Source organism: Cibotium barometz, chromosome 60 (genome assembly GCF_041138505.1).
Source record: "Cibotium barometz isolate CiBa-2024 chromosome 60, ASM4113850v1, whole genome shotgun sequence".
Lineage (NCBI taxonomy): Eukaryota > Viridiplantae > Streptophyta > Polypodiopsida > Cyatheales > Cibotiaceae > Cibotium > Cibotium barometz.
The window spans coordinates 25,106,988-25,179,076 of NC_141105.1; the positions used below are offsets into that span (position 1 = coordinate 25,106,988).

The 72,089-nt window shown below is 40.3% G+C and overlaps 1 protein-coding gene across 2 annotated transcripts; it reads right to left on the reverse strand.

Annotated features, from left to right (window-relative positions):
• Positions 1 to 12,731: 12,731 nt before the first annotated feature.
• On the reverse strand, positions 12,732 to 26,884 carry LOC147605165 (ABC transporter B family member 19-like). 2 transcript variants are annotated; one of them, XM_086794188.1, is made up of 11 exons: positions 26,130 to 26,884; positions 25,631 to 25,685; positions 19,352 to 19,527; positions 18,858 to 19,058; positions 18,197 to 18,456; positions 17,298 to 17,614; positions 16,848 to 17,071; positions 16,356 to 16,750; positions 15,739 to 16,178; positions 15,355 to 15,596; positions 12,732 to 15,140 (listed from the first exon to the last, which is right to left on the reverse strand). In XM_086794188.1, the coding sequence occupies exons 1-11, from the start codon at positions 26,514 to 26,516 to the stop codon at positions 13,917 to 13,919; spliced, it is 3,921 nt and encodes a 1,306-aa protein (XP_086650314.1). In that variant the 5' UTR covers positions 26,517 to 26,884; the 3' UTR covers positions 12,732 to 13,916. The 2 variants fall into 2 exon arrangements, with proteins under 2 accessions (XP_086650314.1, XP_086650313.1); XM_086794187.1 differs by lacking the exons at positions 25,631 to 25,685; positions 26,130 to 26,884 and having other exon boundaries at positions 15,457 to 15,596; positions 19,352 to 19,629.
• Between the last annotated feature and the right edge of the window lie 45,205 nt (positions 26,885 to 72,089).

The window sequence follows — 72,089 nt, forward strand, 5'->3', positions numbered from 1 at the left end:
GCATGCATTGGGAGCTCCCGGTGCATGTCAAGAGTTATCGGCATGTACTGAAAGCTACCGGCATGCCTAGTTAGCACTTGACATGCATTGGGTGCTCTCGGTGCATGCCAGTTAGCTAATGCTAGTTAGCTATCGGCATACTTAGATAGTACCCGACATGCAATGGGAGCTCCCGATGCATGTCGGTAGTTATCGGCATGCATTGGGAGCTCCTGGTACATGTCGGTAGTTATTAGCATGCATTAGAAGTTATCGACATGCCTAGGTAGCACCCGACATACGTTGGGTGCTCTCGATGCATGTCAGTAGTAGTGACCAGCATGCATTAGAAGCTATCAGCATGCCTAGGTAGCACCACCTGATATGCCTTGGGTGCTCGTGGTGTATGTCGATAGCTTTCGATACATGTTGGTAGTTATGGGCATGTATTGGTAGCTACCGGCATGCCTAGGTAGCACCCGACATGCATTGGGTGCTCCTTGTGCATGCTGGCATACTTAGGTAGTACCTGGCATACATTGGGAGCTCCCGATGCATGTCAAGAGTTACCGGCATGCCTAGGTAGCACCCGGAACACATTGGGTACTCCCGTTGCATGTTAGTTAGGTACCGACATACTTAGGCAGTACCTAGCATGCATTGGGAGCTCCCAGTGTATGTCGGTAGTTACTGGCATGCCTAGGTACCCGACATACATTGGGTGCTCCTGGTGCATGTTGGTAGTTATCCGTATGCATTAGAAGCTACCAGCATGCCTAGGTAGCACTCGACATGCATTGGATGCTCCTGGTGCATGTCGGTAGCTATTGACATACTTGGGTAGCACCCGACATATGCATGGGGAGCTTCCGATGCATGTCGGTAGTTACGGACATGCCTAGATATAGCACCCGGCATGCATTGGATGCTCTGGTGCATGTCAGTAGTTACGGGCATGCCTAGATATAGCACCCGGCATGCATTGGATGCTCTGGTGCATGTCAGTAGTAGCTACTGACATGCATTGGAAGCTACTGGCATACCTAGGTAGCACCCAGCACGCATTGGGTGCTCTCAGTGCATGTTGGTAGTTATCGGCATGCATTGGAAGCTACCGGCATACTGATGTAGCACCTGGCATGCATTGGATGCTCCCAGTGCATGCTCATAGTTATCGGCATGTATTAGAAGCTATCGACATGCCTAGGTAGCACTCTCGGTGCATGTCGGTAGTTATCGGCATGCGTTGGTAGCACCTGACATGCATTAGAAGCTATCGGCATGCCTAGGTATAGCACCCGGCATGCATTAGAAGCTACCGGCATGCCTAGGTAGCACCCAACATGCATTGGGTGATCTTGGTGCATGCTAGTAGCTCCCGGTGCATGTCGGTAGTTATCGGCATGCATTGGAAGCTACCGGCACGCCTAGGTAGCACACCCGACATGTATTGGGTGCTCCCGGTGCACCTAGCATGCATTGGGTCGCTACCTAGGCATGTTGGTAGCTACCTGGCACGTAATGGGAGCTCCTGGTGCATTGCGATAGCTACTCGCATCCCAAGGTAACACTCGGCTAATGCACAAGCCTTATGCATAAGGCTCATGCATAGGCCTTACTATACATACTATGCATAAGGCCTATGCATAGCATTCATAGCTTGCACGAGGCTATGCATTCCTAGCCTACATAAAACCATGCATAAGCCTCATGCATAAACCTTATACATAAGCCACAACATAGATGAGGCTTATGTATTAGCCATATAGATAAGCCTAATACATAAGCCTCATGTATGCGGCTTATGCATAAGGTTTATGCATGAGCTTATACTTAAGCCTCATGTATACGGCTTATGCATAAAACCTCATGCATAAAGCTTATGTATCCGGCTTCTGCATTAGCCATATGTATAAGCTTCATACATAAGGCTTATGCATATGGCTTTATACATAATGCTTATGCATAAGCTTATGTATAAGGCTATGCATAAAGGCTTATCTCACTAATGCATACGCTCTATGCACTAGCCTCATACATGAGGCTAAGGCATACGGCCATTTCTTGAGAGGAGCTATGCTATCCATAGAGGGGAGAAAAAATAACAAATCCTAACACTTACAAACCCTATAACATGTAAAAGCATAAGAGAGGAAATAAAAAAGAGAGAAATCTCTTAACTTATGAGGCTTGTATGTGTGGATAACTTACAAAATCAAACCAAATAAAGAATAAAAAAGTATTAGTAACCCTAATAGAAAGCATATACAAAACCCTAATCTTAATAAAAATCTTAATGACAGCTTTTGCATAACATAGAAAACTTATTAAATCTTTCTTTTTCCCTCTTCATTATAGCTTAACCCTAACCCTAGCTTAACCCTTGATAATAAAGAGATGGACCATGCTTATGACTCTCAAGGAGGGCATACGAAAGATGTGGATTTTGATGGCTATGCTTACGATGATCATGGTAACTATGATTCTTCTTACAAGGTCACTTATTGCAATGAAGATTGGGTTAATGAAAGTGAAGGACAAATCCCAACTCAACACCTATATGAGGGTAACAATAGTAGTGATCTTATGGATATATTTGATGAGGATGGCGATGAGGGTTTTGATTCATATAAGAAAGAGGCAACGTTTTTGATGCAATGGAAGAAAAAGGCAACGATGATTTTGTCAAGAATCAAAACACTATAGTTGAGCCTTTTCAAGTTGTCATTATGCAGGACTTTGTGGAGACAAAACAATTTATAGCATGGTTTTTTGGTGGAAAGGAAAGAGGTTATAACAATAAGTACCAAGGACAATGAAAGGGGAAGATATGATAAGATGTATGATGTTGTGTGCTCCAAATTGCCAAATCCCATGAAGAGGGATGAATTCATTGAGTGCATGTTATCTCGACTCAAGTGGAAAATCTATGGTTCAAGCATGGTGAACCATTCTGCTTTATTCTCATTCAATGGTGAAGGAGTCACTAGTATACAAATTAAGGAATGGCTTTGCAATTGGGAGGCCTACTTTTATGCATTCCCTTGTGATGATACAGGCAAGGTGGAGAAAGTGACTTCTACGCATTCCCTTATATTGATAAAGGCAAGGTGGAGAAAATTTCACAGACAAAGCTAGATCTTGGTGGTTGTAAGCAATGCACAAGCATGTGTGGTATTGGGAGAGTTTAGCTTATGAAGTTCTATAAAGCTTTGTGATTGTCCGCCGCAAGCAAATGAGCTTTATAACAAGATGCATAACACTTTGACATGAGGAGTTTTTTGTCTAACTATGCCAAGGAGTATTGGTATCTTTCCTTCTTTTTGTCAGATATCAAAGAGAATGAAAACATAGATAAATTCATGCGAAAACTAAACAAATATTTCATGCAAGTGGTCCAATACATTATGGGTGTAGCGATGATGATATTGCCCTCGATGAGATCTTGGAGTTGGTGGAACTTTTCCACAAACCTACCTTATCTTTTATTGTGGACAACCTACAAGGAGTTCGCTTTAGTCCATATCTTTTACTGGAATTCACTCTTATGGGGACACCACATGTGAAGCCAAGATAGGGAGGATCAATGTATATGAATTTTTTGTGCCATTTCTTAGTTTACGTCTTGATTTGAGTGGGGATGGAAGCGATAATATGCACTAAATTTTGTAAGATTTTGGCTTTACAAAGAACAGATCTTGTCGAGGGAGACATTGATATAGTGGACCATGCATGGGATCATTTGAGGGGTCATATATATGATGAGGGCATCGGTTCACTCATGATTGTGTATGATTCCATCTATGAGGCTTGTATCATTTGGCCTTTGTGAACAAGCCTCACTTGCTCTCTCATGATTACTAGGTGATTGAGTTTTCATTGGATCTTGGTGCGTTTGGTGGTCACTTTACTTCAACTCATTACCATTGCATGCTATTGTGATTGTGGTCTATGAGACATTAATATTTAATGATGATCTTCATGGATTTCCCTTTCGTCCAAACGGTCATCTGGACCATTACCTTGGTGGATCCTTACATGGATCTTCCTTTAGTACATGTCAGCATGCACGTGTATATATGGATTGCTGCTTCTCAAGACTTCCATTTGACCCATGAGATTATGTGTGATTGAGGATGCAAGGTTACATCACCATTTCAACCCAAGTGGCATCGTGTTTTATAGCTTGGGAGTTGGTATCTGCAGTTTTCCATTTGATCTGGGCTACGAGGACCTTATGATGTTGCTATTTGTGCATTGATGTGTGGTAAATGTTATCTTATGTTTATCATTTAGATCTATCTCCACTTGGCTATAGCCCAAAAACCTATCAAGGAAGTTGTAGACACCCCCACCCACTCCTTGCTTGCTATGCATTATAGCACATGCTCATTGAATGGTAAATGACAATGGGTAATGATATTTTACCGTGGTTGCATCATCCTTTTTTAGGTTAACACAAACCTAAATTTTATCGATTTTCTTTAGGCAATATGACTATTAGGGATAGTCACTATCCCCCATAAATGGTTCCAACTTTGATGAGTTTGTTAATTTCATCCTTGACCATCCGGAGCATTTCATGATAGGCCTTGTGCCTTGGTTTCTATTTGATCTTGGTGACAACTTGGTTTATTACAGGGGATTATGGATTGTTAGATACGTTCTATGGTCTATGACTCCATATGCTTTTGGCTTTTTGCACGACCACCCTTCGATTTCGAGGATGAAATCATTGTAGGAGGGAATGGTTTGTAATGACAAAAATTATGTGCTTTGTTGAGTTGCACATGTGGGATGAGAGCCTACAACGATTTTGAGGACGAAATCGTTGTAGGAGAGGAGATGGTTTGTCATGAAGGAAATTATTAGCTTTCTTGAGTTGCACATGCACATGTGGGATGAGAGCCTAGGCACATACTTTTGGGACATAGGACTTGGGTTTATAGGCAGCCCTAGTGTGAATAATCTCAAGAATAAGTGACTATATAAGTCACTAATGGGGCAACTTTTGTATCTTTCATTACCTTTTTGACATATTACCAATCTTGGTCATCTTCTTACCTAGAGAAAGCTTTCATGGTGAGCTCTCCCATTTGAGAAGCTATGTATGTACTCCATTATGAGTGCAAACTGTGCACACTCTAGTTTATGAGTGATTCCATCTCTTCCAATGCAACACATTTCTTTACTATTTGATTTGTTTGCTTAGAGTTCCTTAAGCAATATTTTTTAAAAAGTTTTCCAAAGTTTAAAAAATCATATTTTCATTTTAATTATCTATGTAAATTCTAAAATATTTCCATTACCAAATGATAACTCGATATCAGATATTAATCGAGGAAGGAGAACACTCCAAAAAGATTTTGAAGCAAGTGCTCACTATGTAAGTGCGTTGTCACACACTATATAGCTCTATAAAAATTTATTATCCTCCAATTTTATCAATAAAAGTACTCATATAAACGAGGAATCGCACATTTTCCTATGATTACAAGTTTAATGGAGACTAGTGCCACATCCTCACCATACCTTGTGTATCTTTTCTTCTTCTTTCTTTCTTCTTACGCACGCATACACATAAGAAAATTTATCTTATTAAAAAAATTGAACCTCATCGGCTATTGATGGTTGAACACGTTGATGTATAAGGATCATGTCAGACTCTGACGATTCTTTTATATTCGTCGTTTAGAGCATTAGATCAGTGTTTACAGAAAACATTTTTCGCAATAATTTAAAAAACCTTCAACCTCAAATTTCTATAGGTATTTTTCAAAATTTAAAAGGTTTTTAGCAAAATTATAACTAAAATCCCTTAAAATTTGTAGGTTTTGTGAATTGTTATGTAACGCCTCCGCTACGGCTGCGTCTTCCTCAAGCCGCCATAGCCTCGGCGTGGAGAAGAAGAGAGGGTGGAAGTCGGTTCACCTCCCAACCATATATGACGAGTTAGGGTTTCTCGTTGGGTTTTATACCAAAACCCTGGCCTGTGTCCACACCTCCTAGCCCGGCCGCCCATCTTACTTAAGAGCCGTGCTAACTTAGATGTGTACACACATCGACCAAACCCTAACGCCCATTAACCCCTGAACCCCGCTAGCACTAATAATACTCTCGAGACTCCGAAAGCTATTAACTTATGCTAGGGTTCGACTTCCGTAGGACCATAGTCCTGACATTACTCCCCCCTTCGAAAAGAGTTTTCGTCCTCGAAAACAAAAGTGGGGAAACGTTTCCTCATCACACTAATGTTTTCCCAAGTGGAGCCTTCCTCTGGACGGTCCTTCCACTTGATAAGAGCTTGTTTCCGAACTTGGTGGCGAGTACGTAACATGTGATAATCCAATACTCTTTCTGGTTCATGAGGCAGTATTGGGGGTTCCACATATTCTACCAAGAAAGAATCATCCACTGGGCTTTCATGACCCATAAGGCGTTTCCTCAAACGGCTTATGTGAAAGATGGGATGAACCTTGGAATGTGCTGGTAACTCAAGTTTATAGGCTACTGGGCCCACCTTCTTGAGTATCTTAAATGGTCCACAAAATCGGGGCGACAATTTTGGTACGGGACCCGTTTTTAAACTGGTGGAGTTTTCTGGTACCTTCAGAAACACCCAATCACCTTCTTGAAAGTGAAGTGGCCTACGTTTCTGGTCCGCAAACTTCTTGTAACGATCTTGTGCTTGACGAACATTTAATCGTGCAAGGCGCAACATATCCATATGGTCTTGGATAAAATCCTTAACCTGACTGATTTTCTCATTCGCCAGTCCCACCGACACTGGTGAACGTGGCTGAAAACCATACATCAACATGAAAGGGCTAAAGCCTGTCGAGACATGCTTTGCACTATTGTAAGCAAACTCAAGAATAGGCAAATAAGACTCCCAATCAGATTGTTTTTTGCTGACATATGCCCGAAGCATATCTTCCAGCACTTGATTAACCCGTTCAGTCTGACCATCTGTCTGCGGATGATCGGCTGTACTAAGGTTCAACATAGTACCCAACTTACTGAATACTGCTCGCCAAAAATGGCTGTTAAACTTGCGATCGCGATCACTGACAATATTGGATGGTAAGCCATAAAGTCGGTAAACATTCTCCACGAAAAGGCGTCCCAATTCTGGAGTTGTAACTGTTTTCTTAGTAGGCACAAACCGACAAAGCTTGGTTAATCGATCCACGATTACCCAAATGGCATCATGTCCACGATTCGTTGTGGGCAAGCCCGTTATAAAATCCATAGATATACTTTCCCACTTGCCGTCAGGAATCTCTAATGGATGCAATAACCCGCCAGCTTTAAGACGTTCTGCTTTGTTCACTTGACACTTCTGACACTGCAGAACATAGTCAGTAACATCCTTGTGAAGTCCAGGCCAATAGAAATGCTTTCTTACGAGAGCATACGTTTTGCGAATGCCCGCATGACCTGCACTTGGACTATCATGACACTCAAAAAGAATTTGGCGCCTAGTGTCTAAGTCCAATGGAACACAAACTCTCCCCTTGTGGAGTAAGTATCCATCATCGATGGAAAAGTTTTTCCATCGCTGTAGTTCATCTTGTGATAAAGAAGAACCATGTGTGGAAGAACTGGAAACACTACCGTTTGAGTGAGAGGGACCCCTCATTTGAACATGATTCCACACCTTTGAGTATGTTGAATCCTGCTTGCATTTGCCTCGTAAAGATTCTAACAATTCGCTTTTCAACTCTGTGAATAGCAGCGAATTAATCTCCAGCATACGACTCAAAGCATCAGCTACAATATTGTAACGTCCTTTGCGATAGCGTAGCTTGCAATCATACTCCTGAAGGATCTCAGCCCATCTGGCCTTTCGACCCTGCAAATCTGTTTGGTTCATAAACCACTTTATGCTTTCGTGATCAAAAACAAGCTCGAATTGCGCACCATATAAGTAATGTCGCCATTTTCGTAAGGCATATATGATGGCAAAGAGCTCACGCTCGTAAGCTGAGTAGTTTTGTTGAGCACGATTGAGCTTCTTGCTCTCATAGGCAACAGGATGACCATCTTGAATGAGAACCGCACCCACTGCCTTAGCACTGGCATCCGTTTCAATCACAAATGGTTTTTGAGGATCCACAATTGCCAAGATGGGAGCTGTAGCCAAAGCAACTTTAAGCTTATCAAAGCTACGTTGTTGCTCCTCACGCCATTGAAAGGTAATTGCCGCACCTTTCAATTGATCAGTCATGGGAGCGGCAATCTTTGCATAACCGTTCACATATTTGCGATAAAATCCTGCCATTCCCAAGAAGATTTGAAGTTCTTCCTTACTTCGAGGTGTTGGCCATCGCATAATAGCATCAACCTTACTAGCATCCATAGCAATTCCGTCTGCAGAAATTACATGACCTAGGTATTGTATGCTATCCTTGAGAAATTCACACTTACTTTCTTTCGCGTAAAGTGCATTCTCGCGTAGTAACTGAAAAACTTTTCGTAAGTGTTCCAAATGCTCTTCTAAAGTCGAACTATAGACCAAAATGTCATCAAGAAAGACAATGACAAATTTGCCTAAGTACGGCCTTAGTACGCTATCCATAAGCGTCATAAACGTTGCCGGGGCATTAGTAAGCCCAAACGGCATAACCAAAAACTCATAGTGTCCAAAGCGAGTTCGGAACGCAGTCTTGGTTATATCATCAGCGTTAATACGCACTTGATGATATCCTGAACGTAAATCAATTTTAGAAAAATACTTCGCACCGTTGAGTTGATCAAACAACTCATCTATCTTAGGTAGCGGGTATTTGTTCTTAATGGTTACCGCATTCAAGGAGCGATAATCCACACACATGCGCATGGATCCATCCTTTTTCTTCACCAAAAGAATGGGCGATGCCCATGGTGAAGCACTATGGCGAATGAAGCCCTTACTAAGGTAGTCAGCAAGCTGACGTTCCACCTCAGCTGCTTCAGTCGCACTAAGCCTGTACGACGGCTTACTAATTGGTTTGGTGCCCGGAACGACATCAATGCGATGAGGCAAAGCTCGTTCGGGTGGCAAACCCTCTGGTAATTCATTAGGAAAAATATCTTTAAATTCTTGTAACAGTTGTTGCAAAGACAAAGCATTAACTGGTTGCTTAAGATTATTTAAAGAGATTTTAGAAGAAGGTAAAGAGAAAGAAGGCATCGCTGAGGAAGATTCATTTGAAGAAGAAACATCATGCACATCAAACCCACTAGTTTGAGACACAGAATAACAAAAATAGACTTCTTCTATTTGATTACTATGCTCCAAAAAAGAGAGTTCGGCATTACATATGAGTGGTGTTGGGGGTACATCACGTTCCCCAATAAGTAAAACATGCTTACCATTGGCCTCAAACGTAAACGTATTATGTTCATAACTCCTTTTGAGTGATGACCCTAACCCATATAACCACTCCCGTCCTAAGATGACATCCGCACGAGACATATTCATCACTTGGAAGTCAAGAACCATAGTGTGTTCTTGCACAAACACAGGCACTTGCCGTACTAGAGTATCCCACACATCGTGATCATCCCCCTGAATGGTGGACACCACATAACGATGAGAACTCTTTGTCTCCGGCAACTTTAATTTCTTAACTAATGCATAGTTCAAAAAATTGTGCGTGGCACCATCATCAATGAGAATACGTACTCGATGACCATAAATGGAGCCATGCATACGGACCAAATCATGTGGTCCAACTGTCTCTTGCCACATAGATGCAGTGAGATTACACTCATGCATCTCGGCAGTGTGCGAAACCTCTACCGCAGAATACTTAGGATCAGCATCCAAGGGAAGTGTTTGCACCATGTGTACAGCCTTCTCCTTGACCTTCTCCTTATCCTTATTCTTGCGAGGCAACTGTGGACAATTTTTCTTCTCATGATCACTACCTAAGCAATGATAACATAGTTTCTCCTTCTTGGCCCGTTCAAAGTCTTGTGGAGACAACGGACCACTTGACCCTTTAGACTTCTTTGTGTTTTCAGTAGAATTGCTGGCAAGTTTACGCGTATTAGCATTAAATTGCGAGCCATTGAATTTGGCCGGTCTATCCATGCCCTTCTTATCCATGGTGTCATCAAAGATAAGGGCACTTTGGATAGCCGCTTCCAAAGTTTTAGGATATTGGGTTTTAACCTTTGCCTGATATTCTTTATCAAGGCCTCTAACAAACCCACGAACCTTTTGAAAGTCGTCCAAACCATCTAGCTTGAGAATGACTTCACGGTATTTGGACACATACTGATTAAGTGTAAGACCTTCCATCTTGCACTTGTCCCAGGCTGTCCAACTCCGATCTTTCTCGTTTTGTGGTAAGAACTCCTTTTTAAATGCTGTCGCAAACTCCTCCCAAGTCTTAGGGCGAGTTTCAATAGGTAGACTCATCCACCACTTGTAGGCTTTACCTTCAAGTGTGAGACTCGTCTCAGTGACCATAACAGCAGCGGGAGTGCGGCGTAAGCGATGCAAGTCCGTCCACTTGTGTAAAAATGTATGGACCGCATCCTTGTTACGATCGCGCTCCTCTCCCTTAAACACAGGCGGCTTCACGTTTTTCAACATAGCCCCTTCCTGCGTTGCAGATGGTGCAATAGATTCTACTATAGGATTTGGAACAAGAGGAGGCATAACTATCGGAATAGGCCCTCCACTTGCCGCCGATCCACTTGCAAAACGTGCCATAAATTCAGTAAAAAGCGTGCTCATGTTTGTGAGATTGGTATTGACATTTGTTATAGTGCGCTCAAGTGCAACTACCCTTGAAGTGAGACGCCCAAACTCTACCGTGTCTACCAAACCATAATCATCTATTGGACTCGCACCCCCTTCGGCATCGGTCATGTTGTCATCCCGATCAGGCGCAACGGCCTGTCGCGAATCACCCACACCACCACCCAAAGGGTGTGCCTCACTAACATCATGCATATCATTCTCAAAATCGAAGTGAACATGAGACGGTTCCGCTGAGGCCATGGTATGCACGTGCTTACAAATAGAGAACGGATTACCTTCAAAAGCGAACTCCAATTGAAGTGTCGTAGAAGAATTCCTCTTGCATGCACGGAAATCGAGAAGAAATCACCACTTGAGTCGTCAATCAACACATGCATGCAAAAAAGTGTGTTGCATGTAGCATGTCGTTGAAGATCCGTCCACCAAAAACTTCCAAACTTGGAGCATAGAAAACTCCTCTCACAAATTGAAAGAAGGAAAGTTGAAGGTGAAAAGGTCACTTTCCTTGTAGTTTGTGTCACTTTCCTTGTAGTTTGTGTCCTCCCTTGAAAGAATAAGTAGAGCTCTTTTGAAGAGAAGAACAACACAAGTGAAAAGGTGAAGTGGCTAGCACACTTGCCTTGGAGCTTGAGGTTGTGGGTTCAAAACCCCACTCCTTGGATGGTGAAGCCTCCCCCTTGTGCCACTCAAGTAAGGGAGAATTCTCGCGCGCTCGCCAACGGCGCGCCAACGATCGCTCACCGATCGCCTTCGAGGACTGCCGGTCTGCCTTGGTCGCCGCCTTTGGTGGCCGTACGGTGGACGGTCGCGCGTAGGCTGCGCTCGTGCAGGTCACCGTACGGGCGACGGCGCTCGTTTCTTTTGCTGCAGCGTCGAGCTCTTTTTCTCGTGCAGGTCACGCCGGTCGCCGCTAGCTCTGATACCAGTGTAACGCCTCCGCTACGGCTGCGTCTTCCTCAAGCCGCCATAGCCTCGGCGTGGAGAAGAAGAGAGGGTGGAAGTCGGTTCACCTCCCAACCATATATGACGAGTTAGGGTTTCTCGTTGGGTTTTATACCAAAACCCTGGCCTGTGTCCACACCTCCTAGCACGGCCGCCCATCTTACTTAAGAGCCGTGCTAACTTAGATGTGTACACACATCGACCAAACCCTAACGCCCATTAACCCCTGAACCCCGCTAGCACTAATAATACTCTCGAGACTCCGAAAGCTATTAACTTATGCTAGGGTTCGACTTCCGTAGGACCATAGTCCTGACATGTTATTTTGAAATTTGAAGGTTATTTTTTAAAATTTGTCATTCACTTGACATTAAACCTCGTGTTTTCGTGAACACTGCATCGGATTCATTCTTGACGATTACTCTAAAAATTCTAATAAGTGCACTTCTCATATCATCCTTGTTTCTAAGTTGACGAGAAACGTAAAGCTTATATTAGGCACTCTATTTTATAAAAACCCATATAACCACGTGCAAGCTGACACGTATTTAAAATAAATTTTTAACATAATTATTTATCCCTCTTATATGTGATACATTTAATTACATTAAACAATTATTTGTTTAACCCCCTTCTACATGTATACGGTATGTAAGTCTCTCAAAATCCCCCTATCGTACTATGTTACATATACACAAGGTGACCCTCCTAGGGGTCCTTGCCATTTTCAAAAACTGACTTTTGTTTCTTTGTAGTAATAACGAGAATAAATCACCACAAGCAAAGTCACTTAATATGTGCAGACAAATCCTAAAACATTCGCACTTGAGAACATTTATCTTCATAGAAGCTTGTGAGCACTTAGACATTTGGTTAATATTAACCAATTGTAGTCGCTATTGATGAGAAGAGGCACACCATGTTTACTCCATCTTAACAAGCAATAAAAACATATTTCTTTAGTGTTGGTGTAAATATGGATCAATTAATGAAGGCTAGCCATTGTCATGTCTCAACAAACACATTAGCATACTCTTAAATATATGGTTGATGCCTCATGAGAAAAGAAGCAAGTATGGTTACGTGGAGGATTGTGGGGATCCATGTCCTCAAAAGGCCATACTATTGGAAAAGGGAGTGTGGAGATCATGTCCCAAGTTGACCGAAGATTTTGGTTATGGTGGATGGATGTAATGCAGATTGAGATGATTTGAACACGTGATTGCTCTTTGAATGGGCTAGTTTTTTATTTAAAGGAAACTTTGATTATGCACTATTAAAGAGGAAGTGCATTGTTATGGTTACAATGATAAGCATGTGCTTCTCAAAACTAGGATGTGCAATGGTTTTAATTAAATACCATTTTTATTGTTGTTCTACTGATGAGAACATGTTTGAAGTATGTTAGATACCATGAGAGACATATTTATGTTCAAGCCATGGAGTAAGGCTTTGTTGAAGTTATGAGCACCCAAATGTTTAAGCAACTGTCGTGGCCCTATGTTGTTCTCCAATGTTTTAAGTTGAGGTTGTCTAATAAGAAGCGAATTGTGAGGAAAGAAGACAAGCTCTATGGTGAGATATTGTACCCATAGGTCAACTAAAAGACCAAGCAAAGTTTGGTTAACAAAGGACTTGTGAAGAAGTGCTCACTAGCTACTGCAACCCCAAGAATGCTTTTCCAAATTTGTATTCTTTGAAAGAGGTTATCCTTGAAGAGGAACAAAGTGTGTAGAAGTAATTTACTATAGCGAAAGTAATGGATGGCATCATTGACTTGAAGTTTCCAAGGATTGAAGACCAACCTAAGGCCCGTTACACATACCCCACCGCCCATGTATGGGCGGGGGAGATTGCCTGCCCATGAATTATGGGTGGTGGATACCCCCACCACATCAGCATGGGGCAGGCAGGGGTATGGCGATGTGTAATGGCCCTAAGGTAACCTAAGCTTGAGAGGGAGTGTTAAGAATAGCAAGCTCAACTGGTAGTCCAAGATCTATATCATGGGCTGTGGTAATTCGTTTCTTTGAATTGTGAAGGTGGAGGCAACTATGTTTCTTATATAGGAGGAGTGCTAATCTTTATGCAAAGGGGCAACCTGTCCAAAGAACATTGAATTGTGGATGCGTCGATAAGGGAGCAACTAGTAAGTATGTGAAGTGGGTGGGTGGCATTGCTAATGGCTTCCTTGCTACTAGCTACAGTCGTGGCCAACTGTTTAAATGGTTGGAAGTCACCCTGAAGAGGAAGACACACGTTGATTCTGCAAAGCAACAAGCTGAGAGTAAGCGCCATTAGGTTTGGAGAGGAGGAATGAATGAGTCCCTTGCTCTATGATGGCTCCATCCTGTAGCACAGCTATGGCATCCACATTCTGAATAGTAGAAAGACGATGGGCAATCACCATGACCGTACGCCCTTGCATGAGCCTTTCAAGTGCCTGCTGCACGACCTTCTCTGCCTCTACATCCAGCGCACTGGTGGCCTCATCCAACAGCAAAATGGCTGGGTTTTTCAACACAGCCCTCGCTATGGCAACCCTCTGCTTCTGCCCACCTGATAGTTGTGCACCCCGCTCCCCCACAAAGGTCTTGTAGCCCTCTGGCAGCCCACTGATGAACTCATGCGCATTTGCTGCAGTTGCTGCTGCCTCCACCTCTGCCTCAGTAGCCCCTGCATTCCCATACACAATGTTATCATAAATGGTGGTTGCAAACAATGCTGGCTCCTGCTGCACCAGCCCAATGTGCCTCCTGAGTGATTTCAGATTGTAGCTCCTGATGTCTACCCCATCGACCATCACATAGCCCTTATCAGGATCATAGAATCTCTCAATCAGTGCAACCACTGTGCTCTTGCCACACCCGCTTGGACCGACTAATGCCAAGCTCATACCTGCAGACACCTTAAGATTGAACTTTTGAAAAATCAGCACATCTGGCCTGGCCGGATAGCTGAAGTCTACCTTCTTCAGCTCAATCTCTCCCTTCACCACTTCGATGCTGATTGCATTCTCATCATCTGGATCTATCTGTGTCTGCCGATCCAGTATTGAGAATACAGATCTTAAAGCGCTGCCGCCCTTCACCAAATCTGGAACAATGCCAATGGCACTCCCTATAATCATTGCACCCAACAAGAGGACAAAGAAAACCTGCACTATATGGTTAGGGTCCTCTTGTCCATGCCTGAGTAGTAGCAGCCCAAACCATAGTGTCAAAGCATTTCCAGAAAATCGGAATAACTTTGTTATGCCAAATGAGAATCCTGATACGTGTCCTCTCCAGAAGCTTTTCTGTTTGCTACTACTAAGTGCTTCTTCAAACAAGGTAAGGATCTTTTCTTCGCCACTGAATGCAGCGATCATTCTTATGTTTCCAACAGCCTCTCCGGCTATCGTGCTTGCTTTACGATGGGCACCCTCTATGTCACCAGTGTAGCCCTTAAGAAAAAGTTTCTGGCAAAGTTCAAGCAACAAAATTCAAGAGCATCTGTCAGCATTCCAAGGAAATGGGCTTTAGATTCTGGGTGAGTTGGTCTGAGCTTTAGCATCCCCCCTAGCAGAAGAGGGTGCCTATTGGGAGAGGGAGACATTTAGGGGTGGGAGAAAACAACAACATAAAGCAAGGAAATAAACCAAGATTAGGCTTGATGAGGTGGAAAACAAGTACCTCAGAAACAGCTGCAATAAGTATCAAAGGAAATACAGCAAGCGAAACAAGGGTCATCTTCCATGACAACACAAAAGCTATCATGCATGAGACGGTAAGTACTGTGACATTGTGCAGAATCAAAGAGATCCTGCCACCAATGGCAGTTCGAACGGTTGCTGCGTCGAGAGCCAAAAGGGTGCTTAGCCGGCTGCTGCTATTCTCGCCTTCGTCAAACCACGAGAGTTCATTCCTTAGAATAGCTGCCATGTGATATGTACAGTTACAGTACTTGTTAACTGGATGGATTATTAGCCCTCATAGAGAGCATTGCAGAAAATGAGACATAGCAGGACTACCAAATATTGGCAACAAATATGAATAGTAAGATAACACTCGTCTCACCTGAAAGCATCATTTCGCGTATACGTTTGATCAGATTCTCGCTTACATACCCCCAAAAGTATTCCTGAATGATATATCCTGTCATACCCACTGCTGCTAGTGTCAATAAATATGCTGCATATAGACGGACTTGCACCCTCACGTGATGATGGTCTGGGTTATAGTAAATGCTTGTTATTGAGGCAACTATTAGTGCAGCAAATGGGTTCACACATCCTGTCAAGATACATCCAAATGAGCCTAAGACAGCTTGAGGCCATTCAGGTGCATTGAGTTCGAGAAGCCTCCAGAAATGTGCAGTGCCTGTCTGTTCTTCGGTTTCCTCCTTACTTGAATCTTTCACATCTCCCAGATCGGTTGACGACAAGCTAAGCGATCTCTCGGGATTGAGAGAAAGAGCTGCCAAACCTTCTGAAACATGTGGTGATGATCTCTTCCTCCTGCTTCAAAACGATTCCACGTTAGCAAATCCAAAGAAAGCACCCTCAAGTGAGTATCAGCATTGTTTAAGATGGATAAAGAAATCCTAACACTGTGCATTCAAATTAAATTTAGCTCTACGCATACAAATCAAGATATAACACATGTATGTGAGATCAGCCCGCAATTGGTCGTACCTAGGGGTGGATTTAGGAGGAGTAGATCTAGGTGTAACTTTAAGTTCCCCTGCACGCCCAAAACTCAACTCTTGGAGCTTAACCAACTTGTAGTAAGCTCCATTTTCTCCCTTAAGCATGAGTTCTTCGTGTGTACCAGTCTCTACCAGCATACCCTTCTCCATCACTACAATTGTATCAACATGCTGAATTGTGGGGAGGTGATGTGCGATGACAATCGTGGTCCTTCCTGTCATGAGATTGTCGAGAGCTGCTTGCACCAGCTTTTCTGAGGAAGAATCTAAGGCACTTGTGGCCTCATCAAGAAGAAGCACAGCTGGATTTCTTAATACTGCTCTTGCAATTGCAATGCGCTGCTTCTGACCACCTGAAAGCTGTACACCTTTTTCACCAACCTACACGAGTATGCATGAAACAGCATTAACAATCTGTAGGAAGAAAACGTAAGATTCATCTGTGACAGAGACAAGGTTGTTTTTATAGGGGTAAGACCTGAGTACTATAACCTTCTGGAAACTTTTGAATAAACTCATGAGCATGTGAGGATTTTGCTGCGATTTCTATCTCATCCATGCTAGCATTTTCTTTTCCCATAAGTATGTTTTGCCTTATCGAGGTTGCAAACAAGGAGGGCTCTTGACTCACCAACCCCAATTGCATCCTCAACCACTTCAGTTGTAAAGACTTTATGTCATGTCCATCAAGACAAATACAACCTTCATTCAATGCAAATTATTAAATGATTGGTAATGGTGTGTCACGTTTCAAACCCTGTTCTTGTACATATGGTATCAGAAGAAAACATTTAAGGATTCTCATACATACAATGCATGCATGCACACACCAGTATGCATACATATGCTTATTAAAATTTGATTTGAACTATCATCCAAAACTCCAAGAAGTTTGATCAATTTTACACAAAGGGGATGCCAAATCTACCTGCATTGGGTTCATAAAAACGTTCAAGGAGTGCAATGACTGTGCTCTTTCCTGAGCCGCTGCTCCCCACAATAGCAACGGTATTTCCTTGCCCAATTTTCAAGGAGAGTTGTTGCAAGACGGGCACATCGGGCCTCGAGGGATAAGAGAAGTCTACTTCTTGAAATTCAATTTCACCCTGCAAGTTTGGGATCTCCTTTCCATCCATGTTATGCTTCTCGACATTAGGAATTAGGTTCAATACTGTGAATATCCTCTGGGCTGCTGCTCGCGCTTTTGCAAAAGTGGAAAAGCTAAGAGAAGCTTGTCCCAAAGAACTGCACCAGCCAAAAGACAAAGAAGTTAGCCATAAGGCTGTAATGCAGGGATATAAAGAAGCACAAGGACATGCTATTCTAGACCTCAACCCCTGCCCCTTGATGATCTTTGCATGCCCCAAACAGTCTTCCTGCCAACCATCATCACCAGCACCCTTATCTTTCTTTTAATACACTATGGAGGTTAAATATATGGACTAACTGGCCATTCCCTCAAAGCGATATGCCCCATTTATCTCCTTGACTCGAGCACCCTTTTGTTTGCTTATGGGTGACACTTTCCACATGTCACATGATCCACAGCCATGACTCTCAAGGGGTAGTTCCAAAAGAACGTATCATATGATCATTTGTGTAAGGCTCATTATGATCAGCTAAATCAAGAGCAGACTAATGGGATACTTCAACCAAGGAGGCCGAAAGACTATGCAAAATAAAATGTGACATGTCATCTGTTAAACGCACAATGCATACAGATAAGAGTGTGATTGATGCCATCCAACTTTCCAAGTAGTGGATGTGGTTATGTTGTAAGACTACAAGTGTCAACAAAAATCAACAACCAAAATCAAAGGTTCTTACATGCCAGCAAAGATTATACTGAACATGGTCATCAAAACTGATGCACCATCTGAAATCCCACGAAATACAACCACACTTCCAAACCACACCAGCAAAGAGAAGCTTCCATATGTTGTCGTAAACGATGTGCCGATTCCCACTCCATTTATGAAGCCCGCTTTGTATCCCAGTTTCTGTGCAATTGCAAGAAACTCAGAGTACGCCTGGACCGCCTGTGTCTCACCGACAAAAGAATATACAGTGCGAACCTGTGAGATGATCTGCTTGCATCAAGCAAGCATAGGCAGAAGAAACTTTTAACTCTCTCTCTCTCTCTCTCTCTCTCTCTCTCTCTCTCTCCATTGTTCAGCTACTACTAGTTTGAGGGCGCTGCTATCATTGTTTGTTCAGAGTCATGGAGTATGAGGACCAAAGATGTGAGGCCCTCTATTCGCATGAAGATATATAGATACATCCATGAATATATATACATACATACATACAAATGCATACATTTATATGCGTATATATGTATATTTACAAGTAAGTATACATACATACGTATGCGCATGTATATGTAGTATGTACTACTGTGTGTGTGCATGTATGTATGTTTGTATATGTGCGTGTGTCAGCATGCATGCCTGCATTAGAAATGACCAAGCAAAACAGATATGATGACCTGCTCAGCAACAACACCAGCTTGCCCATATGCCTCCTGGCTTTTGGAAGTTAGACTGGTGATGATGAATGCGTTCAGTCCCGCACTTGCAGCAAGCAATGGCACGATGGCTACTGTCACAAGTGCCATCTGCCATATTAAGACAAAGCCAACAATATTTCCAGAGAAAAAAGTTGCGATGTAATGTATGGCGTTGCCCATCTGCGGTAAGAATTCCATGAGATTAGTGATAAGGGTTCTTATTTAGGGAAAACACACACACACACACACTGATACACTCACACAAACACACTGATACACTCACACACACACTCTGATACACTCTCACACACACACTCTCTCTCTCTCTCTCTCTCACACACACACACACACACTCTCTCTCTCTCTCACACACACACACACACCCACACTCTCTCTCTCTCTCTCTCTCTCTCTCACACTGATACACTCACACACACACTCTGAGACCACACAGACTGACAGAAGCTCCAAACCTTTTCACCAATGGCCTCCTGTATAAGGAGAGTGTCACTCGAAATACTTTCAATGAGATCGCCTGTTTGCAAACGCATGTCGAACTCTTGTATGTCTTGCCTTAGTATCGCTTCCAGATACTTGGACCTTATCTTGATCGTCTGCCTCTCTCCAGTGTAAGTCCAACAAAACACCTCTGCAGTGTGCACGTGTAGTGGAACATTGGCTTGCATACATGAAATACAGACCCCTCTTACTGCACGTGCCATAGTGGAACTAAATGATGCTAAACGCAACCAGCTTGGCAGCATGCTCTACGTGCCAATTTCGAAAGGAGTTCATGCAAATTTCTTCAAAAAAAACCTTCAAGTTTTAAAGCATCCTTACTACAATTTAGCTCAAAACTATGTTAATAAAGAGAGAATTTGAAGAGTAGTATGAACAAGCACTAAGAGCAATAGATTCAACCTATAAAAGAATTATTAATTTTGAGCTCAATAATCAATTTATAAGCTCTTAGCAATAATCTTTCATTTTAGTAATAATTAATAAACTAGTTTCATTTTGGTAATAAATAATAAATTACTTTCATTTAGTAATAAATAATAAATTACTTTCATTTTAGTAATAAACAAAAAATTACGTTTGAGGGAATCTCTCTCTCTCTCTCTCTCTCATGTGTGTTTTCTCAATTTTATGTTTTGAAATAGTTAAATATGGACATGTCTCTAGAGCTTACTCATGACTTGATTTAGGTCTTGTACTCATGGAAAACCTCCCAACTAAAGATAACCAATTTATGAAGAATCCACTTTCACCTCACCAATAAAATATTTTTGGAATTCTAAGATAAACCATTTGACCAACCTTGAATGTACAAGGTGAACACTTTTTACTTTGCAAAAGATTTTTACTAAAGACATTTCTGTATCTAAAGCCACATGCAAAGATCTCTTGAGCATATTACAACAATATTGTTGCTCTTGCAAAAAAGGGGCAAAATGTGAGTACACCTTGATGTTTCATAAACCAATGACCACTAAGTTTTAGCTTGGCATCCATACATGGACTCAACATGGTGGATGCATGCTTTGTGCTACTAAATGGAAATAGTGACAATGGAATTCTCTTGATCAAACTTACCTTAATCTAGAAGCATACGCACAAAGCCTAGCACAAAGCATTGCCTACAATGTTAGGTTCACCCACTCCGTTTCACCATCTCTATATTATATAAAGAAAGAGTTTCATGAGGCTGCTATGTGGTAGAAATTGGGAAGCTCGGGGAGGGCTTGGGCATGCAGTTTAGAGGTTTGAGGAGGGGTAGGCTCCTACCCGTCAAAGATGGGTCGTTGTAATTATGATTACCAAATTAAACTCAAATTCCCAAGTCAAACTCTTAGTGCCAAAAATTAAGCATGTTTTTTTCCTCAAAAATCTAAGCAAATTGTGAGGCAGCTCTCTCTCTCTCTCTCTCTCTCTCTCTCTCTCTCTCTCTCTCTCTTGTTGTTAGCAAAAATTACAAGGAGAGTAGGCATATCTCTTTCTTACAAAGAGGATAGCAATCATATCACATCACAGAGTTGAAGGGGTAGGCGAATCTTGCATAGGAGATAAGACTCTCTCTCTATGTGTATAGTTGTTCTCTTTTGGTGCCAAAGGTTAGCGAAGGATGGATGTCCAATAGAGCAAGGTTTGATCTCTCTCTCTCTCTCTCTCTCTCTATATATATATATATATATATATATATAGAATATATATATATATATGTTAGTAAGAGACAAGACATCTTCAAAGAGTGATTAGGGAGGTTGGGCACTATAGGCTTGATATGGAGAAGGTGGGGAGTGCTAGTGATGGTTGGTGGGGCATGAGGTATGCTCCCTCACGTGCATTCCATGTCTTGTTGGGTGCAAGAAAGTGATGGACATAAGTTCTTGCCAAGTGGATTTAAGGGCAGTTAGTAAAACATTAGGTGCATATTCACCTTAAGGTTACGCCTTCGACATTAATTAATGACCATGTTAAGCATGCAGACATTAATTAATGATAACTTTTTGGGTGAATATGTACCCAACATAGCAGTGAGGGCAAAAAATAAGATGCCTCCATGAATATAGGAGTGTAGGTGGGTTGGTGATTATTCCTTCTATATAAATGTAAAATTATAGAAAATGGGGGGAATGTTTTCAAAAAATGTCCTAAAATGTCCAAAATTGGGTGAATATTTTCTAAAACCCTTCAAAACGGCCAAAATTTAGGCGAATGTTTTAAGATGCTGGGCAAAAATTTTAACAAAAAACCCCAAAAATAGCCAATTGGCAAAGATTAGCCCCTATTTTTTTCCTTGATAGCAGTGGATTATTTTAGAGCATCTTTATATTATATTATATAAAGGAAGATTTTCACGGGGTTGCTACGTTGTTGCAGCATAGTAAGATTTGGCATACTAGGCTCGAACATACAGTATGGAGGTTCGAGGAGGGGTAGGCTCCTATGTATCGAAGATGGGTGAGGTTACTCGTATGTAATACAATCATACTTCATCTATAAAAAAAAAGATAGCAGCTGAAGCCAACCTCACATTACAGCCCCCAACAAGGAAATTGATAGTAATTGCACTCCTAGCAGCAACCAGACACCTTGCTTTTTCCTCAAGTGACAAGGATGGAACATCTACAACCAAACACCATGTTTTTACCTCAATTATTAACAAGGATGCAGTAAGGGATTTGTTGCTTTAATTTACAAATGAAGTAGACCTTCTTGTCCCTTGTTTGAGTCTTTTGCTCGTTTTTGAGCATTTTGGCTATAAAATACTTGCCAATTTTTAAAATACCCGTCAAAAACTACACTTAAAACTTTTATATTTCACCAAACCCATCAAGTTTGAAGGGCAAGGGTTGTTAAAAATCAGGCTTGCTCATACTCACCATCTCTCCCCCTCCTCCTCCCTTTGAGCTTCCTCCCTCCTAAATTTATACATTTTGAATTATTGACCAACATTAAAGGACCTTTTAGCATGTTCGTCAAATGTATAGTAGACAATCTCATTGGTGTGGCTTAAATTAGAAGGCATAGACGATGATAAGTGTGCCATGGCCCTCTCAACAAACAAATGGTAATCTATTGGTCTGCTTGTGTTTAGCCAGGGTGTTTACACTCACCCAGATGGATGGGGAAAATTTCCCGTCCATGAGGATGGGTGGGGGAGATCTCCCCCCCTTTGGTGCCTTTTTTCCCCCCTTGAAAAAATAAAAATAATAAACTCGGTGTGTAAAGCACCTACATGTAAGTCACAATTCTCCTTTGTTGCTTAGGAAAAATTATGTGGGAAATAATTATCTTTAGTTTCTTCTTCTCGATCCCTTGTAAGAAAGGCTCCTCTTCTAGGATTTTTGGAAACAAAATGAGAAATAGCATAATGCAATTATTTCAAAGGATAAAAAAATTCCCCTAAATGGTGGAAAACCTTTATCCCTATAAATTAGGTTTTAAATCTGGAGTTCATATCTCTGTGTTTTTCTCTCGCTCGAGGGTTCTCTCTGTGTGCGCGCGCCCGCGCGCCCTGCTGCGATTACTGGCGCCACTTTGCCGAAACTAGCTGCCTTCCCATGGCCCTTCCTGACTATGAGAGTGGTGTGTGCTTATCAAGTGAAGGCGTTTACCCAAGCCATAGGTCTCTCCCCTCCCGGCTGCCATAGCCGCGATCAGGAAAGATGGTGAGCTCAGTTCCGGCAACAGCAACAGGAGGAGTATTCTGCACTCTGAGTTGTACGGATTCTGCACTCTGAGTTCCCATGGCCCTTCCTTACTATGAGAGTGGTGTGTGCTTATCAAGTGAAGGCGTTTACCCAAGCCATAGGTCTCTCCCCTCCCGGCTGCCATAGCCGCGATCAGGAAAGATGGTGAGCTCAGTTCTGGCAACAGCAACAGGAGGAGTATTCTGCACTCTGAGTTGTACGGATTCTGCACAAAGTGTTTGCTGATCGCACAGTCAGGATGCAGGTTCCCACGACCCGCTGGCATTACAGAGTAGGAAATGGTCATGGGAAACTATTCATAGGAGGAAGATATCACATACATAGCTACTGGCCGTAGGCTGAGAGCCATTGGCATCTTTCAACTGTCATGGTCGGCGGCAGCATGTTTCACAGGTTCCAGTCAACTGTCATTGGCATCCATGTTTCACAGGTTCCAATCAACTGTCGCGGGCTGACCTTTCTGTCTACCGAGCTGTCGAGTTGGAATTTCATTCTGATTGCTGAGTTGTTGGGTCGCAATACAATAAGCATCGCATAGCTTTCTGTGTGCTGATGTGGGGGCCCGGAATGGTCGTCAGGCGGCCATTTTCCAACAGCCATCTTCCGGCTGCCGCTGGTCGCCATCGGCTGGAAAATGGCCTCCCACCGTCCATTCCATTCTCCAGAATAGTTTTCCCATGACCATTTCTAGCCATCACAGTCTGGAGTTGCTAGACAGCAGATTTGAAGCGTATAGTTAGGAAGCATTATTTTGCAGAATCTTCATTTGGTTTACTCACCTGTCACCATCCATTATGAGTTCTGATGCGGTCAAAGGGAGTGGTGTAGTTTTAAATTCCAAAATGCTCATGTGTTGTCATTTGATTAAGTTCCAACTATGCAAATGTGCCACAGCCTATTCCTTTGAGTTTTTTAAATTCGAGATATGCTGATGCCATCTTCCCCCAGCTAAATTCTAACTGTTGATGTGTCAGTCTCTGGTTTGTTTGATATTTCGCTCTCCTGATGTGTTATTCTCTGGTTTGTTTGATATCCCATCTCTCTTGATGTGTTATTCTCTGATTACTTTGACTTTTTATTATTCTGGCTATGCTGATGTGTCACTAAATAGGCTAATCGATTGCGTGCCCTCCCATGACGGTAGACCATGACAGAGTAGGGAATGGCCCGCCGGGAGGCTGTTTTCCTGGTAAAGGTGACCGGCGGCAGCCGGGAGCCTTTTTTTTGGGAAGAACAGCCGACTACTGGATGTTCCCGGCCATCACAGTCGAGGAGCTTAGATTCCGAGGAGATGGAGATGTGTTGGTGAATGAAAAAAATGCCCAATGAGATTCCCAGCAGAATCGGTTGTACCTGCCGGGGAGATGGAGACATGCTGGTGAATGAAAAAATGCCCAGGCCCAGTCTGATTCTGTGCAGAATGGTGTTCACGTGCAGAGGCGGTGGCCCGACTTTTCTTCAGTGACCCCACTGTATGACAGGGTGGACTAGATCTTTTTGATGGGCTGAATGTTGGGGGGCAGGTTTTCCCTTGATCTGGATTCAAGACTTTTTCTGCTCTCTACTCTTCACTTGACAGCAGGGTGTTAACACAAGGGGTGAGGCACTCCAGGGTCCCAGGTTGCAGCCATGAGCAACTTCTTGGTGATGTGTAGGATACAAGACTTCAAGGGCTTTGTGCAAGGAGTGCTTGAGGATGGATGGGGAGTTGGTACATCTCAAATCAGCTACAAATGGACTCATGATTATGCCCTTCTTCGCACGTCATGTTTATAGCAAATGTGCACTTTCTGCTCACTAATGAAAATACCATCATAAGAGGGCTGGTAGATCTCTTGACATTTTGATCAACCAAGTTTTTACCCGAGGAGGAATCAAACCTTTACCTTGACGCATAGGAGAATGGATGACCAGCATCCATTCTTGAAGATGGTATCATCATCTATTCCATCTCCCAACATATTAGATTTGTTGGACTGTACACTGAGGCCATTGCTGGCACAGTTGATTTTTGGCACCCAGCTTGGCTTTTTTGAATGCAAAAAACGATTAATTTTTTCTTTTTTCTTTTTCGTATATGAAGTACATTAAAATGCAAATTATGGACAAGCTGCAGGGTCAAAACGTCTAATTGAAAGGCAAGGTCAAATGTCAAAGAATCAACCCTGTCTGCTGGAATCAATTTTGAGCATCCAAATAAGTTTTTGTTAGGTCCAAATGTAATTTCTGTAGACCAAGGACAATGACAAGCTAACTAAAGACTTAAGCTTCTACCTTGACAAGCTTATTTATGTTGAGAGGACAACTAATCAAGGGTTTCATTTATGTACTTTTGAACACCAAGAAGTTCCATCTTTGAAAATCTTTTAAAAGGTGATACAATCAAACTTTGCTGGTGTAATTTATTTGTCTTAATCTTAAGCTAGAAAATAAATTCTTTTTTCCTTTCCCTTTTTTTCATAAACAAGTTCTTATTGTCACTGGTTTAAGTAGAAATTATGCCAGGAAAATGAATAATGAGTTGAAGAAAAGTACCTATCCAGGACCCTACCCATGTTATGATACCAAGGTAGACCATGTACAGCGCATACTGCCATAAAAGCATGTATATTAGCTGATCTGTGAAGGAAAGGCACAAATTCTCAAACATATATGTTAGCAGATATGTGCATTGAGCATGTGTGCTTGTTCTCCAGGGGCGTGTAGCCTGGTGATGAAGGACATCCCACACAAAGAAAATGAGAAGAAGACATGTCTGCCTGTTTGTTGAAGATGAAAGAATCAAAGCGTACACAACAATCCTCGTTACTAACCCTTAATCAAACAGGGTGTATGTGTGTGTATATACAGCAAACACACAATCAAATTAGCATGTATCATAAACAATCAACTATACAAAGGATCTTCTATCAAACATGTGTATTGATTGTTATGTACTTGTGCAACCAGCAATGTTTATGCCATATCCTCCAAAGGAATATGTATGTTGGTTGATGTGTATACTGGCTATAAAACATGTATGGAGCCAACTCACCTCTGAAGCAGTTTTGGCAGAGACTTTGGTCTGCTTGCCGAAAGCGTGGAGAAAGTTTTTGAGGAAGAGGAAATATATTGGCATTGCTATGCCACTCAGAATTGCACCAGCGGAGCCCAAAATCATGAAGATGGCATCAAACCCATCTGCATATGAGAAAAGCTTGAAGAGGGAGACAGGCTTGACCTCCTTGTTGTCTGTTTGCAGGGTGGTGCTTTGGGTCTGTGGCAAGGTCTCCCTTTGGACAGTATCAGCTTTGATGTCCCCTTTCTCACTATCAGCCATCGTCTCCCCTTGGCCAATTATATCAGTAGTGTTAGTTATGATGTCCCCTTGCGCAACAGCAGTTATGGTCTCCTCTTCAACTTGGGCAGCATCATCAACCATGACTACACCGAGCGCTGTCCCTTGGCAGAGTTAAAATTGTGAGCTTTGATTAGTTGCTCAAACCTGCGGCAGGTTCTGATTAGTGTCACCAGTTGGTTTGATTCATTGCTCAAATTCGTTGGTCGTCTTTCGTAAGTAGCTCCAATCACTGGATTAATTGCTCAAAACAGTTCATTAGAGTCAAAAATCAGTTGTGGGTTTTTGATTAGTAGCTAAATTTTCTTGTGGGTTTTGATTAGTAGCTCAAAACAGTTGTGAATTTTAATGATGAGAAGAACTCTATTGATATGCTCATGCAGTTATGGCATTCAATTGCTAGCTGGCTTCATGAGAAATCAAGAGAAATTAAGCAAGCCTTACTCAGCAGAGACCAGGCCATCCAATTGTGGAATAAACAAGCTGTGGCTTTTGATTAGTGCAATTGTGGGATAAAATCATGCGCCAAAACAATTAAGAGCTAAATATGAAAGCGTTTTAGTAGCTCTGCTGAATCCATTTCCCATTTTATATACAACTCTTACTCCATAGACTTCACACCATGACTCGAGGCCCTTTGCTACTTTGATTTTTTTTCCCCCTTTTTAGTTAAAAAATTGTTACACAAAACCAATAAGAATAGTTTCTATTTCACATTAATTTTAAACAGCTGTCCACTATCATTTTGGCTGGCCACGCAAATGCCCCTTTCACATTCTTTTTGGGATCCAAAATATTTGAAGTAATATCGCATCCAAGCTTAAATGCGGAAAATAAATTTCTAGGGTCCTCGTTAGGAATTTGGTCTCTCTCTCTCTCTCTCTCTCTCTCTCTCTCTCTCTCCACACACACACACACACACACACACACACAAGTGCACATTTGTGCACACACACGCACACGCACACGACAAACTCCCTACTTACTTCTTAAAATGGGGAAGCCTACCCACCATGAAGGTCCTCAAAATGCAAAGGCTAGTTGAGTCCATAATCATGCTCCAGCATGTGCCCTCAACAAGATTTCGTGGGCTAGTTGTGTGTACTAATACCTCCAAAAGTCAACTTGTTAATGAAGCATTATTGTGATGGTAGTGATTGATTTGGGAGAGTCAAAATGGATCCAAGAACTAGCACTACACTTTACACTCAAGCTATCCCACAAACTCTCATTCTTTGCAAAAGGAACTTATAAACTCTAGAGCACCCACCCCATTAGAAGCACTATTGTGGTTTTTGAACCCATCACCTCCTCCATGGGACTTCAACGCCTTACTGCTAGTTGTTGATGGTGGCACAAAAGCACACATGCACACAAGCACAAAAAGTTCCTAAAAAAGAAGAAAAAGCACTATTGTGGTGGTAGTGAGAGGAGAGAAAATGGATCCAAGAACTAGCACTACACTTTACACTCAAGGTCTACTTGTTAATGAAGCCTTATTGTGGTGGTAGTGATTGATTTATGGAGAGGCAAAATGGATCCAAGTACTAGCACTACACTTTGCACTCAAGCTATCTCACAAACTCTCATTCTTTGCAAAAGGAACTAATAGAATCTAGAGCACCTCATTAGAATTGGTACATAGTATGCCATGCACACAATAGTTAGTCGACATTTCTTTTGTAAAACGTTCATTGCCAGTTTATTAAGGAAGGGTTACATTTTGCAAATACTTATAGAGGACATTGGAGGACATCCACACATAGCTCAGGGCTAGGACCTTTGTTATTTTCCTTTGTATACATGAATATGTCTCATAGCGTAGCAAACAATTTTTTGTGCTTACATGATTATGTCTCATAGCGTAGCACACGATTTTGTATCATCATAAGGATCTTATATCATCGATGTGCTTCTCTCTCTCTCTCTCTCTCTCTCTCTCTCTCTCTCTCTCTCTCTCTCTCTCTCTCTCTCTCTCTCTCGTTGTTGCGGAGAAGAAAAAAGGGCATTGTATTGTAAGGGTAGAGCCATTATTGAGGATATTCACTCCTCTAGTTGACTAGTAGGTTTTTTCTTCATAATGTTTTCTTTTGGACCACAAACTTGGCTCAAGACCTCCATGGTCTTTATATTATGTATTTGGTCTCACATGTCATTTTGGCCTCTCCTATATGTTAATAAAGATTTACTTATTTCCTTCTCTCTCTCTCTCTCTCTTGCCACCAAGAGTGAAATACTTACTTTATATACATGACACAATTGGGTTCATGACCCTTTGAAAAATACTTTAAGTTTCACTTAATTTATATACATGATGCAGCTTAAGTACATGAGCATTTGAGAAATACTCTTGTATAAGCATTATTACTATAGATAAATTTAACCCTTTTTTACATTGAAGACTCTTAGAAAACTACCCATTTATATCACATATGCATGATTTTTTGAATCTAAACCTCTTCTATCTAACGTAAGTATGTAGGTTGTTAACTTTTTGTGCACCCATGTGTTAAATAATCACTCCATACGTACTTGCCCCCCCCCCCCCCCTCTCTCTCTCTCTCACACACACACACACACACACACACACTTTTTGTAAACATTAATTTGTGTGTATAAATATGTTTAGTTTCTACTACAACACTTTATATAGTGTAAAGGCATTGAATGAAAGAATAAGTAGGAAACTTACAATACATGCACTATAGTTTTATAAATTTTTTTAACCTTGAATCATTTTCCAAAAAGAAGAAGCTATTTAATTCCATCTAATAAATGAATACCTTGACTCATTTTCCAAAAAGAAGAAACTATTTAATTCCGCCTAATCAATGAATACCCATACAACAAACCTACAACCTTCTTTAAAATATAAAATTTCTTAGTTGGTTGTATGCAATGAGTGAGTTACCTAACTAGCCAACCATTGCTTCCATACAAGATTCTTAGGAAGTGTCCAAAGGAAATTGTCCTTCACTATTATCTAAGGAATAACTCTTGCAAACATCGTCATGGAGGAACAACTAATTTGTGACATTTTTTCTAGTTGGTAAATAATTTATAATGTGATAGTGGAAAAAGAATCATGATCTGTTAGTGTGCAAACAAGATAAAATTATTGGATTGACTCTTCTCTTAAGGAAAATTTATTTAATGACGCACTGTAAGGTCTTTAAAAGGCTGGGTTTAGTTTAAAACTGTGTCCATGTGTGTGTCTTGCATTTTATGCATTGGGCTCCTAGTAAAGAGATGAAAGGTTTTAAGTCCAATATCATGCATTGCAATATTAAACGTGGGATGATGACTTTTCTATGATGTTAAAAGACTCATCTCATCTCTCTCTCTCTCTCTCTCTCTCTCTCTATATATATATATATATATATATATATATATATATAGATATATATACATACATATATATATATATCTCTCTCTCTATATATATATCTATATATATATATATATAGATATATACATACATATATATATATATATATATATATATATGTATATGTATATATCTATATATATATATATATATATATATATATATATATATATATATATATATATATATATATATATATATTCTATATACATATATATATATATATATATATATATTCTATATACATATATATATATATATATATATATATATATCTTAACTTTTTTTCATGATATGAATCCATTGCATGATTGTAAAATACATACCTTTTCAAGTTGACATTCTATTCAGAAACTAGGAATTAGAATATGCTTGTGGGCCTTTGCTTGACTAAACAAATAAACAACTTTGTATTCTCATAGAGTGAGCATCCTTTATGTATAGACAAAACATAAGATTACACCAACACATAGATGTAACCAAATAGAATATTCTATGATTTAAGAGAGCACGCTTTGACAGAGACTCCTTTAAAGGGCCATTAGGCCATTATGTAATAAAAATAGCAACTCTTTTGGCAATCCTCTCTCTCTCTCTCTCTCTCTCTCTCTCTCTCTCTCTCTCTCTCTCTCTCTCACAAACAAGCAACGTTTCGTTTTATCACATTATAAGTTTTGAAAACGATGTGAAGCTGAGAGATACAACAAGGAGTTCACTTTTTGAGATTTTTTTTTGATGTGATATCATAAACTTTCTTTCTGCATGCCACTCAACCCTTCTTACTATAGTGAAGAAATGCGTCATAAGCAGATCTCTATTGGGACACATAGTGTCTGCAGAAAGGTTTGCAGTGGACCTAGCAAAAGTCACAACAATTCCTATTCACCATGGCTTTCTTTGGCTCTACTCATGTCTTTCTTTCTTATCTCTAGAGGTGTCATAAAACCTTTTCTTTTTTATAGTATCAAATTTTCATATTATAATTTTAGATTTCAAATAGTTATAAATAATTTTAAAGGGGGCTTATTATTGAGATAGTTGGAGTATTTAGCATTGACAGTTAGATTTTTTGTTGCTCTTAAGGCCATTAACGAGGAGTATTTAGCATTGACAGCAGTTAGATTTTTTTGTTGCTTTTAAGACCATTAACGAGGAGTGAAAAATTTTCATCTTGAATGTGTAGAGGCCCTAATACAATTATGTGCTTATATAGTCATTTTTGAAGAAAACATGCACTAAATTATATTAACACTAGTCTTGAAAAAGAAGAAGTAGTTATTTTGTGGCTTTTAGAAACCTTACATCCATTTATTTTATAACTATGGGGTTTTTATTTTTTAAAAATCCTTCCATGGAAACACTCTTAACACAAGATATTAGTTGAAAAATTTACGTAAATGCCAAAAAAGTTTTAAAAGCATATTTTTCATGGCTCTCATTTGGTCACTTTCTATTTAAAAAAATTATAAATTTTTAGCTCTGTTTAGAATTACCTTGAATAAGTTTTTAAACATACTACAAATATAATTGAAAAATTATTCTATATGTGTATGAATACTATGCACCTTGCATCACTTGGAAACTTATAATTTTTTAGTTTTGTTTAGAAGCACCTTAAATAAGTTTTTGAGCATACTACAGATACAATTAACAAATTCTACTATATGTGTATGAATACTATACACCTTGTATCGCTTGGAGACCTATTTTTAAAGGTCCTTAAGGCTATTACAAAATTTGCAAACCATTTTTTTAGATTTTTTAAAATTACAAATTTGCTAGGTATATATGATCAAAAACTATGTACATCCATGTTAACCAAGGAAAGTCAAATAATTTCATGGATTTTAAGTTTATTTTGCTTTTCATTCTCTAAAATTTTATTAATAATCCTTGAGACATTTTTCTTTTATTAATCATCCTTGAGCCATTTTTCTTTTAATGAAGTCACTTTCATGGCTCAATAACAAAACTATTATAAAACTATAAGAAATGTATTGTAACTATGTGTTATTTTTACATATAGTGTCCAATGAATCTCAATAGCTCTAAATTGGAATAAATGGCTATATACTATGACAAGAATGCATAAATTTGATCATCATGAGACCTCATCTTGCCTTATTTTTGGAAAAGAGGCTCACCTCACATGCTCATTCCCAACCACTTGCTTGATACACATTTTCTAAAATGAACTCTATTGCTACCACTTTATTGTAGCCATTTATATGGGAGCGATGTGTGGCCATAGGCTAATAATGGGCTACGGCACTTTTTTCCTCTATAGGAGGTTTTTTCCCCTGAGCGTATGTACCACTCTTATGAGTGTGTGTAAGTGACATTATCATGTAACTTCACTTATACTTCACTCATTCTCATCAATCTACTATGAGGGTTGTGCGTGCTTCCACCTATCTCTCCTTATTTGCTGCATCTATGTGTGTGTTGCTACATTGATCTCCACGCACTCTTATGAGTGTCTGTAAGTGACCTTATCATGTCACTTCACTTCTACTTCACTCATTCTCATCAATCTACTTTGAGTGTTGTGCTTCCATCTATCTCTCCTTGCTTTGCTGCATCTATGTGTGTGTCGCTACATTAATCTCTAATCCAACATTTATTACTTGTGACTCCAATCTTGCATGTTTTGACAAGCCATGTTTACGAGATGCTACATAGCCTTGTTGAGATAGTAATTTTGACAATGCCAAATGCTTCATTAATCCACCTTATCCACTAAATTTGGAGCCTTTATCCCAAGAAAATCAACATCATTTGTAAAATCTTTAAACACATTCTCCCATATGCCCAACTAACTCGTACAACTATTCTCTCTGCAAATAGAATCCAATCACTCACCTCCCAAGTCCTTACCATAAATCTTTTTGTAATTATCTTAAGATCCATGATTGTGTTGATCAAATTGGTGTCAAGAGTGCATTAAGTTCTTCCCACACTTCTCTAAGGACTATAAGTCCATTATAAGTCTTGGCCCTTTATTCAAGATAAGAGATTACCTTAGCCTATGTCAAACAAGTATTGTTTGGTACTACTTTGTCGTAGAGCTGGAAATGCAACTTCCCTTATAGGTGCACTAGCTCATCGTTTGCATCCTCTTCTTATTGTCACACCAAGAAGACTCCATGGACATGGGAGTGAAGGTAGAACTTTCTTTACCTAGATGGAGGCAAAGAGGAGATAGCCTTAGTGGTGGTTTTTTCACACAAGAGGGGATAGAGGAGAAGCTCAAGCAAGGAGAAACCTACACTCAATCCTATCTAAGCAAGAAAATCACATCAAGCTATACAAAGATCCATGAGAATACAAGTAAGAGATTAGAGAAGCCACAAATACTCTAATGCAGGGAATGAATTTGTATTGCTTATAATATCAAAATTGACTTATATATACAGTATTAGCTTTCACACTAGGCCATACAATCCTTGGCCACCACTAGTTCTAATCTTACGTAAGCATGTACACAAAGTTTGTGACATTTGCATTTGGCATTAAGCTCAAGGTAAGGCCACTTAAAAGATTACAAGGCCATCCTACAAGCAATGGGCTTCCATTACATGTGGGTAAGATGGTGAAGCGCCTTCTTACTATAGGGGACATGCATGCAATAACTGGCAAAGTGGTTAATGCTACGTCCCTTCCAAGATTGGGTGGTGAAGATGTGGTTTTAGAGAAGATGTGGATGGTCAAGGATGTAGTCCAAGGATATATTCTATGAAGAGACCAATAGTGCTTCAGGGCATGTTGAAGAGATAGAGTTTGGTTGATGCTGGAGTTAGGAAATGGGGCTGTAGGTGGTGTAATGTGGTCATAAACTACTTGATATGTGAGGCCTCATCTTTGATATGGTGAGTTTCTTGGGCCCATACAAATAAAGAGGTCCCATGGTTTTCTTTGTGGATTCATGTGCCAAGACCACCTTCATTTATTATTGGCAATGATCGAAGCTGGTCCAAAATTATTGCTTCCATTGTCTGGGCTAAACAATTGTGGACCAGTAAATCTCATGGTGGAACTAGAGATTAATTGTTTCTTATTACATCTTTGGTGCTGAGGTTTTTGTAGTGAAGATAGTCAAATAAGAGGCAAGTAGTGGGAAGTGGGAAGTGGGAGGAACTTGTGTGCTTTGAAGATTCCTACACATTCAATGAGGCAAAGTTGTGCTCGTGGTCTCCTTCATGGCAAAAATCCAATTGTCTGCTTTCTTTGACTTAGATTTTTTCTTTCTTCAACACTTACCTTTCATCCCGATTTTAGAGAATTAATATCATGAAGCTTATGTGGCACCCCTCTATATGAGTTGATGAGGGTTTTGTATCGGCTTTGGCCCCATAAAAAAAGGGAAGTGGTAGACTAGGCTGAACATGGTGGTAAGACTTACCAGCTTGCATTAGTGCCAAAGATATCCCAATCTTATAGTAGAAGAGGAAGTGATGAAATGCTTGCGATCTAATAGCAATTGCCATGACATGATGTCAAAGGGTTTCTAGAACCCGCTATGTGTCATATCCTCAAAGGTGACCACCCTACGATAGTTTCCATCACATGATGTCAAAGGGTCAACAACATTTGACAAGAATCCTGCCACACAAAGGGTCATCATCGAAGGCCAATTTCTTCAAATGATAAATGCCACTTCAATGAATCAAATGAGGAGCTGAGAATCACCATCTCGTTCTGATGATTACGTCTACGTTCTTGTAGAGCTTGGAGACCTCAAGGGTTACGAGCTCGGCCATTAGAAAGATCCTCATCTCACGACAGTTGTGGTTCACCAAGTAATCTCTTTTTGGATGTGTTTAAGGAGGGTTAGGGTGAACCATAACATATCTGCACTTATGCCACTAGCACACTTGGTACGATTAAGGTTGATATGCCACTAGTCGTGGCTGTGTGTGACAGCCACTTTGGAGTACTAGAGTTATGGCTTAGTTATATTGCTAGCTCATGTAGTCGGGTTCACACTATGGAATGACCTTTGTATATTATAGTAGGAGAGTACTTTCCCTTATAGTATGTACTCTTATCTCTTTATGCTAATGGTTGTAGAGAAGAGAAAGAAGAAAATTTAGCCATTCATCTCACTTGTGTCTTGTGCTCTCTTATGTATGTGTGTGTGTTTTCTTGTAAGGAACTCAAGCTCTCCATCTCCCTTGCATTCACTTTATAGTATTAGACCTCGGTTCTTGTGAGAGGCAAGCAAGAGGTAAGAATAAGTTAAGCAAGAAAGTGGTACACAAGTAAGGGTTTTCCATCTCTTTCCCTCTTTGATTTAGGAGCAACACTTTTGGTAGCTATGTGAGAGTTATAGGCAGATAGGGAAGTCATTATCTTATATTAAGACATCCTCTTGGGTAAAGGAAGAAGAACATATTGTGTGTAGTTAACGTAGTTAAGTGAATTTTTGGGCACTTTGGTGCATTTTGGGTCCATTTTTGGCTCTGCAAGTTTCTCGCATCATAGGCACTCTAAAAAGTGTTAATTTTAATTATATATGCCCAAATTCTGGTTTGGTACAAAGTTGTAGAAATTCAGTTGCAAGACAATCTGTGTAGAGAATCTAGGTGTTAAAAGTGTTAACGGATGTATGTGTATGTGATTGGTTCACATATAGTGGCATTTATAGTACTGCAGTGTTAGATTGCAGGTTTGCTCTGCAAGTGCAGAAGTTTTTTACAAACATGTTTAGTAAGTTGCTACAAGTAATCATGTCCTGGCAGTTTGTCTTAGATTATGAGGAAGAAGGGATAAGAATAACTTCCAAGCATGGAAGTTTAAGATGACCAATTTCCTTAAAAGGATTTTGGGAGTTTATCATAGGTGATGAAAGGAGCCGAAGATTGCTGAAGAAAATTCGACCCTTAGCCAAGTGCAAGCATATAAAGCATGGCATGAAAGATCCAGAAAGGTGTTGTATTGGTTTTTTTTCAGTGTGACAGATTCTATGATTATGCATATTACGTGGTACACAAATGCCTAAGGAGGCTTGGGACACCTTGGTGAAGATGTACAACATAAATACCCAAGCTTAGAAGATGTAACCCCTCAGCCAAGTGTAAGCACATAAAGCATGGCATAAAAGATCTCGAAAGGTGTTGTATTGGTTTTTTGTCAGTGTGATAGATTTTATGATTATGCATATACGTGATACACAACTGTCGAAGGAGGCTTGGGACACCTTGGTGAAGATGTACAACATAAACATCCAAGCTCAGAAGATGCAACTAAAGCAAGACAACTTACACAAAGGGAAAGAAAAGGTAGATCAACCTTTTGTGCATGATTTCCCTCATATGTGGATGGTGACTCTAGTGGCTCAGAGTAGAGCTATGATTTAGTGTCTTGGCATTCTGTTAGTTGTTACTCCAGCCCCTGCATGGAGAACAAGGGCTATTTTGAGGACACTTGGCAATGATCCAGGTGTCCGCAAGTCTAAAAGGATTAGATACCTTGTTTGACAGGTTGAGATATGGCCCATCATTATGCTTACATGGTTAAAGCAATACAAGAGTTGGAGCCCATTGTTTTGAAGAGGCACTTGGAAATAAAAAATGGAAAGATGCCATGAACGAGGAGATGAAAACATTGGATGCAAATGTAACATAAGAGTTAGTGCCCTTACCACCTAAGGAAAGGAATACATTTGAAGGTACTGCTATGGTAGCTTGTGAGGTAGCTTAGATTTAGAAGCTACTTGGTAATATGGGTGAGCCTCATGGATAAGGCCATTGTCATTTATTGTGAAAGGTTCTAGTAGGTAATGCAGATATATAATATGTTAGCACAGAGGAACAGGTGGCTGACATCTTCTCAAAGACATTGGACACAAAGAAGCTCCACAGGTTTAGGAGCTTACTTGGAGTGCAATGTGGAGAGTTGAGCTTGAGGGGGAGTGTTGAGATATCAACCTCAACTAGTGCTACGGACATTGATGACCTACTTGGGTTATAGCATATGCACTTATGCCACTAGCACGGTTGGTGAGATTATGGTTGATATGGCACAAATTGAGCTATGTGAGCCCTTTAGAGTACTACTAGAGTTATGACATAATTATAGCACTAGCTCATTTAGTAAGGTTCACACTATGGATCAACCTTTGTATGCTATAGTAGGAGATTACTTTCCCTTATAGTATGTACTCTTATCTCTTTATGTTTATGGTTGTAGGGAAGAGAAGAAGATAGAAGAAAATTCAGCCTATGTATGTGTGTGTGCTTACTTGCAAAAGGAACTCAAGCTCTTCCTCTCCCCTGCATTCTCTTTAACTCTGACACTTAGCTCCAAGTACACAGGCACTCACTGCCTCTTGTCCATCACACTAACTGCAAGAACACAGTAAACTGAATTAATTAGGGATTAGTAGTTAATTAGAGTCCTTGATTAGTGTAAAAGAGGGAAAGATTAGTGAAAGAATTAATCTTGGATTAATATTTAATCACTTTTTTACTTAACTCATTAAGGCTAATGAGCATTCAATGAGTAGATGCTAATGAGATGTCCATTTGTCCATTTTGGGGGTCATTTATGAAGGGTGTAAGGGGTGTCATTAAAAGGTTGACTTTTTTGATTCCCACTTACCTTTTTGGGAAAATGGCCATATCCCTTCCATTTTAAATTAAAAAAATATCCCCTCCAAAAAAGAAAATTCGTATTTCCCATTAGACTCCAAAAAAAATAATTAAAAAAATAAGGAAAAAAATTTACAAAAACTTCACGGTTCATGGAACCTGAAAACTTCACATGAGAGGAGGGACGAGTACCCGTGGTGCAACGCGGCAGTGTGACAATGCTTGCAGGAAGCGTGGTGGAATTTCTTCTCATCAAGAGGTTGTAAAGCTTGGAGACCTCAAGGATTACGAGCTCGGCCATTAGAAAGATCCTCACGATAGTTGCTGTTTACTAGGTAACCCCTTCTTGAATGTGTTTAAGGAGGGTTAGGGTGAACCATAACATATCTGCACTTATGCCACTAGCACAGTTGGTGAGATTATGGTTGATATGCCACTAGTGGTGGCTATGTGTGACAGCCACTTTGGAGTACTAGAGTTATGGCTTAGTTATATTGCCAGCTTATGTAGTCGGGTTCACACTATGGAATGACCTTTGTATATTATAGTAGGAGAGTACTTTCCCTTATAGTATGTACTCTTATCTCTTCATGCTAATGGTTGTAGAGAAGAGAAAGAAGAAAATTTAGCCATTCATCTCACTTGTGTCTTGTGCTCTCTTATGTATGTGTGTGTGTTTTCTTGCCAGGAACTCAAGCTCTCCCTCTCCCCTGCATTCACTTTATAGTATCAGACCTCAGTTCTTGTGAGAGCTAAGGCAAGCAAGAGGTAATAATAAGTGAAGCAAGAAAGTGGTACACAAGTAAGGGTTTTCCATCTCTTTCCCTCTGCCTAAGGAGGCTTGGGACAACTTGGTGAAGATGTACAACATAAACACCCAAGCTTAGAAGATACAACTAAAGCAGGAGAACTTACGCAAAGGGAAGGAAAAAGTAGATGAACCTTTTGTGCATGATTTCGCTCATATGTGGATGGTGACTCTAGTGGCTTAGAGTAGAGCTATAATTTAGTGTCTTGGCATTTCATTAGTTGTTATTCCTGCCCTGCATGGAGAACAAGGGCTATTTTGAGGACACTTGGCAATGATCCAGGTGTCCGCAAGTCTAAAAGGATTAGATACCTTGTTTGAAAGGTTGAGATATGGCCCATCATTATTCTTACATGGTTAAAGCAATACAAGAGTTGGAGCCCATTGTTTTGAAGAGGCACTTGGAAATTAAAAATGGGAAGATGCCATGAACAAGAAGATGAAAACATTGGATGCAAATGTAACATGAGAGTTAGTGCCTCTACCTAAGGAAAGGAATGCAATTGGAGATACTGCTATGGTAGCTTGTGAGGTAGCTTAGTTTTAGAAGCTACTTGGTGATATGGGTGAGCCTCGTGGATAAGGCCATTGTCATTTATTGTGACAGCATAAGTAGCATACAGCTGGCTAATAACCTAGTATACCATGCTAGGATAAAGCACATTGAGGTGCATTATCACTTTGTAAGGGAGAAGGTTCTAGTAGGTAATGCAAATATATTATATGTTAGCACACAGACGAACAAGTGGCTGACATCTTCTCAAAGGCATTGGACACAAAGAAGCTCCACAAGTTTAGGAGCTTACTTGGAGTGCAATGTGTAGAGTTGAGCTCGAGGGGGAGTGTTGAGATATCAACCTCAACTAGTGCTATGGACATTGATGACCTACTTGGGTTATAGCATCTGCACTTATGCCACTAGCACGATTGGTGAGATTATGGTTGATATGGCATGAATCAAGCTATGTGAGCCCTTCAGAGTACTAGAGTTATGACATAATTATAGCACCAGCTCATATAGTAAGGTTCACACTATGAATCGACCTTCGTATGCTATAGTAGGAGATTACTTTCCCTTATAGTATGTACTCTTATCTCTTTATGTTTATGGCTGTAGAGAAGAGAAGAAGATAGAAAAAAATTCAGCCTATGTATGTGTGTGTTCTTACTTGCAAAAGGAACTTAAGCTCTTTCTCTCCCCTACATTCTCTTTAACTCAGACACTTAGCTCCGATTACCCAAACACTCACTGCCTCTTGTCCATCACACTAACTGCAAGAAGACACCTAGGATGTCGAGATTGGTTAAGGTCTTGAATGGCAGGTTTCAAAACTTGGGTACCTTTTGGGTACCCAAGCGCATCACCAAGAACACAAAGAATGAATCATCAGCACAAAGCACATCGGCCCCCACCAGTTTATAATGTTCGTCAAAGATGGGTGCCTGTGCATGTGCTTCAACAACAAGGATACTATGATGGTAATTCCATCATATGGTTGCCAAAATAGAACAATGTGAAGAAAACCTCACTGCCGACTTCAACCCCAACAACTTCACCTAAAGTTCGATAAGAATGGAGGCCCAAACAACAACAAGCAAATCACTCAACCACTCTCGTGCATTCAGCACCAACACAATAGATTGTGTGTTCAAGCAAACAATCAATAGTCTTCCCTATTGCCTCGACAATATTTGAGTAACAAATTCAAGAATCAATACCCAATGGAGACTTATGAGCGCATCAAGAACAAAATAACAATGCTCTTGTCACCCCTCTGGGGGTGAGAAATAAGTGCACAAGAACCTGTTGATCGCAAGTTAGGACCTGGTTGCCCCATATAAAAAGATAAAAAACCATCAGGGTCAAAACCTACAACTTCAAAGAATTAGGCAATCTCACGGAATAACCCGTCACACGGCCAAAAAACCTACAATCTCACGAGTTGAGGTTTCTCACGAATTACAATCTCACGGCTTAAGTACTTGCACTTTCACGATTTAAGCCTCATCCTCACGGATTAAGCCATCTCATGCATTACCCTTTCCCAACGATCTTCAATAGCCACTATAGATCTGTTAAGCTTATTTCTTACTATTCTTTTGGATAAATTAATGTAGCAGCTGCTCTATGAGTACATATCCATACTCATGCATTGGAGAACATTTGCACACCAAAGCCTCACCATCGAGACAACTTCCAGGTACCACTCTGGATTGAGGGCCATGGTGGAGAAAGCCTGGTTAATGGTACAACCCATCGCCTGGAATTTTCCTTCAAATCACCAACCTATCCAAACGACGCCACCATCTTCACAAATCAATGATCTTCCAATCCTTAGTGAAGATATCTATATTAGCCTCGCAAGTTGACGTAATTGTTTCAATCCTCACCAATAAATGGTTACTTCAACACATAGAGCAATTTAATAAGAGTCTATATGACTCAACTCTTGTACTTTGTGTAAATCTACTTCATAAGAGCACTTAAATATACATAAAAACATAAAAAGCATATGGGCAGAAAAGACAAGAATAGGTCCTACTCATATTTGACAAGAATCCTACCACACAAAGGGTCATCATCGAAGGCCAATTTCTTCAAATGATGAATGCCACTTCAATGAATCAAATGAGGAACTGAGAATCACCATCTCGTTCTGATGATTACGTCTACGTTCCTCCGAATCCTTCCCTTTTTTCTCTCCCATTATTAACATCTCTTAGTGTCCCCACTAACAATAATCACATGTAACCTTACTGATGATTGCCAAAAATAAATTGAGCAAAAAAAAATGGCTCACACAAATATAAAATTTTAATCATTCACAAAAAACCCCACCCCCACCTCGTTAGGAATTCCCAATACACCACTAACCTAAGATAGGTTTAATGTAAGGTATTAATCTTAATCTGCACTATTAAGTTTACTAATCCCTTCTTCAAAAAACCACTCAAGACATTTCTCTTTTACTTGACATTTCTCTTTATTTCTTATAGCCATCGGTCCTTTACTTCATAAATCTACACATTTTAAAGCAGAAAACTCTACATATTTTAAGGGTAAAAACTCTACTTGAATAAATTAAGATCCTCCCATAAGAATAAACCCATGTATATAACTTGATACACAAAAGGGTGTATAATTTGATGACCTTCTCCTTAAGGAATCTTGTATTAATTCCAGGGTTAATTTCAATGTGATCATCCTAATATATAATATACATAGTTTAATGAGTAATTTTTTTACATAAATTGATCTAAAACACTACATGTGAAAGGGGTCATATGCGTGTCAAAAATTACAATCATATGCACAATTTATGGTGCACTAGGGTGGTACATAAACATCCATGTTTTTTTTTAATCCAATTCAAAATCCATCCCTAGATCCCAAAACTCTTAAGGTTGTTTTCTTCAACTAAGTCTAAGAAAATATGGTTCAACAAGGTGAGTTCCCAAGGTCTTCTAAAGAATATTAAACTATGGTCATTAACCTTGCATATGCTTGTGTTCTAAGGTTCTCTGCATTATTTTATGGAGAGTTCATAAGCTAAATAATTAAACCAAATTAAAAGGGTTTTCTATGGTTCATATGCTCAAAAAAATAGGTAGCCTATCTAGGGGGCATTTACCTTCACTAAATTTCATTTTAATTTCTCTGTTTATTAATAGTGTAGTAAAATATAAATTGACCAAATTAATTTAAATAGGTAGCCGATTGTCTAGGGAGCGTTTGTCCTTCACTAAATGTAATTTTAAATTCTCTATTTATTTATAGTGTAGTTAAATATAAATTTTCAAACAACTCAAACAATTGAATTCAAAGGCTTCAAAAGGACTACTGTACTTCAAAATTCCAAACAAAGGTGACACACCTACTTGTAAATGAGTTGAATCTTGATGTAAACTTGCTATAGATAGTGATGAAGGCCTCCAATGTGCAAAAAATCTCCAACTAGGAAATTGTGCCCAAAAAAGCATATACTTGATGTAGACAAGCTATTTGACTATGTAGGCTAGTACCTATACTAGCCTACGTAGTACCTGCTAGTACCTATACTAGCAGGTACTTCATGTACTACTCTAAGAGGGCTTAGCAAGAAAATGATAGCATAAATTCCTCAAAAATAGGCATGGGAAAAATGAAGGGGGGAGCAGGTTGTTTTATAACGATTTAACCCTTCTAGTCATGCATAACTACTCTTGTGAAGTGTTGGGTTCAGCATACCATGGATTTGGACATAAATGTGGACTCTAGAATTAATGGTGGGGGAAACTAGATTGGTATTCCTTAAGGTTGAGTTTCTCTTGAGTTAATGGTGGGCTTGAACTAGTTGAAATGTGGGCAAACATTAGTTTATGGCAGCTGTAATCTTAGTTTAATGCATGTGTTAAAAATATCAACTTCATCTTATACACGACACTTTTTTTTGCCTAAAACATCTTACCACTTTCCATCTTTTTCACCTTTCTGATACCATTTTCACTTTTCCAAATCCACTATGGTTTTGCCAAAAACTGTGGTTTATAGCTTTAGACCAATTAACCTTAGTCCATTTAAATTAATGAATGAGCACATCTTAGACATAGCCCTTGTTAAATTCGTTTTTTCCCATAAAAACCTTGACCATTTTACTTCAAATATTTTTTTTCTAGGCTAGAAAATGGTATAATTTATTTTTATTTTCCTAATTAATTAAATTTACTTATGTTTTAGCACTTTGACCCTTGGTGAGTGTTGAAAATGTGCACCTAGAGGTCACATGGTTTTTTCTAAATATTTTGGAACATGGGAATGCCATTTTTAAATAGAAAGTCTATCCTTGCTTGAATAAAATTTTGTTTTATCAAGGTCTTGACACAATTTCATAGTTTAGCAATTTTTGAATTAATTAAGTATGGCATAAAAGAAATCTTACAGACCTTATAACTTACCCACCTCCTTGTGAGAGGGGCAACTCTCGATGTGGTAGTTTGTAGCCATATAAACCTTTACTTCATTGTCACCAAGGAGCCTTCCAAGGAGAGCTTGGGTCCTCTTTACTTTAGTCCATCCAAGCCATGGTGTCCAAGGCAACCACCACTCTGGAGAGTAGTCACACTAACACCTCTCACTAGCAAGCATGGCATGTAAAAAACTCACATACAGAAGTATTACCAAGAGTAAACAAATACACTCTAGAGAGTAGAAGCACAAAGAAAGCATTAGCTCACATAAAACTAGACCAAAGAGAATGACCCTTTCCATTAGTAAAAGTCACTTATATACATGCCACTTATTGGCCTCCTCGAGAGTCCAGACTTACTAATAAGTTGGGTGCCCAACACTTAAAAGTGAACTAATGAGAAATAACTCATGATACTTTATGAAGTGCATGGGATGCGAACATTTTCATGGTCATGCCATCCTTGGGTACATCATAAAGTGTATTTATGTAGGCTAAGACTAATATGTCCCCGCTTTCCAGGGTGAACAATCTCGATCATGGATGTCCAAAGCATGTTCCTTTGGTTCTATAACCACATTCTTAAGACCATTGGTGACCCGCTCCCTTTTGTTTCTCGTAACCAAGATATCTACATGTAGAATAGTCTTTACTGCGTGTCTATAGTGTATGTTAATGATGATGACCATGATGAGGAGGAAGAGGTAAACTAGGTAAGAAGGTCCCTAGCTAGTCTAGGGTTAACATTCCCCCCTCCTAGTTGTAGATCCCTAGACCTAGCCATGGTTGGTGGTCTCGAGGGCAGTATGGTGAGGACATTAGTGTGTCAAGCCACAACATGGTAGTGATAGGTGTCGATGGTGGTAAGATAGGCTATGATGAGGCTATCAATGTCATGCAAATGTAAGTGTATGGGTGAGAAATCAGAAGAATGTGTCTAATGGAAAGTAATAAAACACACCCACTAGTGCTAGCAAAAACTAAACAAAGACAACCTTTCTCGTGTCGTGTTGGGGATTTGATAACTCACCCACCTCCTCATGAGAGCCGATATGCGATTCCTTCCAAGTAGAGCTTAGTCTATCTTTATTCTAATCCATTAGTGGTGGTTACTTTTGGTGCAAGAACCAGGGCTATTTTGAGGACACTTGGTAGTGATCCAAGTGTGTGCAGGTCCATGAGGGTTAGATACCATGTTGATGATGATAGCATTAGGTGAAAATGCAACATGGGAGTTAGTGCCTTTACCTAAGGAAAAGAAGGCAATTTGATATAAGTGGGTGTATAAGGTCAAGAATAACTCAGATGGATTAGTGTAAGGAGGTATAAGGTAAGATTGGTTTTGCCAAGGGTTATGTATAGACCTATGGCACTAACTATGAGGAGACATTTAGCCCGGTTGTGAGAATGGCAAACCATGAGAGCTATCATTGCTATGGTTGTAGTGAAGGGTTGATCTTTACATCAAATGGATGTAAAGAATGCTTTATTATATGGTTATTTGCAAGAAGAAGTATACAAGATGCAGCCACTAGGGTATGAGAGTGACGCACACCAAGATTTTGTATGTAAAAAGCCCTATATAGCTTGAAGTAGGCACCCAAAGCATGATCAAACAAGATTGGGTGACCATTGTATTTCAAATATCCAATGAATATGCTTCACTTTCATGTGAAAAAAGATAGATAGATGGATTGTGTTGTTAGTCATTTATGTGGATGACATGATTATCACTGGTGATAGTGATGCTAGCATACATGATGTCAGGAGGCTTTTGAAGCAAAAGTTTGAGATAAAGGATTTGTGTGACTTGAGGTAGAGGTGGTGAGATCACCTCATAGCATTTTGTTTATAGAGGTTGACATGTTGTCTAAGTATGGTATAACACGTTATAAGCATATTTCAGTGCCATTGGAGCATAACACAAAGCTTTATGTAGATACATATGAGCTTTTGGGGAGGACCCTACTATGCACAGGTGCATACTGCTTAGCTTGATCTACATGACCATTACTAGGCCAATTTTGAGCTATGTTGTTGGACTTGTGAGTCAATTTATGCAAGCTCTCAGGAAGTCACACTTGGATGTAGCTAGATGGATTCTTAGGTACATAAAGTCCACAGTTGATTATAGACTTGTCTATGAGTCTAGCATAGAGATACAATTACATAGGTATATAGATATACTGATTAGGTTGGTAGTGTCATATACATGAGATCTACTAGTGGCTTTATATGTTCTTTTAGGAGTGTTATTTATGAGTGGGAGTAGTAAGAAACAACCGACAGTTACCTTGTCAAGTATAGAGGCAGAATACAAAGGTGCTGCTATGGTAGCTTGTGAGGTATGATCTTAGATTTAGAAGCTACTTAGTGATATGAATGAGCTCGTGGTGGATAAGGCCATTGTAATTTATTGTGATAGCATGAGTATCATATAGCTAGTAACCTAATATATCATATAGCATGAGTATCATATAGCTAGTAACCTAATATATCATGCTAGGATGAAGCACATTGAGGTGCATTATCACTTTGTGAGGGAGAAGGTTCTAGTAGCATGTGATGTAGATTTGGTATATGTCACCATAGAGGAATAGGTGGTTGACATCTTTATGAAGACATTGGGCAAAGAGGAGCTGCATAGGTTTAGGAGCTTACTTGGAGTACAATTTGTGGAGTTAAGTTCAAAGGGGAGCGTTAAGATATCAAGCTCAATTAGTGCTGTGCTCATTGATAACCCGATTGAGTGATAGCATCTGCACTTATGCCACTAGCATGGTTGGTGAGATTATGGTTGATATGCTGCCAATGGATGATAGACTATGTAACAGCCACTTTGGAATACTAGAGTTATGGCATAGTCATAGCGCGAGCTCATGTAGTCAGTTCACACTATGGACCGACCTTTGTATGGACCGACCTATGGTTGATATGCTACCAATGGATGACATGCTATGTAACAGTCACTTTGGAATACTAGAGCTCATGTATTCAGTTCACACTATGGACCAACCTTTATATGTTATAGTAGGAGAGTACTTTCCCTTATAGTATGTACTCTTATCTCTTTATGTTAATGGTTGTAGAGAAGAGAAGAAGATAGAAGTAAATTCAACCATCCATATCTCTCGTGTGTGTGTGTGTGTTTTCTTGCAAGGAACTCAAGCTCTCCCTTTCCCCAGCATTCTCTTTAACTGACACTTAGCTCCAAGTACCCATACACTCATTGTGCCTCTTGTCCATCACACCAACCATGTCAAGAGCACACCCACGACCATTGAGATGGATCAAGGTCTCGACGGCTATCTTCTTGACAAGTTTTACCACACTCAAATGATATCCACCTGGCTTCACATATGTCTGTGTGGTACCTTCATAGGCTTCCATAATAACAGTACATATAGAATATTCAAACAAGATAATAATTATGGATGGTTAAGAAATTATGCATTCACATATGCTTTAACTTGGTATTCTTGTTCTTGGAAACGGCTACTTTGGTGGTTAACACCCTGCCATCTTCACACATGCAGTATCGAGGTGGTGCTCACCAAGTGGAAGGTGGTCAAATTGATCGCTCTACTGCCACTGAGTTACTGGTCAGTCTGATCAGTCTGATCAGACTGATCACTCTACTACTAGTGAGCTACTGGGCAGCGCCGCCTGACACGCCCGGTGTTGGAGCTTCTGCTCTCCAGAACCCTCTTCCTTGACAAAGTTTTCTTAAACTTCTTAAACATTTCTGGGGGAGTGTAGTGCAGAATGTAAACATTTCTGGGGGAGTGGAAGGTGGTCAAGCTGATCGCTCTACCACCACTAAGTTGCTAGTCAGTCTGATCAGTCTGATCGGACTGATCACTCTCTACTACCAGTGAGCTACTAGGCAGCGCCTGACACGCCTGGTGTTGGAGCTTCTGCTCTCCGGAACCCACTTCCTTGACAAAGTTTTCCTTAAACTTCTTAAACATTTCTGGGGGAGTGTAGTGTAGAATGTATACATTATCAAAGTATGTGGCATACTTTTGTAACCTCTTTAGTTTTGACTCCTGTTCTTCTGAACACCCAAGACCCTTGCTATCGATCTACGAAGTTTTTCGGTTGAAAACCCTCACCACAGGTTGGTGTGGGGTCTTTCCTAGAATTTTCTTTTCTGCCATTGGAATAGGCCCTCCACTTGACCTGTGTAGCTCTTCGTATTCCATCCGAATGTTTTGGAGGTGGGATTTGCAACTTCTCTGCATCTGGGTCTTTAGTGCTCCACTTCCAGACATTGGCGATGTCCTTGGTGGTTGCATCCTCGGTGGGACCATCTTCCTCCCCTCCGGAGTCTGAGAGAACAAGAATTGAGAGCATAGATGTTCCGGAGGAAGGGGTTTCCTACTTAATATGGACCTTATTCTATTAGAATTTGAAAGTACTGTGGGGGTAACTCCACGTTGGTCTTCAGCAGCTCTGAGAACATCACATGTGAGGCTTCAAAAAATGGGTTATCTGTGCTAGCCCATGGAGTAGCTGAGCTGTTGATTAAGCTATATCTTTCAGGCACTCATTTTCTTTATCTAGGGCTTGGTTAGTGTCCTACAATTCCCAGACTTCAATTAGTAGCTCCCCTCGCTCCTTTCTTGGCACACTTACTGGTAGCATCTTTGTGCATTCTATGTGGCAAGCTCCAGATCAGCTTTCACCTTGGCAATTTCAGCTTGTAGCCTTGCAACTTCCTCTATTTCTTCTCTCGGCTCCAATTTCCACTACAATCTTGTTTTTTGGGTTAGCTGTATCTTTTACGCCATTGGTTGTGCCTCCTTTACCTGCCTCTGGAGGGCTGTCTTGTATTCTTCCTAGTCTCCAAGTCTTTCCCTTCTGATCTGATCCTCGTTTTCCATACAGTGTTGCATTTCTAATTCCAAAGCGTTCAGTTCTCTGATTATATCCATTTCAAATTTGGTGCTCTTCTCTAGTTTTTTCTTATACTCTTTTAGCTGTGATTTGGCCTCATCTCTGTCTTTATAAGCTTCTCTCAAAATTTCTACATACTCCAATGAGGGTGTTGCATCCTACAATTCTTTGTTTCTCTCTGCCAGCTTTTTTCCCTCCTTCTCCCAGTGAGTTACTTTCCATGTGGTACCCTTTTTAGAGATTGCACCAGGATCTTCTCCTCACTCTCCGCTTGCTTCTCTTTTCTGGAAGTACTTGGCCTAGGAGATCCTTGGTCTGCAGGCTGCAAAGCTTGGTCCCATACCTTGCTGAGTCTGGCCTTTGCTATCTTTATAATTGTTGTTTTGGCATCCAGCTGGAAGGCGCATTATCTCCTCTTCCTCCTGGTTCTTCAAAGCTTGAGCCTGGGTGATTGCCAATGTTATAGTGCTCTCCGGCACTTCTTCTTTCAACCCTTGGATGGTGTCACTCTAGAATTTGGCATGCTTTTGCGCTTCTGCTAATTCTGCCTTGAGTCTCTCCACCTGAGCTCAGAGCATGTTTTTCTCGTTGCTGTGAGGGTTCTCATCTTCCCTTCACTTAGCTCTTTTTGCTAGATCAAGGCCTTCTTTGCCCTTGCGAGTTTTTTATGTGTCTCCACATTATGATGAGCCATGATTTGTGCTTTGTTTTCCAATTCCTTGGCTTTGTTTATAGCTTTTGTGAGAGCAGCCGTGTTGGTGATGGTTTAGGGCGCACATCTTGTGAATAGCATTTCGGGCCTTCGACTCATAATCCTCCGGCTTTGTGGTAAGGTCGTCCCACAATGGATTCTCTGGACCTAAGATCCATGGACCTAGCAGCTTGGGCGATTTCCCTTAAGTGCGCATGCAGCTGTTTTGCTTTGGCCCATGTGACTACTCGTTTTTCCAGATTTTCCTTGTAGATGGCTACCCAATTTCTCTTCTATTTCCGCTGCTCTGAGCAGCCTGTAATTCTTGTTTGACATGTCCTCTAGCTTTCCCATGAACATTACATTCTGTAAGAAGAAGACAAATTTCTCTCTTCGGGCCTTATCTGCCACATCCTTCACCTGATGCATGTTGCCTATCTTCGGGATTTCTTCCTCCACCCTCGGCTTTATGTCTGTGTCCAGTGCCCCACCCATTGGCAACCCTAATGCGTGGTGCACTGCGAGCTCCAAAATCTTTATTAGCTCCTTCCCCTCCACATGCATAGTGTTCGTCTCAAGAAACTGATTAATCAATTTTCCCCCCATCCTTGAGGTCCTGCAGGTCCTCCCACTGGCAATAGTAGCTTTTCAAAGCCACATTTCTTCACCCACTCTAGGTGTTCATCATCAGTGCAGAGGCTTCTGTCTAGACTTTTGTTAGGCCTTTGTGTCTTGTTGACCTTAGGCATGGTTCGGTATTCAGAGAGAGTGCTATGAATAAGTGAGAAAGCTGAGAGCAGGTTGTGAATGTGTGCATTTTGGCTCCTTGGGATCTTTTTTACGATGCTTTTTTTTCTTTCCTTCCTTTCTTGGGGCGTTGACATTTTTGTCTTCACACTTTTTGATGTGACTTGACCATCATTTTATATCATTCCCGCCCATCTTGGCTTAAAGGCATTAAACTTTGCTCATCGCCTCCCCACCTTACCGTTGCATGTGGAGTTTTAATGATATTGTGACAGCTGTTCTCCACGTAGTCACTTATGTCGACATCATGGCCATTTGCATTGCTGACATGGATGTGGTTGGCGTACACTCGGTTGTTCACTTCTTTGCTAACCTAGCCTTGTTCGGTTGCAAGATTGTGATCTCTTGCGGACTAGCCAACCCTAGAGACTCCTTCCACGGCTTTGTTGCTTTTTGGGTTTTTCGCGTTAATTTCCGCTAGTGAGATCATGCCACAACAGATACTCCGGACCGGCTCCTGGTCCTCTGCTTGTTCTTTTTCTAGTGTGACTACCACCGGTTGCCCCATGTATTTTCTCATCTTGAATCCATTCACTGTTTTGGGAAAAGGCATGCCATCTAAGCCTTCTAGTGTAAAGGCATTCTAACTTACCGGGTCTTTTACCCATGAATGGGCCTATCCACCAAATCTTGAATTCTCTGGGGTGTGCTCCCAACTTGGAGTTATAGACCAATACCAAGTCTCCTTGTTTAAAAATTTTGTGCTTGAGATGCATGTTAATCTAGGCTTTGCTTCTCTGTTGCACTCTCTCTACTTGTAGAGAGCTAAATTGCATTTCCTCCTCTAAAGCTAAGAGCTCTTGTATGCTGTGCTCCCAGGATTCCTCCATTGGTAGCTTCTCTTGGATGGCTACTCTTAGACTAGGCACCGCAAATTCCATGGGCATTACAGCCTCCAACCCATATACCAGCTTGAATGGTGTTTGCCCCATTGAGACTTTATATGACGTGCAGAGAATGCCCACCATAAGGCAACATCTAGCTTTTGGTCCCAATCATTTTTGTTGGCCTTTATGATCTTTTTTAGAATTTTGGTCAGAACATTGTTTGTGGATTCCGCTTGGCCATTGCACTATGGTTAATATGTCGAGGATTTCTTGTGATTGTTGAGTTATGTTTCCATCAACCCTTTCATTACTTTGTTCACGAAGTGTGTGCCCTAGTCACTAACTATCTCCACTGGAAAACCATGCCTAGTAATGATGTCTTTGAAGAGGAATTTCACCACCTCTTCTGCCAAATTACTCTTTACAGCTTTATCATTCAGCCACTTGGTGAAGTAATCAATTGCCAAAATTATGTAAGCACACTTGATGCTGACTTTTATGGGTGGCTTGATTGGTCCAACGAAATCCAATCCTCACTTCATAAATGGAAATAGTGGCAAAATGGGTGAGATGGAAAATCTATCAGAATTACAAGGTTGACCCATCTGTGTTGTGAGACAAACATCACATTACTTTACTTCACTGTTTGCATCTCTCATGACTGTTGGCAACCATAGGCCTACTTGCAATTTTTTTTGGGCTGTGATTCCTCTGCCCATGTGTCCTCTTGTAATGTCGCAGTGTGCTTCTCTTAAGATCGCTTGCTGCTCTGATCCGGGACACACCTGTGCAGGATCTGGTCTATGCCTCTTTTGTATAGCTGTTCGGCAATCCTAGTAAATTTATGCTCCTTAAGTTAATGCTCTTCTTTCTATGTCATCAGTGTACCCTTACGGGAATGTTAAGATTCAAACCACTAAGGAAATAGAAAAAAGGCAAGGAAAGCAGAAGGAGGACACATCATAGATATATTGGATGCTAATTGGTTGTAAACCAATGTGGTTTCAATGCTGATGGATATACATGTCCTATTAAGACCATTACTGGATTTATGTCCAAGATTCAAGGCTAAAATCTTGATGGCAGGCATTGAAGGACTAAGTAAAGAATTGAAAAACTCTAAAGAAGAAAAAACTCCGAGATGCAACAAACTGCAAGATGAGGAACCCCTAGTTTCCAGAGATGATGAAGTGGCTAAAGTCACAATTTAACTTAACAATATACTCATCAATGATGCAGTATTGAATGGTGGATTTGGAGTAAATGTCATTACAAAGGAAACTATAGGATTGGGTCTCAAATGGAAACCCATTCCATTTAACATAATAATGGCAGATAATAGAATGGTGGTTCTTAAGGGAATTGTTAAAAATGTCCTCATCATGAAAGTCAAGCAACAAGTAGACTTCAGGGTCAACCTAGTGGTCATAACCACTGAAAACCATACTAGGTCCTACCAGGTGTTATTGGGAAGGCGCCCTAGTTAAGACACCGCAAAGTGAAGCAGGACTAGGGCAGAAACAGAATCTCCATCAAAAAAGGGAAGCGAAAAGTCTGTGTTGACCTTTCCAAAGTAAGGGGATCAGTAAAACCTACCCAAAGGCCAGTTCATGCACAAACATTCAATATGTTAGAAGGCTTCGATGATGATGAAGAGGACAAAATACTCCGTGAACATCCCGACTTGGTGCCCTTGTACATGTTACATGTAGATGAAGTGATGGGGCACTATGCAGAAACAAAGGATGGGAAAGCATAGGTAACAGCCAAAGAAGTTAAAAAAAAAAGAATCAAATTTTGCAAAACCAGAGGGTTCAAGGAGAACCAAACTAAGCAAAACCATGCAAGAGAAAGCCTCATAAGAGGTTGAATGGACCAGGAATTTGGAGCAAGAGGAAGAAATCTACGATTGGGTGCAAAAGCTAAAAGAGAACGAGAAGGGAAATGCTATGAAGGTAAGCCCAGACAGATTACAAGAGGTGAATTTGGGAAATGAAAAAGAGGAAAAGCTAGTGAAGATCAGTCTGGAACTAGAGGAAGAATTCAACCAGCAATGCCGTGGGAGAAATGTAGCCACCCGCCAAAGCTTATGGATTCAAACACCAACTCTAGTGTGGTCATGGGAACACACAAAACACCGCTCTGCTTGGAACTTCTCATACTCACGCTCTGCCCTCACACTACCACATAACTTTCTCACCGTCTCTCTCTCTTAAGTACACAACATATTTCTTAGGACAGTGTTACAGTATTCCTATTCAACATATTGCAAAAATTACACAGAGATGAAGAAGAGAGCAACATAGTTCTTGTATTACATCCAGAACCAATACAACTTGACATAAGACTAAAGACATGCTCTACTACAATCTTCAACTAGTGCCTTCTCCTCTCTTCCATTCATTCATTCACTTGATTGCTCGCTTTGGGCCATCCTTTTAAGCTTGGTCTTCTTGTTCTTGGCAACAGCTACTCCGGTGGTTATACAACTTGCCATCTTCACATGTGTAGTACCGAGGTGGTGTTCACAACGTGGAAGGTGGTCAGACTGATTAGACTGATCACTTTGCCGTTGAGCTACTGGGCGTAACAATATGTCACATGTAAGGAGGATTTTGTTGAAAGAGGGGGCCCCGGACCACCTTTAAGTCACATGCACTTACGGTCTAGTGTCTTGGAGACCTATTTAGATGATAGTGCATCCATTGAGCTAAGTGTGTACCAACCTACACTAGGCTTGGACCTTTGGTCGGAACCCAGTTTAGCATTGTACAAGGACTAACAATAGGGGCTAATGATACTTTGTCTGACTTTGAGCCAATGGAAGGATCCCCAATCCCAAGAATTGAGAACTCTAACTAGGCCTCACTAGCCCAACCAGTTACTATTCTTTTTAACTGCGTAGCTAGCTACCTCAGAGGTTGGCCTCAGTTGTCTACTACTTATGAACCAAACCTTTGTACATACCAACCAAATTCTAGAGAAACACTTGGTGTAGTCTCATCATTTCTAAGTAGGGAGCGTTCACGTTGATATCCTTATCCATGCATCTTCAGCAACTGTGACCATTGACCCACCCTTGGCACAAGTGCCTATGCCTACCAATAGAACATTAGAAGAAGTGTAGGAAGTAGAGGCACTAATCAAGTCTGCTACTAGAGCCACAGAAGAAGAGACTTTGCAATTGACACAACAATAATTAGTAGCCCAAACAGCTCATTATACCCAAAGCTAGTCCCAAGCCAGGACCACACAAGTAGTGCCCGATAGCTTAGACACATGCAATAACATTTCATCTATCTCGAGGAAAGAACTAGGTGTGTAAGTTTTGGACCAATGTCTTCTCACGGAAGATAGGGAGTATGATGTGGTGGACAGAAACACTTGTGGATTTAGGCACAGCTCAAATCTACAGTGTTAGTTGGGAAGAGATTATTCAATCAGTCTCTTGAAACACAATGGAGGAGGAATGCTAACAGGCATCTACGATGACGACTGTGTTCATAGGATCATCAAACATGAAAGGATCCAAAGACCTATGATGCAAGTCTGGATATACAAAGCAAGAGCACCCACAATGAGTGAAATGGTAACACCCCCTGTGATCCTGACGGATCCTACTTTTATAATATCATCTGGCTATACCATGGACCCACCCACATCTTCTGCCACATAAGGCCATGTAGAGACTCAAGAGCAAGATAACACAAGCTTCACATTCTTACATCCTAGAGCTATCCAATTGCAAGACACTACTAGTGCACTGTCTGATCGAGTGGTAACTTACACATCATCATTACCTCTGAGCCATAGGTCCACCACCACGATAGCCAACTTTTATTTTAAAAAAAAGATTTTTTTATATATTTTTTGTATTAGAGAAACTTATCCAAAGTGGGTTTCAGATAGTTCTAAACACTTTGGGAAGGGTTGTGCATGCACTTTTTTCAGGTTGACAAGATGTTTTCCTATAGTTGGGTCTATGGAAAATTGCATAAAGTGCATCAAAATGACCGCAACGGCCTAAAACCTATAATAGGTAAGTTTGTGCATGCACTTTTCCAAAATTTTTTGTTTTTTTTCTACCTTTTCCCTTTTTCCTTTTACCCTTTTTGTAAACTTTTTAAAATTATACTTTTTTCCTTTCTTTTTTTTTGTGGTTACAGTTTTTGGTTTCACCACACTACTCAAAAATGGGTGTTGTTAGGATTTCTGAATTTTCGGTTTCCTCCCCACCACTACTCAAAAATGGGTGTTGTTAGGATTTCTAAATTTTTACTTTTTTTTTTCAAATTTGTTTCCTTTAACTTGTGGTCTAAAAGCCTGCCGAAAAGCCTACCCACATTAAATGCAGCCAACCAATAAAGGCTAATAGCTAATGGCCCAAATTATAGGGAGATTAAGCCTAATTAATCTTTTTATTAGCATTAATACACAATCACAAAATAGGGACAAAATGCAAAAACTAATCGGGTTTTATAAGTCCGTCTTAAATCATTATTTCCTCTTCAATTTCTCCGTATAAGGAGTTGAAATTGAGATAAACCCTATATGTAAAACCCAATTTTGAGGTTTTTTCACCCCCATTAATTCAATTTCTAGCTAAATTTATTGTTTTTTTCCCTTTTGTGTGTCTCTGAAATGAATAGGAAATATGCAAAAATTGTAGAAATATATAGAAATTAAAAGCACCCCAATTTAAAAGCATTCATTCCCTAAGCTAAACACTTATTTCCTAAGCAAAAATTACATAAATACATAAAAATTAAAACAAAAATTAACAAGAAATCGTAAACACCCTCTTATTAAGGGCCAAAGATAAGGCCTGTATTTGGGTGAAATCATTAATATCATTTGAGTTGTGCAAATTGCTCTCTTGGCTTGAGTATCACATCTCTCTCTCTCTCTCTCTCTCTCTCTCTCTCTCTCTCTTTGTGCTCATCATTGCCATGGCTTGAGCCTTATCTATTAGTATATATTCAATGCCCACCTCTCAGCATATATCTCACATTGATTTATGGTGCACGTTTGTACGCCCCCCATTACGAGGAGAAGCCATTGGTGCACATATCTTTAGTGGGAACCCCAACTTACATGCTAGAAGGGGTTGTAGTTGTGACTGTTTTGATGGTTAAGAGATGATAAAGGGTACAAGCATTAGCTACGGTCTGGTTGGTGAGCCGCGTCAATGAAGCGTAGCCACCCACGTCTTGGAAGCATCCATTGCACTACCTGTAGCACTATAAATGGACATAGTTGGCATAAGCTAAGATATCCAATGCGTGTGAGCATATATTCCCTATGCTCACAATACACCCTCCATCTAGAATCTATCTAGATTTCCATCTAAGATCTACACTAAAGCGCACCGGTGGACATCACCATCATATTGTACCTATCTCTTGTTTGGTATAATCAGAATTCTCTCCATTCTCTCTATTGCATTGTCTAGTGTAGTTTCTCTTGCTGCATCTTTTTTTCATTGTGCCATATTCTTACATTATCTCCCTCCTTCAACTCTATTTCATCTCTCTCTCTCTCCTACCATGGTGATCTATGAGCCTCCACAACCTAGGACCCCTTATTCCTACATGGTATCAAAGCTAGGCTGAACTACATCAGCATTTTTTAAGGGTTTTGTACTTTTAAGGTTTTTGTGTTTTTAGGGTAGTCTTGTAATTACATGTCCCTGACTTAATCATTGTGAGATCCCTGTTCCCACTGAGCAACGGATTCGGGGTACTAGCAGCGGAAGTAGCACTTCTTGCGCGGGATAGGGGTCCCACATTCAGGGCCTCACCCACGGATATCCGGACAAGAAACTAATCCATCGGTTTCTCTAAAACCGAAACCGGAAAAACTTCCTTTACCCGGAAAGCACGGGCGATTCCACCAGGATAACTCTTTACTCTAATGTAGTCAAAACCATTACTGATCAAACTGATCTGACTGCACCTATAAAGGTACTCGGTCAGATCAAGGAAGAAACTTGCACTTGGATCATTGGGATCACCGCTTTTTTCCCCATCAAGAGGCACAACCGTTGATTCCTATCCATAGAACAATTACTATCCGGATTTTACTTCATCTATCGTAATAACAGAAATTGAGTCTCGATTTATGGATCCATCAGTCCACCCTAACCCCATCCAGTCCCATGGGTTAGCCAACCGTCCAACCACTGTTACTTCATCTATCGTAATAACAAAAATTGAGTCTCGATTTACGGATCCATCAGTCCAGCCTCACCCCATCCAGTCCCATGGGTTAGCCAACCGCCCAACCACTGTAGTGATGGGATCCAAATTAGAAAATGATTTTTGTCTCGGGTACCAGGGAAAAAAGTTCCCAGGCCCCCTAGCCGGATGTTCATGCAAAAATAAAACTAGTCACACCACTTACACACCCAATATGAAATTGCCTTTTCACAAATTCAACCAGTTTTAAAACAATCCTTTAATGAAACCATAGTATCACTAATCACAATCTTCCAAATTATCCGGTTGATTCTTAATTTCCCATCATTCCTTCATCAGAGTATCTATGGCATCATTGACAACCAGAACGCTCACCATCTGTCCACTCAGGGGTCTTTTCAATAGTTTCTAGCCCATAATACTCGGCAATATAATCACTTATAAAAAATCAAGATGGACTCTCGTTGAAGATCAGCAAGATCAACCAACAGATCCATATAAAGAGCCATGGACTCATCCATTGAAGACCAGCAAGGTCAATCAACCAGATCCATGCCCGGTTTCAGAAAACAACTCTTACTCCTTGTTCCAATATCTTCCTCGACGCACGTGTGGGTATCCTAGGCGACCCAGAGCCCGAGCACCGTATGGTCAGTGGAGAGACGGAAGAACTCTCTCACTTGTAGCAAGAGTAGTACGATCCACAAGTAGCTCAATCCAATGGGATTTGCATCCCTTTCGGAGCTAGGGATCCAACCCGTACCGGTGCACAAAAGCTTATCCAACTAATGGAGAGAATGTGAAGAAAACTACTACTATTGACATGGACTTAATCACACACACAAGCTCAATCTTGCCATACTCATTCACTCATCATCCCACTCCTTCATGCATCCAAAACAAGAAGAAAGCTAAGCTATTGCATACACAAGCTCAAAGCATCCTTCATTCTCAAGCTCTTACTCCCTAGCATGCACACAAACCTTGAAGCTATCAACAAAGAAACATGCATACTAGAGAATAGACATGAGAAGAGAGACAAACATCATCTCATTGCATGGAATTAACAAAAGAACTTACAATAATGTAGATGGGGAGAGAGAAGAGCTTGCACCTCTATGGAAGAAGAGGGAGAGCTAGTCTCAAGAGAGCTCAAACATGAGTTTGCCCAATGTGTCCATGCTCTCAAATGAGCCACCTTTTATACAAAAATTCTAGAACTCTCAAAAGTTCTCATGTGGGATTATTGTGAAGCCCTCTCCCACATACATCTACAAAGTGGAACTCTTTACAAGAGCCCTAAGTATCTTTTTTGTTGCTTCCTTGTATTGATCTTCATTTGCATGCAACACTCCCCCCTTCCTATTTTGCGCACGTCCTCGAGCGCGGTAGTAGCAAGAGCTGCAACAAAAAAACAATTGATACAAGTAAAGTCCTTTATTGAAAAGAAAAGAAAAGAAAAGAAAAATCAGCAATGATAATTTTCACACGTGAGCATACAAGTGCAGGGCTGATTAAAGTTTTAATGAGTACTAAAATTGGTGAGTAAAAACTAGTCAAAGTGAGACTTAGGTAGTAGATAATGCTATGCAAAGGCAAGTGTCTTTGTACACCTCCAGTTATGACCGCAGTCTCAATGTCCTATCAGTATGTAAGTTACTCCTAAATGGCATACCTACTCCTAAATATGAGCAAAGGTGATTGGAACTCTCGTTTTTTTTTTTTTTTTGGGATATGTGTGTAGAAGTTGATGAAGATTAAGGTTCTATCCCAAAGAGACCCAAGCAATGGCCAAGAGACCTCCGCCAAGAGAATCTAAAGACCGCTAAGTATCTCAAGGGCGACAGACCCTTTTTCTTTCTTTTATGACCTAAGGAGTACCCCATGAAGATGAGGGCATCGGTCTTGAGGGCCCATAGTGTACCCCCGAGTCCTACCAACATCTATCAAGGCGATAGATTCCTCAAAGTTCTTCTTCTGAAGTTTTTAGACATCAGTGTTCACCCCATGGAAACCAAGGCATCGGCCCCAAGGTGCTGAGACATCCCCAGGTCCTACCAAGCACTTCGCATGGCAGTAGACACTTCATGTCGCAATTCACTTTGTATATATATATTTTTGTAGGGTATATTTTCATAAATTTTTATTACTCGTAGCACCTAGCTCATATCTAAGAGATAACTACCACTAGGGATAACTAATATACCTTAAAGACATAAGTACTTGGCATACTCCCTTGGTATATATCCTACACTGTCTTTGGATAGACATATCTTTTACTAAGTCTTCTAAGACTCTAGAATTCACTCACCATATTTTAACTACAAATCAAAAACTCAAACCAGCCAATATTGTGTACATGCAAACCATATATTCGAAAGATAAGAGCACTTAAAGAAATAAAGATTAAGATTTGCATACACCTGATGTAGTGCCCTGTTGATGTTGTTCGTTTGCCTTGAATAATTGGCTGATTTTGTGCAGATTGCTTCTCCTTGATCCCTGTAGGCATAGCATATCTCCCCCCTTCCTAATTTGTGTGCAAGGTAGGTGGACTAGTGGGGCATGTTTGATGCTCTTGTTTTAGCGAGGATCTCTGTAAAATTTTTATTAACAAACACAAAAAAAAAGAAGAGAAAAAATAAAATTTACCATTGGTGCCAAACACCGAATATAGCCGAGGGGAAAAAACCCAATGGGAGAAAAGTGCCCTGGCTTGTCGATCTTATTGTGGATTCACTGATCTTACCCTTGCGCTGGTGGTGGAGATTATCTCAAAAAGAACATAATCCTTTAAAGGCGTAAGGCACCACACTATTCAAACATTGATCTACCAAAGAGCTTCATTTGTAGTGTTAATGCCTTATCTTTGGTTTTAGGTATGTCCTTCTTGGGTGGGATTTTTATCAATTGTCTTGGAATTTGAGCAAGATAAGAGGATTTAGGCATTGAATTGCTAGAATCTATACTCAAATGAGACTCCTTTGGAGTTGGATGTGTCTTAGGTACACCAGTTGATGGTTGAATTGTGTTACAAGGAGAATTTGGGACAACTAGAGACTCATTACATGTTTTAGGAAGATCAACACAAGTTGTTTTGTGGGTGCTATCACAGCCACCTTTCCTTTCTTGAAGAGTTTGTGTTGATTTCTTTTGCACCCACTGATATGGAAAATCAAGGGTGGTATTTGGAACCTTTCTGAAACACTCTTTTACCTTTAGCAATCCATGGCATTTTGGAAGCCAAATTGATGTTGCACCCTCATAATAACCTTGTGCTTTAAGAACCCGTTTTGGGACCCATCGAGTAACAATCCGAGGTTTGGGCTTGGAAATGATGTGCTTCTTAAGAGGCTTAGCAACTGGACTAGATGGTACAAGTTTGTACGCAGCTTTGGGTAGCCACATTGATAATTCCTTTTTGCCTGGCCTTCTTTGAGCAGCAACTAGATGAGTTGGAACATACCAGCCATGGCCCTCACTTGAGTACTCATCAATTATCCACATCATTTGTTTTGGAGCTTCAAGAGCAGATTTTGAAAGTGCTTTGTGTAAGGTAGAAACACCACCCCTTTGACACGATAAAGCTCGTGGTGTAGCAGAGACTTTCTCTACATGCAGTGCAATTGTGGATGCATTCCTATAGTACAAATCATCTAAAAGGTCACGTGGTTGTACCATTCGTATAGGAATAATGTCATATCCATCTGAGTCACAAAATTGAATTGGCTTCGGTAAAGCACATGTCGATAATGTTGCAAGGACATGACTCCATTCTAATGGATCAATTAAATGCTCAGGGAAGGGTTGTGGAATGTATGCCTCGTCTGATACACTTGGTTTACCCTTAAGTCTCTCAGTGTTGAAATCCCTACATGAGGCTCCACACATCCATAGATCTTCTCGCCCATCTGACAATGTAACTCTTGAGCCCTCAGATGAAGCAGAATCAAACTCATCTATTGGAGATCTTGTTACATCACGATATGAGTGATTCCTTAGGTTGACCCTTGTGATGACAGAATCATGTCGGAGGTACAAGTAATTGTATCCCCAATCTTGTATCATTTTAAATTGTCGCATGAATGGTCTACCCAATATCACTTCATAGTTTGGATGCTTTCCAAAATCCACTACTGCAAAGGTATGCTCATATTCAATCCCACATGTGGTGACCAATATGTTCTCAAGCAGCCCAAGGGGATGTTCTAAGCTTCCATCTGCTAGCTGCAAGCGCATCCTTGTACTCCTAATAGCTGGTTTGCCCCACTTTTCCCAAATGGACCTTGTCACAATGCCCACTCCTGCGCCACTATCAAGTATTGCAGTTGAAGATACTTTTCGCACTTCTAATGGGAGGGTAGCATTTCCCTGATCGTCTTCACAAAATTTTCCTACTTTGTTGATAGGAACTGGCATTACATGCTTTGTCTCAGGGTGTATAGTACACTCATGGTGACCCTTTTGTAGCAATACCTGCTCTGACAAACATGTGGCAATATCATTCCACAACTCAGGTTTAAGCTTTATCAACTCAAGCAAAGGTAAGGTACAAGCCACTGGTGCTGACAAAATAGCCTGCACCATACTCATATCTTTCTCCTTTGTCAACCTTTTATGCATGGAGGGTATCCTCAAGGTTTGAGAACAATTCTCATATTCTCCCAGATATGAAGGTAAGGTTTTCATTGTATGCTTACTTCTAGGAGAAACAATTGTTTGAACTTCCTCTGGGATGCTTGGGTGTCTAAATTTGTTTTCCGTGCCCCTGGTAAAATCCACCTCAGAGAATGGAGGCGAACTAATAGAAGACATGTTCTCATTAATTTTCTCAGTTACTGCGGCCCACATTTCATTTGCCATGTCCTCATTAGCATCAATAATTTCATCATTGCATGGGAAGACAAGGCTAGGTGATGGCAGAATGTCATCTTTTAATGGAGTGTCAATTGGTGCAGACCTTTCGCTCTGAGCTTGTGAAATGAGCTCACTTTTCATTTCCCGACTTGATGACACTTCCGGTATAGTTTCTAATGTTGGCTTAAGAGAGGTTGGGCCCCGAGGAATAGGTGGTGGTGGTCCCTCAAGTATTGACTGAGCTTCCCTAATGAGTTGCTGGTGTACAGCTAGATTGATCTTCTCCTCACGAGGGTTTGGGTATTCTTGAAGCTTTTTGGGTAGCTCAGATAAAGCTGCAATGCGACTTCTATGAGCATCAATGATGGCCTCTAGAGTCTCATTTACTTTATCCACAAAAACAGAACCCCCAGAACTAACCTCAGTCGTACTAGCCTCATCTTGTTTAACACTAGGCTCAGGTTGAGGTTGATGTTCCTCACGCACTTCCTGGGATGTAAAAGTTTTATCCCGTATGTTTTGTTTAGAGGTCTCCTGAGAACTAGTGGATGTACTTTTAGTTTGTTTGTTTCGGTTCTTCTTCCTCCTAGTGGTTTTTTTTCTATTGGACTGTAGGGTCTTGTCCACTAGATTTGTCTTTGCGGCCCGGGTTCGAGGTGTCTCATCAGTCTGTATTTCAGCGTTTCTTGTCTGTGATCGAGTCATGACTCTAAGTGGCACGACATCCTCATTCTCAGATGAAGGTGGCGATGGAACTGTGCCTACAAGGTTGAGTGAAACCTTTGGTTGAGAGGTGCCTTCCTCATGTGGTTTCAGCAGACAGTCTTTTGGGAAGTGTTCTACACAACACCCTAGACAATATCTTTCGATTGGTGGAAACTGTTGTACTGTTGTATTTGACCGAGATGCTTGCCTTGAGCGATGTGGACAATCACGAGCCCAATGGGGTTCTCCGCACTCATAACAGGGGCCCATTGGTTTGGCCTCTACTTTCCTTGGCTGCCATTGACCTGAGGGGCCTGGAGTCCTAGGTTGGTAGCCGCCTAGCAACATTAAAGAGTTTTGTTCCCCTGGTTGAACGTCCAGTGCTGGGCTTGGGTATGCGGGACTTTCAAAGAGATTATCTTTGGATGAATATGATGCGTATTCTTCTTCCACATAGCCTGGGTTTACCAAGTCTCTACACATATTTGAATTGTCATAGTCGACAACCCTCACAGGAGCAGTCCCTGGAGCAGGAGGTTGAGCACCAAGAACAGGTCGTGCTTGTTCTTGTGTCATCGGTGGCTTACGTTCAAAACTAGTATACTGTTGATACATTTGTGGAGCCACTCCACCCCTCGGCTGCTCACGTTCCTGTCTCATTCTCGCAATGCGAGTACATTCCTGTGTGGTATGAGTAAAGTTCCATGCACAGGCTTGGCACCATTTTTTTGTGGGTTGGTTTGTGACTAGAGGAGAAAAGGTATTACAGTCCTCTGTTTTATGGTCACCGCCACATGCTCCACAAAGATGAGGACCTGTAGGAAGCACACTCCTCATTCTCTGCTGCTGTTGTTGTGGCTGCATGGGTGGACGATAGGTCTGTCCCAATCTCCGTAGTACTAGGTTAGCTATCTGGTCTGGATTTACTAGCGCGCTAGACCCTGAACTTTGGTCATCACCCCATTGATTTCTAGGTTTCACCTCAGGGCCAGAACCATCTTGGAACTTGAAGTTATCGGTGAAATCCATAGCATCATGGCAACACTCATTGAAACTTGTATGCTTCTTCGCATAGAGATGTGTATGCAGTGTCGAATTTTTGAGGCCTTTTAAGAAGAGAGAAATTAATCGACTTTGGGCGGGCTTCTCATCTTCTGGGCAACGATTAATGTACTGCTTCATTCTATTTACACAGTCTCTAACACTCTCATTCTCGCCTTGCTTGAAAGAGTAGATGTGTGCTACCGTGTCATGTTGAATTCCCATCAAAGAAAAAGCAGCAATGAATCTCTCTTCCAAAACTCGTAAAGAAGTTTTGTCTGAAGCTTCTAATGCCTGAAACCAAGCAAGGGCTTTTCCTTCAAGAGTGAGTCCAAACCCTTCAATTTGAGTATGCTTATCAGCAACTTGCTCAGCTCGAACTGCTTGCCTAAAAGCTGCTACATGATCGTATGGATCTCCCGACCCTTCATACTTCTTAACCAATTTCTGAAGAGTTGATGGCCTTACTTGTCGTGAATACTCATCATAGGGCCTACGACCTCTCGCTCTTAGTGGGAATTGTTCCTCTCGTTGGAAAGATGGTCCACATGTTTCCAAAATTGGTGTGGGTACCCTATTACCAGCCTCACCAAACCCCTCCAAGGATCTTGTCACCCTCATTTCAGGAGGTGCATTTATAGGAGGCCGAGTTGGCTCCCCTATCCTCCGATTGTTAAAATGAGAGAGATGTTGGTGTGGTGTGACCTGAGGTCGCACATTTGGTGTAGGACAATATCTTGGTGCTAGAGTTGGGCTACTAGCAGTGGTCCACTTGGATGTTGAAGGTCCCTCTCTAGTGAACTCTCGTAGGGGAGGAGCAACAGTTTCTCCAAGAAAGGTTGTCTCTCCTGGTTTGGCTGTATTTGTTGAGAACACTTCCATGAATAATGGTTGTCCTTTCCACGTGAGTTCCCTAATCTCTTTCCAATCTAAGGTTCGGTATTCATTGGCCCATTTATCAACTGTTCTGTTCATGTGTCCTGCAAGCTTCTCAACTACCACCACATGAGCTAGAGGAAGATCTAGCTGTGGCAATTTAGTCGTGGCATAATATCCCTCTAACGAGTCCTTATAGACCTCTTGAAGTGGGTCATCCTGTAAGACCTTTGTCACAGGAATTTGTCGTACAAACTCCCATTGGCATTCAGCCCCCTGATCCAGTTTGCTCTTGCCTTTCCTATCCCTTTCCAAATTTAGATCTACAAGAAGTAAATCATCTATGGATGGCTTTGAGGACTGGGCATTGGATGGTCCAGGCATGTCCGGCTCGATGAGCCAATCATCTCTAGACACCCTTGCTCTGGAAAGTTGTGAATAGTCTAACAACTCAGTTTTAGAGAGCTCCCCTAATTTGTCTACCTTTTCTGGATGGTAGGTGACTTCGTAGCGAACACCATCTCCACCCATGTACATGTTACCCTGGTCATTGACTAGAGGTGCTCTATCAAGTTCTGAGAATATGTCGGCTATCTTAACAAGATACCGTTGTTGTGGGTCCCTAAAGATCTCAGCTCCTTGAGCATTTGTGTAGACATATTGGAGTCTCACATTGAGTGTTAACCCCATGGTGTCGGCTTCAAATGGATTAAAGGATCTTGTGGGTGTTCTATTTGGGGCTACGGGATGACTATTTGTCGGCACTAGATTGTCCATGGACAATGAACTAGTTGTTTTAGAGGAAATGGTATCGGATTGGGATTCCGAAAGGGTTTCAGCAATATCTGCCAAATTTCCTACCGATTGGGTCCCACTTTCTTGCGTAGGCACTCTAGAAGGTGCCCTAGGTCCTATGACAGAATCTACACAACGTCCCGACCGCAAGTGCATAAGGTCAAATTTTTTTTTGGTTTTGTTATGTGTTTTTGTTTTGTTTTGGTTTTGGTTTTTGTGTTTTGTTTTTTGATAAAATATATATATATATTTGTATATATATATATATATTTTTTACCCTACCTAACCACTAAAGGCAACTAAAAATGGGTCTGTGTGGCGTAACTATCTACCCTATTTTTTGTTATTTGTTTTTTTTAAATGTTTTTTTAATGATTTTATGTTTTTATGATTTTTACTTTTTTTTAACACAAAAATTATGAATCACACTAAAAAAGATACTAATTATGCACAAAGTTACAAAAATTTAAAAAATGCAAGTTAAACTAATTATGCAAAAAATTAAAGAATGAAGAATTACAAATTATGCAAAAAAGTAGACTCCTAAAAAACACTCAATTTTATCTTTTTTTTTTAATTTTCTTTAGTTTTCTTTTGTTTTTTTCTCCTTTTGTTTTGTTTTGTTTTTGTTTTTGTCTGTTTTTCTTTTTGTGTGTGTTTTTTTTAAAAAAAAACTTATAAATTTCGTGCCAAATATAAAAAATATGAATTTACTAATTATGCATCATTTACAAAAATTCTAAAAATAAAGAAATGCAAGCTACCTTAATTATGTAAAAATTTAAATGATGAACAATGGTTTCAAAATACAAAAATAAAAATTGTTTTTTTCTTCTTTTTTTTTTTTTTTGGTTTTGTTTTGTTTTTTTGTTTTTGTCTTTTTTTTTAATAACAAAAAGTTAAAACAATGCAAATCACTCTAATTATGCTAAAAATTACAGAAATAAAAAATAAAAAATATGCAAACAATATGGACTCCTAAAAAAAATAATTTAAATTTTTTTATTTTTTTATTTTTATTATTATTATTTTTTTCTTTTTCTCAATTTAATTATTTTTCTTTTTTTTAAATTCTTTTTTTATTTTTCTTTTTTTAAATCTCTTTTTTCTTTTTTTTTTAAATCTTTTTTTCTTTTTTTTAAAATCTTTTTTTTCTTTTTTTTAATAAAAAAAATATTATTTTTTTGTTTTTTTGTATTTATTATTATTTTTTTTATTTAAAAAATAAAAAAAATACATGAAAGATTAATAAAAATTGAAAAAAAAAATAAAAAAATTGGACCTACCTGATCGTCCACCGTTTCCCGGCTCGCCGCACGCCGGATTTCGCGCTTGGCCTTCAATGCTTCGCACTCCTTCGCTGCTACTCCACGCCTTCTTCTCCTTCTTCAACGGCCAGCCTTCGCTTCCACGTCCAGCTGCCGGCCTCTGCTGCCTCTGCTTCTTCGCCGGCCTCCTCTTCGCTGCTACGCCACCGATTCGGCCACGTCAGCTGCTGCAGCTTCGCTGCTGCGCCTCCAGCAGCCACGCTTCACGCACGAATTTTTATATATATATATATATTTTTTATTTTTTCCAGTCGCCTTGCTTGCTTCTGTCAGCTGCCTGCGTTGGCCACAGCAGCACCAAGCTCTTCTTCATGCAGGTCTTCTCTCCCTTTGCGAGCTGCACTGCCAGCCGTCTCCAGCTCCCTCAAGCGCCACACCGCTTCTGCTGCCACGTCACCAGCGCTTCTGCAAGCTAGCGCCCCCTGCAGGCCCTTCGATGCAGCCAACCCCTTTCACAAGGCCGCCAGACGACTTCGCTCGGCCACCTTAACACCGGCCGCCCACAGCAACCCGCCCTGCCTTCTTCTTCTTCTTCAGCCGCCGCCTTCTACAGCTGCAGCCTCCTCCAGCATTAAGGTATTATATATATATATATATATATATATATATATATATATTTTAAGCCGCCTTCGATGCACTTGTTGGCCTAGCAACCTTCTTCACGATGCAGCTCTCAACGCAACTGTAAAATAGAAATATATATCTATATATATATAGATTCATATTTCTTTCTTAGGGCCGCCTTCGAGGCTCTTTCAACGGCCACTCAATACTTCCACGCGGCCATTCTCCACGATGCAACAGCCTATGCCTTTTGTGTGTTTTTTTTAAAAAAAAAATATATAACAAAAATAAAAAATAAAATTTGCAACCACTCTCCTCTTTTTTTTCCCTTTCTCCCTTCTCTTTCCCTCTCTCCTCTCTTCCTTGAGTGGGCTTCACGCTTGGGAGTCTATGGAGCTTGCATAAGCTATGGAAGAGCTTAGCAACGCACCTCTTTTCTTTTTCTTTTTTTCTTTTTTTACTAATCACGTGTTAACGAAGAGCATGAAATGGCAAAAAACAATGAATGTAAGCATAATGAACGGTACTTGAAAAAGCATAAAAGCAATGAAACATAAAAAAAAACAATGCGGGAGAAACCTCAACCGCTCAATGGTTAACCTTATCCACTCACACCGGGATCACACACCCAAACTTAACCTAATCACTCAATGGTTTTGCAACCAAAAGAGGAAATAGTGGTGGTTTCCACAAGACTCAACCGGATTTGAGTCTTCTCCCCGGCAGCGGCGCCAATGGAGAGACGGAAGAACTCTCTCACTTGTAGCAAGAGTAGTACGATCCACAAGTAGCTCAATCCAATGGGATTTGCATCCCTTTCGGAGCTAGGGATCCAACCCGTACCGGTGCACAAAAGCTTATCCAACTAATGGAGAGAATGTGAAGAAAACTACTACTATTGACATGGACTTAATCACACACACAAGCTCAATCTTGCCATACTCATTCACTCATCATCCCACTCCTTCATGCATCCAAAACAAGAAGAAAGCTAAGCTATTGCATACACAAGCTCAAAGCATCCTTCATTCTCAAGCTCTTACTCCCTAGCATGCACACAAACCTTGAAGCTATCAACAAAGAAACATGCATACTAGAGAATAGACATGAGAAGAGAGACAAACATCATCTCATTGCATGGAATTAACAAAAGAACTTACAATAATGTAGATGGGGAGAGAGAAGAGCTTGCACCTCTATGGAAGAAGAGGGAGAGCTAGTCTCAAGAGAGCTCAAACATGAGTTTGCCCAATGTGTCCATGCTCTCAAATGAGCCACCTTTTATACAAAAATTCTAGAACTCTCAAAAGTTCTCATGTGGGATTATTGTGAAGCCCTCTCCCACATACATCTACAAAGTGGAACTCTTTACAAGAGCCCTAAGTATCTTTTTTGTTGCTTCCTTGTATTGATCTTCATTTGCATGCAACAGTCAGCACCCTCTAGGATCCTTCGCAGGTGACCTAGCGCTTCACTCATAGGCCGCTTCCTTGGTCTCTCATCCACCGTACTGGAAGCTCACCATTTTAATCGAACCGAGGCTGGTCAAGACCTCGGTCGACTTTGCTCTGCGAGACGTCCTCCATTGACTCTCCGTCTCACAGCAGTTGCAACTTTATCAGTTAGGTCTCCACGACCTTAATCACAAGACGGTCAAAATGCTTCCCCAGCATTCTTGACATAAAACAACCATTTACAAACATCATTTACAAACAGTTTACAAATACAATTTCTATATTAACTATCATTTTTTCACATTAACCCAATCTACATGTACATTCATATCCATACATCCATATTTATATGCATCCTCATCCATACATCCACATCTATATGCATCCTCATCCATACATTTATATGCATCCTCATCCATACATCCACATCTACATGCACATTCACATCCATACATCCACATTTATATGCATACATCCACATCTACATGCATACATCCATACATACACATCCACACATCCACATCCATACATCCACATTCATGCATCCACATCTACATGCATACATCCATACATATTCATCCACATTCACATCCATACATCCTCATCCACATCCACATGCATCCACATCTACATGCATACATCCATACATATTCATCCACATTCACATCCATACATCCTCATCCACATCCACATTCACATCCATACATCCACATCCACATTCACATTCACATCCATACATCTACATCTACATGCATACATCCACCTCCACATTCACATCCACATCTATACATCTACATCTACATGTATACATCCACATCTCCATGCATACACATTCACATTCACATCCATACATCTACATCTACATGCATACATCCACCTCCACATTCACATCCACTTCTATACATCTACATCTACATGCATACATCCACATCTCCATGCATACATCCACATCCACATTCACATTCACATCCATACATCTACATCTACATGCATACATCCACCTCCACATTCACATCCACATCTATACATCTACATCTACATGCATACATCCACATCTCCATGCATACATCCACATCCACATTCACATTCACATCCATACATCTACATCTACATGCATACATCCATATCCACATTCACATTCACATCCATACATCTACATCTACATGCATACATCCACCTCCACATTCACATCCACATTTATACATCGACATCTACATGCACACATCCCCATCTCCATGCATACATCCACATCCACATTCACATTCACATCCATATATCTACATCTGCATGCATACATCCACCTCCACATTCACATCCACATCTATACATCTACATCTACATGCATACATCCACATCTCCATGCATACATCCACATCCACATTCACATTCACATCCATACATCTACATCTACATGCATACATCCACCTCCACATTCACATCCACATCTATACATCTACATCTACATGCATACATCCACATCTCCATGCATACATCTACATCCACATTCACATTCACATCCATACATCTACATCTACATGCATACATCCAACTCCACGTTCACATCCACATCTATACATCTACATCTACATGCATACATCCACATCTCCATGCATACATCCACATCCACATTCACATTCACATCCATACATCTACATCTACATTCACATCCATACATCTACATCTACATGCATACATCCACCTCCACATTAACATCCACTTCTATACATCTACATCTACATGCATACATCCACATCCACATTCACATTCACATCCATACATCTACATCTACATGCATATATCCACCTCCACATTCACATCCACTTCTATACATCTACATCTACATGCATACATCCACATCTCCATGCATACATCCACATCCACATTCACATTCACATCTATACATCTACATCTACATGCATACATCCACCTCCACATTCACATCCACATCTATACATCTACATCTACATTCCCATTCACATCCATACATCTACATCTACATGCATACATCCACATCTCCATGATTACAATAAAATTCTTTTAATTAATCTAGGATGATAATTCCTAGAATATGGTAGGAAGTCCTCTTTTCATGCTTTGAATGAAATTATTTTATGTGTAATTTTTATAAAAACCATAGCTCCGCTGCTATGACTGATAAATCTCAATTATCTTAAAAGGTAAAGCTTATCATTAAGGGAATGATTAGAATGATCCCTAATTGGATCATTAACCCATAATGGATTGAATCATGAACATTCATGAAATACATAAACTAAAAGCATAGGAAAAACCATTAATTTGGTCTTAAGCCTAGATTAATCTTGGATTAAGAAAAAGCTTTATGAAAAGCTTCGTTTGGATTGAGAATAGGTCATGAGTATGACCATTTCTTGAGTGAGAGAGAGATATTACATAAAAACCATTAGAATTAAGCATAAATGAAAATTTATGTAATTCTTTACTACCATTTCATCAATTAACTTCAATAGCATTCAAAAATCATTCCAATTAAGCTTCTCAAGCTTGAGAGGGGTTGAAAAGAGAGAAACATTGAGAAATTATAGAAAGATCAAAATTCACCACTTACTTTACAAATTGCTTGATTCTTTGTTCATGGTAGAGGCCCCCAACCAATCAATTGGTTTAGTATGTTGATGGAGCCGCCAATGGAGATTGAAGAAAGAGGGAAGCTCCAATTTCTTACAAATTGGAGAGAATTTTAGAGAATAGTAAATATTAGCATTATTTCAGCATAGTTCTAGAATAGTAAAATTCTCCTCCTTTTTTTCAAAGGACTCATGTTCTATTTATAGGAGAGGGAGGCTCTAACCAAGGCTAACTGATTTCTAGAATTTTCCAGATTCAGTTTGGTTAAATTTGGACTAGATTTGGACTTAGTTTGGTTACTTTTTTGATTCGGTTTAGTACCTTTTTGATTTGTTTTGGTTCAAGAGAGAGGAGAGATAAAAATATCACATTATCTTTGAGTTTAAAACTCATTCAAGCATGTGAAATATGCACCTCCTTTAATGGACTCCCCTTCCTTACATATGTGTCAAAATGGAATGATTATACCCAAAATATCTCATATTTTTAATATTGCTCATAGTTTTTTACTAATAAACCTTGTACATTTTCAACTCTTCATCTTATGTGAGCATTTACTCATTTTTGGATATCCAAAATATCTCATATTTTTAATATTGCTCATAGTTTTTTACTAATAAACCTTGTATATTTTCAACTCTTCATCTTATGTGAGCATTTACTCATTTTTGGATACCCAAAATATCTCATATTTTTGATATTACTCATAGTTTCTTACTATTAAACCTTGTACATAGTCAACTCTTCATCTTATGTGAGCATTTACTCATTTTTGGGTATCATCTTATGTCAGCATTTACTAATTTTTGGATATCATCTTTTACAAAATTGGATTTATCTCCTCCCCACACATGGATTGATCTTATTGGCCCATAGGAACCTTAATTGGACCATAATCCAAAGATTTCTGAAAATCTAGACCCTTAGGCTAAGGTCCTTTATACCTATATCCAATTAATTCCAATTGCACATTGGAAAATTCTTTTTGAATTTCTGTTTCAGGGGAATTTATTTTAATAAGATGAGATATTTTTCTATCTAAAAATATTCAAATTTTGAATATTCTCTCTCTAGAATATTTTCTCTCTCTAGGTTAAAACAGTTAGAAATAAGATCTTTTATAGTTCTGAAGAGGGGATTGATTATCGGAGAAGACGCTGGACATTTTGAGAGGCTGGGGAGGAATCTTACATTCTCTCCCACTTGAAAAACGCGAGATGTCCTCATCTCGCAAACTGGGGTAATTTCACAAGATGCACGAATATGAGACTAGGA

Coding starts and splice junctions, on each gene's coding strand:
- LOC147605165 (XM_086794188.1), bottom strand. CDS start 26,516: ATGGTTGATGATGCTGCCCAAGTTGAAGAGGAGACCATAACTGCTGTT. Junction 17,072..17,297: donor TTTTTATGAACCCAATGCAG/GTAGATTTGGCA, acceptor CATTGAATGAAG/GTTGTATTTGTCTTGATGGA. Junction 15,141..15,354: donor TTATTGCAGCTGTTTCTGAG/GTACTTGTTTTC, acceptor GAACTTTGCCAG/AAACTTTTTCTTAAGGGCTA.